This window comes from Bos indicus x Bos taurus, chromosome X, assembly GCF_003369695.1.
Source record: "Bos indicus x Bos taurus breed Angus x Brahman F1 hybrid chromosome X, Bos_hybrid_MaternalHap_v2.0, whole genome shotgun sequence".
In the NCBI taxonomy this organism is placed as follows: domain Eukaryota; kingdom Metazoa; phylum Chordata; class Mammalia; order Artiodactyla; family Bovidae; genus Bos; species Bos indicus x Bos taurus.
The window spans coordinates 70,782,762-70,854,850 of NC_040105.1; the positions used below are offsets into that span (position 1 = coordinate 70,782,762).

General features: G+C 37.6%; 1 protein-coding gene and 1 non-coding gene across 3 annotated transcripts; one reads left to right on the forward strand and one right to left on the reverse strand.

Moving 5' to 3' along the window:
• Positions 1-18,799: 18,799 nt before the first annotated feature.
• On the forward strand, positions 18,800-30,586 carry LPAR4 (lysophosphatidic acid receptor 4). Of its 2 annotated transcripts, XM_027534565.1 has the most exons (4): positions 18,800-19,179; positions 21,307-21,356; positions 22,689-22,790; positions 28,239-30,586. In XM_027534565.1, exon 4 carries the CDS (start codon positions 28,316-28,318, stop codon positions 29,426-29,428), a length of 1,113 nt encoding a protein of 370 aa, XP_027390366.1. In that variant the 5' UTR covers positions 18,800-19,179; positions 21,307-21,356; positions 22,689-22,790; positions 28,239-28,315; the 3' UTR covers positions 29,429-30,586. The 2 variants fall into 2 exon arrangements, with proteins under 2 accessions (XP_027390366.1, XP_027390367.1); XM_027534566.1 differs by lacking the exon at positions 21,307-21,356.
• A 975-nt stretch (positions 30,587-31,561) lies between these two features.
• On the reverse strand, positions 31,562-31,633 carry TRNAC-GCA. The gene has a single exon. It is a non-coding gene; the product is annotated as a tRNA-Cys (tRNA).
• Between the last annotated feature and the right edge of the window lie 40,456 nt (positions 31,634-72,089).

Here is a 72,089-nt window from a genome sequence, read left to right on the forward strand (position 1 = left end):
GGTCCCATCACTTCATGGGAAATAGATGGGGAAACTGGAAACAGTGCCAGACTTTATTTTTTGGGTCTGCATAATCAGTGCAAATGGTGACTTCAGCCATGGAATTAAAAGATGCTTACTCCTTGGGCGAAAAGTTATGACCAACCTAGATAGCATATTGAAAGCAGAGACATTACTTTGCCAACAAAGGTCCGTCTAGTCAAGGCTACTTTTTTTCCAGTGGTCATGTGTGGATGTGAGAATTGGACTGTGAAGAAAGCTGAGTGCCAAAGAATTGATGCTTTTGAACTGTGGTTTTGGAGAAGACTCTGCAGGGTCCCGTGGGCTGCAAGGAGATCCAACCAGTCCATTCTGAAGGAGATCAGCCCTGGGATTTCTTTGGAAAGAATAATGCTAAAGCTGATACTCACTCCAGTACTTTGGCTACCTCATGCGAAGAGTTGACTCATTGGAAAAGACTCTGATGCTGGGAGGGATTGGGGGCAGGAGGAGAAGGGGACGACAGAGGATGAGATGGCTGGATGGCATCACTGACTCGATGGACGTGAGTCTGAGTGAACGCCGGGAGTTGGTGATGGACAGGGCGGCCTGGCGTGCTGCAATTCATAGGGTCGCAAAGAGTCAGACATGACTGAGCAACTGAAATGAATTGACACCTAAAGCAAGTATAAGAGGAAGAACTGAAGAACTCCAGGTTTAGCTGAATGAAAGAAATCTTAAAAATTAGGGCAGAAATAAGTGGGAAAGAAACAAAAGGGACCATAGCAAAAATCAACAAAGCCAAAAGCTGGTTCTTTGAGAGGATAAATAAAATTGACAAACCATTAGCCAGACTCATCAAGAAACAAAGGGAGAAAAATCAAATCTATAAAATTATAAATTAAAATGGTGAGATCACAATGGACAACACAGAAATACAAAGGATCATAAGAGACTACTATCAACAATTATATGCCAATAAAATGGACAACTTGGAAGAAATGCACAAATTCTTAGAAAAGTGCAACTTTTCATAACTGAACCAGGAAGAAGTAGAAAATCTTAAGGGACCCATCACAAGCACAGAAACTGAAACAGTAATCAGAAATCTTCCAGCAAACAAAAGCCCAGGACCAGATGGCTTCACAGCTGAATTCTACCAAAAATTGAAAGAAGAGCTAACACCTATCCTACTCAAAGTCTTGCAGAAAATTTCAGAGGAAAGTGAACTTCCAAACTCATTGTATGAGGCCACCATCACCCTAATACCAAAATCTGACAAAGATGCCACAAAAAAAGAAAACTACAGGCCAATATCACTGATGAACATAGATGCAAAAATCCTTAACAAAATTCTAGCAATCAGAATCTAACAACATATTTAAAAGATCATACATCATGACCAAGTGGGCTTTATCCCAGGGATGCAAGGATTCTTCAATATCCACAAATTAATCAATGCAATACACCACATTAACAAGTTGAAAAATAAAATCATATGATTATCTCAATAGATGCAAATTTGACAAAAATTTGACAAAATTCAACATCCATTTATGATAAACCCCCGCAGAAAGCAGGAATAGAAGGAACATAACTAAACATAATAAAAGCTATATATGACAAACCCACTGGAGAAGGAAATGATAACCCACTCCAGTACTCTTGTCTGGAAACCCCATGGACGGAGGAATCTGGTAGGCTACAGTCCATGGGGTCCCGAAGAGTCAGACACGACTGATCGACTTCACTTTCACTTTTCATTTTCATGCACTGGAGAAGGAAAAGGAAACCCACTCCATTGTTCTTGCTTGGAGAGTCCCAGGGATGGGGGAGCCTGGTGGGCTGCAGTCTATGTGGTCGCACAGAGTCAGACCCGACTGAAGCAACTTAGCAGCAGCAGTAGCAGCAGCAACAGCATGACAAACCCATAGGAAACATTATCCTCAGTGGTGAAAAATTGAAAGCATTTCCCCTAAAGTCAGGAACAAGACAAGGATGCCCACTCTCACCACTACTATTCAACATAGTTTTGGCCACAGCAATCAGAGCAGATAAATAAAAGGAATCCAAATTGGAAAAGAAGAAGTAAAATTCTCACTTTTGCAGATGACTTGATCCTCTACATAGAAACCTGAAAGATTCCACCAGAAAATTACTAGAGCTAATCAATGAATATAGTAAATTTGCAGGATATAAAATCAACACACAGAAATCCCTTGCATTACTATACACAAATAATGAGAAAACATAAAGAGAAATTAAGGAAACAATTCCATTCACCATTGCAATGAAAAGAATAAAATACTTAGGAATATATCTACCTAAAGAAACAAAATACCTATATATAGAAAGCTATAAAACACTAGTCAAAGAAATCAAAGAGGACACTAATAAATGCAGAAATATACCATGCTCATGGATTGGAAGAATCAATATACTGAAAATAAGTATACTACCCAAAGCAATCAATAGATTCAGTGCAATCCCTATCAAGCTACCAATGGTATTTCTCACAGAACTAGAGCAAACAATTTCACAATTTGTATGGAAATACAAAAAACTTCGAATAGCCAAAGCAGTCTTGAGAAAGAAGAATGAAACGGGAGGAATCAACCTGCCTGACTTCAGGCTCTACTACAAAGCCACAGTCATCAAGACAGTATGGTACTGGCACAAAGACAGAAATATTGATCAATAAAATAAAATAGAAAGCCCAGAGATAAATCCACACACCTATGGACACCTTATCTTTGACAAAGGAGGCAAGAATATACAGTGGAGAAAAGACAATCTCTTTAACAAATGGTGCTGGGAAAACTGGTCAACCACTTGTAAAAGAATGAAACTAGAACACTTGCTAACACCATACACAAAAATAAACTCAAAATGGATTAAAGATTTAAACAAAGACCTGAAACTATAAAACTCCTAGAGGAGAACATAGGCAAAACATTCTCCGACATATATCACAGCAGGATCCCCTATGACCCACCTCCCAGAATATTGGAAATAAAAGCAAAAATAAACAAATGGGACCTAATTAAAATTAAAAGCTTCTGCACAACAAAGGAAACTATAAGCAAGGTGAAAAGACAGCCTTCAAAATGGGAGAAAATAATAGCAAATGAAGCAACTGACAAAGAACTAATCTCAAATATATAGAATCAACTCCTGCAGCTCAATTCCAGAAAAATATATGACCCAATCTAAAAATGGGCCAAAGAACTAAACAGACATTTCTCCAAAGAAGACATACAGATGGCTAACAAACACATGAAAATATGCTCAAAATCACTCATTATCAGAGAAATGCAAATCAAAACCACAATGAGGTACCATTTCACGCCAGTCAGAATGGCTGTGATCCAAAAGTCTACAAGCAATAAATGCTGGAGAGGGTGTGGAGAAAAGGGAACCCTTTTACTCTGTTGGTGGGAATGCAAACTAGTACAGCCACTATGGAGAACAGTGTGGAGATTCCTTAAAAAACTGGAAATAGAATTGCCATACGATCCAGCAATCCCACTGCTGGGCATACACACCGAGGAAACCAGAATTAAAAGAGACACGTGTACTCCAATGTTCATCGCAGCACTGTTTATACTAGCCAGGACATGAAAGTAACCTAGGTGCTCATTAGCAAACGAATGGATAAGAAAGCTGTGGTATATGTACCACATATATGTAAAAATATATGTAAATGTAAAAATATACGTAAATGTAAAGCAAATATTTTAAATCAGTTCTAATGAGGTGGATGAAAGTGGAGCCTATTATGTTGAGCATCTTTTCATGTGTTTGTTAGCCATCTGTATGTCTTCTTTGGAGAAATGTCTATTTAGATCTTTGGCCCATTTTTTGATTGGGTCATTTATTTTTCTGGAGTTGAGCTGTAGGAGTTGCTTGTATATTTTTGAGATTAGTTGTTTGTCAGTTGCTTCATTTGCTATTATTTTCTCCCATTCTGAAGGCTGTCTTTTCACCTTGCTAATAGTTTCCTTTGATGTGCAGAAGCTTTTAAGTTTAATTAGGTCCCATTTGTTTATTTTTGCTTTTATTTCCAATATTCTGGGAGGTGGGTCATAGAGGATCCTGCTGTGATGTATGTCAGAGAGTGTTTTGCCTATGTTCTCCTCTAGGAGTTTTATAGTTTCTGGTCTTACGTTGAGATCTTTAATCCATTTTGAGTTTATTTTTGTATATGGTGTTAGAAAGTGTTCTAGTTTCATTGCAGGTGGTTGACCAGATTTCCCAGCACCACTTGTTAAAGAGATTGTCTTTAATCCATTGTATATTCTTGCCTCCTTTGTCAAAGATAAGGTGTCCATATGTGTGTGGATTTACCTCTGGGCTTTCTATTTTGTTCCATTGATCTATATTTCTGTCTTTGTGCCAGTACCACACTGTCTTGATAACTGTGGCTTTGTAGTAGAGCCTGAAGTCAGGTAGGTTGATTCCTCCAGTTCCATTTTTCTTTCTCAAGATCGCTTTGGCTATTCGAGGTTTTTTCTATTTCCATACAAATTGTGAAATTATTTGTTCTAGCTCTGTGAAGAATACTGTTGGTAGCTTGATAGGGATTGCATTGAATCTATAAATTGCTTTGGGTCGTATACTCATTTTCACTATATTGATTCTTCCAATCCATGAACATGATATATTTCTCCATCTATTAGTGTCCACTTTGATTTCTTTCACCAGTGTTTTATAGTTTTCTATATATAGGTCTTTAGTTTCTTTAGGTAGATATATTCCTAAGTATTTTATTCTTTTCGTTGCAATGGTGAATGGAATTGTTTCCTTAATTTCTCTTTCTGTTTTCTCATTATTAGTGTATAGGAATGCAAGGGATTTCTCTGTGTTGATTTTATATCCTGCCACTTTACTATAATCATTGATTAGTTCTAGTAATTTTCTGGTGGAGTCTTTAGGGTTTTCTATGTAGAGGATCATGTCATCTGCAAATAGTGAGTTTTACTTCTTCTTTTCCAATTTGGATTCTTTTATTTCTTTTTCTGCTCTGATTGCTGTGGCCAAAACTTCCAAAACTATGTTGAATAGTAATGGTGAAAGTGGGCACCCTTGTCTTGTTCCTGACTTTAGAGGAAATGCTTTCAATTTTTCACCATTGAGGATAATGTTTGCTGTGGGTTTGTCATATATAGCTTTTATTATGTTGAGGTATGTTCCTTCTATTCCTGCTTTCTGGAGAGTTTTTATCGTAAATGGGTGTTGAATTTTGTCAAAGGCTTTCTCTGCATCTATTGAGATAATCATATGGTTTTTGTTTTTCAATTTGTTAATGTGGTGTATTACATTGATTGATTTGTGGATATTGAAGAATCCTTGCATCCCTGGGATAAAGCCCACTTGGTCATGGTGTATGATCTTTTTAATGTGTTGTTGGATTCTGATTGCTAGAATTTTGTTTAGGATTTTTGCATCTATGTTCATCAGTGATATTGGCCTGTCGTTTTCTTTTTTTGTGGGATCTTTGTCAGGTTTTGGTATTAGGGTGATGGTGGCCTCATAGCATGAGTTTGGAAGTTTACCTTCCTCTGCAATTTTCTGGAAGAATTTGAGCAGGATAGGTGTTAGCTCTTCTCTAAATTTTTGGTAGAATTCAGCTGTGAAGCCGTCTGGACCTGGGCTTTTGTTTGCTGGAAGATTTTTGATTACAGTTTCAATTTCCGTGCTTGTGATGGATCTGTTAAGGTTTTCTATTTCTTCCTGGTTGAGTTTTGGAAAGTTGTACTTTTCTAAGAATTTGTCCATTTCTTCCTCGTTGTCCATTTTATTGGCATATAATTGTTGATAATAGTCTCTTATGATCCTTTGTATTTCTGTGTTGTCTTTTGTGATCTCTCCATTTTCGTTTCTAATTTTATTGATTTGATTTTTCTCCCTTTGTTTCTTGATGAGTCTGGCTAATGGTTTATCAATTTTATTTATCCTTTCAAAGATCCAGCTTTTGGCTTTAAGAGTGAAGTAAGCCAGAAAGAAAAACACCAATACAGTGTACTAATACATATATATCGAATTTAGAAAGATGGTGATGATAACCCTGTATGCGAGACAGCAAAAGATACACGGATGTATAGAACAGTCTTACGGACTCCGTGGGAGAGGGCAAGGGTGGGATTATTTGGAAGAATGGCTTCAAAACATGTGTATTATCATATGGGAAATGAATCGCCAGTCCAGGTTTGAAACATGATACAGGATTCTTGGGGCTGGTTCACTGGGATGACCCAGAGGTGTGGGATGGGGAGGGATGTGGGAGGGGGGTTCAGGATGGGGAACACATGTACACCCGTGGTGAATTCATGTCAATGTATGGCAAAACCAATACAATATTGTAAAGTAATTAGCCTCCAATTAAAATAAATAAATTAAAAAAAAACCCTTAATATTAAAAAAGCAAAGATCACAGCAGCTGGTCCCATCGCTTCATGTCAAATAGATGAGAAACAATGGAACAGTGACAGACTTTATTTTCTTGGGCTCCAAAATTACTGTGGATGGTGACTGCAGCCATTAGATTAAAAGACACTTGCTCCTTGGAATAAAGGCAATGACAAACCTAGACAAAACATTAAAATGCAGAGACATTACTTTACCAACAAAGGTCCGTATAGTCAAACCTTTGATTTTTACAGTAGCCTCGTATGGATTTGAGAGCTGGACAATAAAAAAGGCTAAGCGTCAAGGAATTGATGCCTTTGAACTGTGGGGCTGGAGAAGACTGTGGTGCTGGAGAGGCCCTTGGACTGCAAGGAGATAAAACCAATCAATCCTAAAGGAAATAAATCCTGAATATTCATTGGAAGTACTGATGCTGAAGCTGAAGCTCCAATACTTTGGCCACCTAATGGGAAGAGCTGACTCATTGAAAAAGACCCTGATTCTGGGAAATATTGAAGGCAGGAGGAGAAGGGAATGACAGAGGATGAGATGGTTGGATGGCATCACTGACTCAATGGACATGAGTTTGAGGAAAATCCAGTAAGTGTTGAGGGGCAAGGAAGCCTGAGGTCCATGGGGTTTCAGAGATTTGGATACATCTGAGGGACTGAAAAACAACAATGATGTGTTTAGTTGCTCAGTAGTGTCCAACTCTTTGAGTCCCCACGGATTGTAGCCCGCCAGGCTCCTCTGTCCATGGGGATTCTCCAGGCAACAATACTGGAGTGGGTTCCCATGTCTTCCTCCAGGGGATCTTCCCAAACCTGGGATTGAACCCAGGTCTCCCACATTGCAGGTGGATTCTTTACTGTCTGAGCCACCAGGGGATCCCTAACAACAATGATAGTTCTTTTTTAAGCATTATAAAGAACTTCCATACTGTATCCCATACTGGCTGCATCATTTTACATTCCTACGAAATTTGTGCAAGTGTTGCAATTTCTCTACATCCTGTCCAATACTTTTTTTTTTTCTTCTCATAAGAGCCATCCTAACAGTTGTAAGGTGATATCTCATTATGGGTTTGACTTGCATAAATAGTGATGTGAGCACATTTTCATGTGCTTATTGGCCATTTAGTTATCTTCTTTGGATGAACATCTATTCCTATAATTTGCCCAGTTTTTAAATTGAGCTGTTTGTCTTGTTTCCTCTTGAATTATAATAGTTCATTCTGTTCTCTTCATACTAACCTCACATGAGATATATAATCAGGAAATATTTTCTCTTATTCTGTAGATTTTTTTTTTATCAAAAGTTCTGATTTTGAGTAAGTGCAAATTCTCAAATTGTGAATTGCCAAAATCCATTGGATCATCAAAAAAACAAGAGTTCCAGAAAAATATCTACTTCTGCTTTACTGATTATGCCAAAGCCTTTGACTGTATAGATCACAACAAACTGGAAACTGCTTAAAGAGATGGGAATACCAGACCACCTGATCTGCCTCCTGAGAAATCTGTATACAGGTCAAGAGCAACAGTTAGAACTGGACATGAAACAACAGACTGGTTCAAAACTGGGAAAGGAGTATGTCAAGGCTGTATATTGTCACCCTGCTTATTTAATTTATGTGCAGAATACATTATGCAAAACGCCAGGCTGGATGAAGCACAAGCTGGAATTAAGATTACTGGGAGAAATATCAATAACCTCAGATATGTAGATGACACCACCCTTATAGCAGAAAGTGAAGAAGAACTAAAAAGCCTCTTGATGCAAGTGAAAGAGGAGCATGAATACGTTGGCTTAAAACTCAACATTCATAAAACTAAGATCATGGCATCTGGTCTCATCACTCCATGGCAAATAGATGGGAAACAATGGAAACAGTGACAGACTTTATTTTGGGGGGCTGCAAAATCTGTGCAGATGGTGACTGCAGCCATGAAATTAAAAGACACTTGCTCCTTGGAAGAAAAGTTATGACCAACCTAGACAGCATAATAAAAAGCAGAGATATTACTTTGCCAACAAATGTCCATCTAGTCCAGGCTATCTATGGTTTTTCCAGTAGTCATGTATGAATGTGATTGTTTGACTATAAAGAAGACTGAGCACTGAAGAATTGATGCTTTTGAACTGTGTTGTTGGAGAAGACTCTTGAGAGTCCCTTGGTCTGCAAGGAGATCAAACCAGTCAATCCTAAAGGAAACCAGTCCTGAATATTCATTGGCAGGAGAGCTGCTGAAGCTCCAATACTTTGGCCACCTGATGCAAAGAACTGACTCACTGGAAAAGACCCTGATGCTGGGAAAGACTGAAGGCAGGAGGACAAGTGGACAACAGAGGATGAGATGGTTCGATGGCATCACCGACTCAATGAACATGAGTTTAAGCAAGCTCTGGGAGTTGGTGACTGGCAGGGAAGCCTGGCATGCTGCAGACCATGGCGTCACAAAGAGTCAGGCATGACTGGATGACTGAACTGGACTGAAATTCTCAATCTGTTATAGGTCTTGAGTTTTATATTTTAGCTAATATATCTTTGGCTAACCCCTCATCTTGAAGATTTACGCTTATTTTTCTAAGAGTTTTCTAACTTTACTCTTAATTTTAGGTAGGTGGCTCACTTTAGGTTAATTTTTGCATTGTGTTTGGTGTGAGGTAGAAGTCCAAAGCCATTCTTTTGAGAGCCATCCTTATATCCAATTGGCCTATTACCATATGTGAAAACAAATTCTTTCTCCATTTAATTGTCTTAGTGCCCTTGCAAAATATCAATTGACATAATGATGTGAGTTTATTTCTGGATTCTCTCTTCTATTTTATTGATCTATGTGTCTGTCTATTCTTATGCCAATACCACATAATATTGATTTAATCTAGCTCTGTATTAAGCTTTAAAATTGGTTAAATATGAGTCTGCAAATTTTGTTATTTTTTAAAAGATTATTTTGGCTATTTTGAGTACCTTGCGTTTTCATATGATTTTTAATTTATCATTTTCTGCAAAGAGGCCAACTGGAATTTTGATAGAAAATGCTTTGAATCTATAGCTCAATTTGAGGAATATTACTATCCTAAAAATATTGTCATCCAAACCATAAACATAACTCTCTTTCCATTATTTACATACTATCATATATATTTATAATAATATACAAATATATTTATCAGTATGTAAGTCTTGCATTTCTGTTATATTTATTCTCAAGTGTTTTATTGATTTTGTTGGTATTATAAATGGGATTATTTTCATTTCTTTTTCATATTGTTCATTACTGGTGTATAACAACTCAACTGATTTTGTATATTGATTGTATATTCTGCAACCTTGCTGACCTTATTTACTATATTTAATACCTATATTTTGGACTCCTTGGGATTTTTTTTATATATAACATCACATCATCTGTGAACAGAGACAGTTTTACTTCTTCCTTTCCAATTTGGATGCCTTTGGTTTGTTTTTCTTGTCTAAGTGCTCTGGTTAGAATTTCCAGTATTATATTTAATAAAAGTGGCAAAAATCTAGCATCTTTGATTTGTTTCTAATCTTAGTGAGAAAATTTTTATTCTTTCACCATTGAGTATGATGTTAACAGGTTTTACATAGCTGTCCTTTATCATGTTAAAGAGTTTCCCTTCTATCCTAGTTTTTTCAGTGATTTTACTTTGAAAGGGTATTGTATTTTGTAAAATGCTTTTGTAACATACGTTGAGATGATCATGTGGTTTGTCCTTTTTTCTATTTAAATGATAAATTAATTTGATTTTTCAAATATTGAAAATATTCAAATATTTTCAAATATATTGAAACAACTTTATATTCCTGGGGCAAGTTCTACTTGGTTGTGATATATAAATCCTCTTTATATGTTGCTAGATTAGATTCACTAGTATTTTTGAAAGGTTTTTGCATGTGTATTCAAGAAGGATCGGTTCAGTTCAGTCGCTCAGTCGTGTCCGACTGTTTGGCACCCCATGAATCACAGCATGCCAGGCCTCCTTGTCCATCACCAACTCCCAGAGTTCACTCAAACTCATGTCTAGCCAAGGCTATGGTTTTTCCAGTGGTCATGAATGGATGTGAGAATTGGACTGTCAAGAAAGCTGAGTGCTGAAGAATTGATGCTTTTTAACTGTGGTGTTGGAGAAGACTCTTGAGAGTCCCTTTGACTGCAAGGAGATCCAACCAGTCCATCCTAAAGCAGATCAGTCCTAGGTGTTCATTGGAGGGACTGATGCTGAAGTTGAAACTCCAGTACTTTGGCCACCTCATGCGAAGCGTTGATTCATTGGAAAAGACCCTGATGCTGAGAAGGATTGGGGGCAGGAGGAGAAGGGGACGACAGAGGATGAGATGGCTGGATGGCATCTCCGACTCGATGGATAGTGGTCTGTAGATTCCTTTTCCTGTGATCCTTATTTCTGTTTAGTGTCAGGGTATTATTGGCCTCATAAAATAAATTATGGAGTGTTTTTCTTCTATTCTTAAGGAATGTTTGTGGAAAATGGGTGTTAATTCTTCCCTAAATGATTGGCAAAATTCAACAGTGAAGCTATCTACTCCTGTAATTTTCTTTGTTGAAAGGTTTAGAAATACTGATTCACTCTGTTATTATACTTCTCACATTTTCCATTATTTTGAATCAATTTTGGTAGTTTGTATGTTTCTAGGAACTTGTCCATTTCATTTATGTCATCAAATTTGTTAGTATACAATTATTCATATTGTTCCTTATAATACTTTTTATTTCTGTAAGGTCAGCAGTAATGTTTGCTATTTCATTCCCAATTTTAGTAACTTGCATCCTATATATTTTTTTCTTGGTCAGTCTAGCTGCAGGTTTGTCAGTTTTGTAGATCTAGTCAAAGAACTAACTTTTGGTTTCATTGATTTTCCAATATTATTTTTCTATTACTGAATTCATTAATGTTTGCTCTAGTGATTTTTATTTTCTTCCTTGTGGTTACTTTGGGTTTAGATTGCCTTTTATTTTAAGTTCCTTAATGTTAAAAGATAGAACAGTACTTTAGATTTACAAAAAATACAGTTATTTTCAGCTATAAATTTCTTTCTGAGAACAACTTTTGTTGTATCATGTAGGTTTTGGTATGTTGTGAAGGAGGTAAGAACATATAATGGAGAAAAGATAATTTGTTCATTAAGTGATACTGGGAAAAGTGGACAGTTACATGTTAAAAAAAATGAAATTAGAACATTCTCTGACACCACATACAAAATTAAAAAGTGGAATAAAACCTTAATGTGAGACTCGAAGCCATAAAACTCCTAGAAGGGAACATAGGCAGAACACTTTTATATAAGTCATAGCAGTACTTTTTTTTGCATCTGTCTCCTTAGACAAAGGAAACAAAAGCAAAAATGAACAAATGGGACCTAATTAAACTTAAAAGTTTTTGCACAGCAAAGGAAATTATCAACAATACTGAAAGGCAACATACTGAATGAGAAAAGATGTTTGCAAATCATGTGACAAAAAAGGGGTTAACATATATAATCAGCTCACAAAACAATATAAAAAAAATAAACCCAAACAAACAACCCAATTAAAAAATAGGCAAAAGATCTAAATAGTAATTTTTCAGAAGAAGACATACTGTTGGCCATGGGCACATGAAAGTATATTCAACATCACTAATCATCAGAGAAACACAAATCAAAACCACAATGACTCAAATGTATTCCTTTTTATGGCTGAGTAATTTTCAATTGTGTATATATACCACAACTTCTTTATCCACTCATCTGTCAATGAACATCTAGGTTGCTTCCATGTTCTCAGTTCAGTTCAGTCGCTCAGTTGTGTCCGACTCTTTGTGACCCCATGAATCGCAGCACGCCAGGCCTCCCTGTCCATCACCAACTCCGAGTTCACTCAAACTCACATCCATCAAGTCAGTGATGCCATCCAGCCATCTCATCCTTTGTCGTCCCCATCTCCTCTTGCCCCCAATCCCTCCCAGCATCGAAGTCTTTTCCAATGAGACAACTCTTCACATGAGGTAGCCAAAGTACTGGAGTTTCAGCTTTAGCATCATTCCTTCCATGTTCTAGCTATTGTAAATAGTGCTGCAATGAACAATGGGATACATGTGTCTCTTTCAATTTTGGTTTCCTCAGGGTTTATGCCTAGAAGTGGGGTTGCTGGGTCATATGGTGGTTTTATTCCTAGTTTTTTTTTTTTTTTTTTTTTAAGGAATCTCCATACTGAGGTGGATGAACCTAGAACCTATTATTCAGAGTGAAGTGAGTCAGAAAGAGAAAGATAAATACTGTATTCTAACACTTATATACAGAATCTAGAAAAATGGTACTGAAGAATTTACTTACAGGGCAACAGTGGAGAAGCAGACATAGAGAATAGACTTATGGACATGGGGAGAGGGGAGGAGAGGGTGAGATGTATGGGAAGAATAACATGGAAACTTACATAACCATATGTAAAATAGATAGCCAATGGGAATTTGCTGTATGGTTCAGGAAACTCAAACAGGGGCTCAGTATCAACCTAGAGGGGCGGGATGGGGAGGGACATGGGAGAGAACTTCAAAAGGAGGTGATATATGTATACCTATGGCTGATTCATGTTGAGGTTTGACAGAAAACAGCAAAATTCTGTAAAGCAATTATCCTTCAATGAAAAATAAATAAATTAAACAAACAAACAAACCCACAATGAGCCATCACCTCACACTTCTTAGAATGAGTATCATTAAAAAGGCTACAAATAACAAATGTTGTCAAGGATGTGGTGAAAAGGGAATCCTAATGCACAATTAGTGAGAATGAAAATTGGTGCAGCCACCATGGAAAACAGTATGAAGGGTCTTCAAAAAACTAAAATTATAACTCCCATATAATCCAGCAATTCTACCTCATATGATTTAACAATATCTAAAGAAAACAAAAACACTAATTTGAAAAGATACGTACACCTTAATGTTCATAGCAACATTACTTACAATTTCCATGATATAGAAACAACCTAAGCTACCATCAAGCTCTTTATGTTTTTGATGTAAAGTGTATGCTTTATAGACAGCATATTGTTGGATCTTATTTTTAAATACAGTTTTATAATAATCTTTTCTTTGCCTTATGGTTGGATTGTTTAATCTATTCTACTTAATGTTATTATTGTTACAGTTGAATTTTGATACTATTTTGCTTTTTGTTTTCTTACAGCTCATGAATATGTTTGTCTTGTGTTCCTTATTTACTATTTCTCTTTGTTTTGAATGGCTATTTTCTAGTATATCTTTCCCAATTGTTTTAAATAGTTTTGCAGTATTTTTGAGAGTTTTCTTAGTGGTTGTTCCTGGGTTTCCAATATTTAGATTAATTTATCAAATCTACTTCAGATTTACTCTAACATACTGACTCGATGGACGTGAGTCTGAGTGAACTCCGGGAGTTGGTGATGGACAGGGAGGCCTGGTGTGCTACGATCTATGGGGTCCTAAAGAGTTGGACACCATTGAGTGACTGGAAAAAAAAAAAAAAACTTGTATTTTAATTTGGCTTTGCTATTTGTTAGCTTTTTTGTCTTAGGTAAGTCAATTTTTTCCTTATGCCTTTGAGTTAGCCTGTGATTTTTAAAAATTAATTAATTTATTTTAATTGGAGGCTAATTACTTTACAGTATTGTAGTGGTTTTTGCCATACATTAACATGAATCGACCATGGGTATACATGTGCCCCCCATTCTCAACCTTCCTCCCACCTCCCTCCTTTAAGGTCTCATACTGGCAGATCTAGATCCATAAATTTTTAAACCTGTGAGTAGGTTCATCAATACCATTAAAAAGTAATGGGTACATCATTAAAAAGAAGCACTGAAGCATATATATTACCATATGTAAAATAGATAGCCAGTGGGAATTTGCTATATGACTTGGGGTGTTCAAACCCGGTGCTCTGTGAATGACAACCTAGAGGGTGGGATGGGGTGAGACATGGGAAGGAGGTTCAAGAGGGAGGGGATATATATATATATATATATATATATATATATATATATACCTATGGCTGATGCATGTTGATATATGACAGAAACCAATATTGTAAAACAATTATCCTCCTATTAAAAATAAATGAATTTTAAAAAGAAAATTTTAAACCTTAGAAAGATTAAAAAACCATACATTCTATTAGTGGAATTTGTCAGCTTTTGGTGATCAATTTGCATTACAAAACATACATCCTTATGCTTGCTCATGAACAATATATTTGGAGCAGAGTTGTAAGTGCTCTATCAAAAAAATATGTGATTATGATTATTAGCCTGAAAATTGGCAGAATTACTGGAAGAATTACTAGATGTATGGCTTTGGGTAAGTCTCTTAACCTTTCTGCACCTAATTTTTAAGTATAAAGGAAGAATAATAACTGTAACTGCAACATGGCATTGTTGTGCAGATTATGTAATTAGGTAAATGAATATGGGAAAAGCACTTAGAATATTACCAGGGGTATAGTAATGTTCAAGAATAGTTTTCTATTGTTATTATCATTATTATTATTACCCTGACGTTTTTCTAACCCATACTGAGTATTCAAGGCTTCTGGGTGCTTTACAAAGCTCACTGGTTAAAACGTTCCTTTTCTTCAACCATCAATCCTGCCTATAGCAATGGAACCTTGCTATCATCTAAGCCTTTTCAGTTAAATGAGAAGGAAATCCTAGTTGCCAGAGCAAGTGGTAAGAGGTCATGGTGCTCCAGTGTGAAGGATGAGCTAAAAAATCTTCTAGGGACTATGACTGAAAGAAATATTTTCTGCTTTTTCAGTCATGTAGTGTCCAGTGTTAGGAACTGGTTTGGAACTTAACCAGTGGTCCTTTCCTCCCACTGAAGCAAAAAAGACTGTATTAAGAAGAAAGTCTGTAAGATTCAGGATCTTGCCTTTGTTTTATTAAAGGTTTCAAGGCATTTGTTAAGTAATGCAAAATAAGTAATTAAATGACCTCTCTTCTTGGAACACTGCCCAGGTTTATAAAGGCACTTTGTTCATTTAGAGAACTTAAGAGTCATCAAAATTGTTAGTGGGACCCTAAGCCATAGGCATAGTAAAAATCCTTTGGTTACATCTGTACTGTTTCTAAGGAAACTAGCATAGTTTTGAGTCTTAGAATTTGGGATGAATTCAACCAGTCGTTTGATATTGTTGGCAGAAAAAAAAAAGGGGATTTGGGTTTGAGATGTTTAGATCTTAAGCATCTGACTGTTCTTTCCCTAGTGTGTAAATTCCCAGTTGGAAGTTTGTCATATTTTGTCACTCTCTATTCAGTTAAAATGAAATTTACACCCTCCCAGGTAGTTCTGAAAGCACTTTTTTCAGCTGCATATTCATCCCTTACCTCCCAGTAGCAAAGACATCAGCAACTCAATGAAGGCATTTTTAAAAGGACATTTTGGGTTAAGTTGTGTGGGCTATAAACTGGTTGTTTGGAAAACACCTTGGAAAGCTTTAATTTTCTCCCTTCCACCTTACAAATATTAGAGAAAGCAGAACCAGAATGTTCACAGTGAGGATTTTGAGATGCAAGCCAAAGGAGATGGTAGTGGATAAGCTTTAATACTTTCTTGTTAATAGGACTTTTTATTTATATGTTTGTACCCTTTGTTGTAAAATGACACCTTGATGTGGACTTGTTTGTAAAGGATGAAATGACACAGGTTTTCAGCTAATGAGTAAAATAAGACAAAATAAAATAAAAGAAATGTTGCTACTCTACTTAAGAGTTTTTGAGAACATTATTAATATTAATTTTGAATTAAGCAGATATAGACCCTATCATCTTAGAGTTTGCAGTTGGGAGAGACTGACAATCAACTTATCATATAAGTAAAAAAAAATTGCCACATCTTATAAACTTATACCTGTGATGAATACACTGAACCAAAGATCCATAATGCTGTAAGAACATATAATAAGTGTATGTAACCTGAACTAGGGATAAGGAAAGGTTCCCTGAAGACATGATTACTGTCATAAATTCCAAAGGAGGAGTAGGAATTACCTTGGTGAAGGGGAAGCTAGAGAAAGGGAGAGTGTTACAGGCAAGGGGACTAATGTGTGGAAAGGGATATGGTGTGAAGGATAATATATCATTCTAGGAAGCTGAAGTAGGTCAGTTAGGCTAGAGTTCAGAGAAGGAGTGATGCAAGAAGGCCATGTGACCCAGTGAAATGGTAAATAATCTAGGAGTCATTTGTGAGATTAATCAGAAAGGTACTTGGGTACCTTAAGGAGAAATGAAGGCAGATGAGTTGAAAGACTGAGGAATATTGATCCAACGAGGAGAAAGACAATGAGCTGATCATACAGACAAATAGACAGTGACCATGACTAAAATTTCCTTGTGGCTCAGTTGGTAAAGAATCCGCCTGCAATGCAGGAGACCTGGGTTTGATCCCTGGGTTGGGAAGATCCCCTGGAGAAGGGAAGGGCTACCCACTCCAGTATTCTGGCCTGGGGAATTCCATGGACTATATAGTCCATGGGGTTGCAAAGAGTTGGACACGACTGAGTGACTTGCACTTTCACTTTTACTTTCTATGACTAAAATTTGACTTTAATCATTGTGGTTCACTGAGTTGCTACAATTGAGCCCTCTGGCAAAAAAGCTCTTATCATACTTTTTTTCTCCTCTTCACAAACCAGTTTCATTTTCCCCTCATCTCATTCTACACCTACTGCATCTGATCACTTATTATCTGGCCCCCTGAAAAGATTTTTCCTTGTTTTCTTGGCTTATTTAAACACTAATTTTCTATCAAAGTCCAGTTTGAATTCCACTTCTTCTGGGAAGCCCTTCTGGCCTTATCAATGGGATGTCATCTCCATCCTCTGATCCATTACAGAACTTACTCTCCATATAATGGGTTTAATATTTTTTTTTGAAATTTCCTTTGGTATCTCACCCTTTCATGTGTCTTGTGTCCCCAGCTAGACTGTGAGGCACTGCAGGACAGTGACTATGTCTTTCTCTTGTAGTTTGATAAATATGCCAAGGACTGATCCAGGCTCAGAGTGGGTGAATGACCATTTGTGGAGACATAACCAATTCTGCAACTGACAGAAATAGACATACCTGAGATAAGTGGAGAGGGGAACAGAAGGAGCAGAGACTGGGAGTGGGGGAGAAGGAAAACAACAGAGAAAGTGCTTTTTAGAATCAGTCACAAATAATAAGGTTAGTATCACCTTCACACTTGCTTGCTCATCTTGACTCTTAGTGAAAAGTCACAATAGAGCTATAGAAAGAGGGAGAATTAATAAAGATGAAGCATGCCTTATTTGTGAGGAAGCTTAATTATATAGACCAAAGTTTTAAAGCAGTCAGAGAATCCCTCAGTTCTCCAGGAACACCACTCTGCCCAGAGTAAGAAAGCATCTTATCCCTGGCCCAAGAGTTTCATTCCAGAGAAGGGGGAGGGGTGGCTGCTGGTGGTAGCATTGGCAGTGAGTGGAGATAGAGGAGAGAAGGATGAAGGGAGCTGACAGAGGGGAAGAATTAGAGAGAAGTTACAGATGGGTGAATGAATTTCTGCAACAAATTCAAATGAAAGAGAGGGAGGGAAAAAAAAAAAAAAAAAAAACAGTGTGAGCAACCAAGGTGGTAAACCTATGGGAAAAGAACTTGCCCAGGGGGAAGTAGGTATTCAGTTGAAGATAAGTTCCTATTATAAACAAATTGCATCTGTACTATTTATTTGGTTTTTAGCAAAACTCTAAAAAATCTCATGGTAACTAGATGTCCTTCCAGGAAGTTATTTAAGCAAAGTGTAGACCCTCCTTTTGCCACAGAACACTCTCTAGTACATGGAAGGTGGGTACTAAAGCTCTGGGACCCCAGCACATCTCCATCTGAGGGCACTTCACTGGTTTAAGTAAGTGAGTATAGTATTAAATTTCATTTTGTTGTGGTGGTAGGAGATTTAATTTTGCATAGGTAGGAGTGTATTTTGCATAGGAGTGTATTTATGGTACCAATCACTTTGCCTTTCTCTGTCCATATTATTATTAATATTATTATTGCAATTATTTTAAACAAGTTGGAACAAATATGGGCTGCTCAAAAGTGAAACACTCCTCCCAGTCTGGAGTTTCGTCTAATCCTCCTCATTAGAATTGTAAGGGATGGGGGAAGATAGCAGTCCTGCAGCAAAGACAGGCACACAGGCTTTCTCAGAGGATTTATTGCCCAGAGAAGACATTATTTTATATTGTGAAGTGGCACTTAAGCCGCCAGTTCTTGACTGTGAAAACTGCTTTTCCTGGGCAATGCTCTTTAAGGAAAAACTTCTTCAGTCCAGTGATTGGTGACTGAGGGAACCGTGGAGCACAGAGGATTGGGCGGGATCTTGGCTCCTAATAATGCCTTCTTATCCAATGAAAAGCATTTCCTATTGAGACCCCCAAGAGTTCCCCAGGCCCTCCGCTCAGGCCCGGACTTTGGGCCTTTTCTTGTGTCTCGGTTGTAAAGGCATGCCAGCTACAGCATTCGAGAGGGCCGTTCTTTAACAAAAGGAAAGAGATAAATGTAAATAAGCTCACATTTTCAGAAGGAGCAGTTTGCTGTAAGAAGCTTCAGCAGCCAGAGTCTGCTACTTTGGGCTGGGATAAACTTTCCCTGTAAAAAATAGTAATAGATCAAAATATGCACTTCTAAAGTGCGAGTTTCCCGTTTACATGTTTATTACCTAATTGTCTACAGGCATGAGCACACTCTGTCATCTAGCACACTCTTTCTTGGGGTAAGTCTCTTTGAGAAAGATTTGATTCGGGCGTTTGGGGGTGGGGGATGGCGTAACAAACTTCAGTGGAAGCACTGAGGCTTTGAGGGTTTGGGGAAAGAAATTAGATTTCAACTCTGAAGTGCTGAACAGGGATCTTCATGTTGAATGGTTACAAAAGAGGATTTCTATTGTTTTGGCAATAATACTGTTTTAGTGGAAGATATACAATATTTTCAGGCTTTTTCATGTTAACACAGTTGTCCTAAAAAGCTGATTTAAAATCACAGAGTAAAGCAATTTATAAATTTCTTTGGCTAGCTTTATATTTCTTTGGTTTGCAATTGATTGTGAGCTAATGTGGCTTCTATTATGATGAGGTTTCTTCTAGTAAAACTATACAGCAGCATGCCTTTGATGACTAATTGATTTGTGGAGAATGTGACATTTGCTTTATTAAATAATTCATGAATAATCCATAAAGGAAGAAATAGTTTAATGGAAACTAATTCTGGCATAAATTGAATTTGCTCTTATATGTGAAATTAATTACCATTTTCCAAACAAATGCAATAATGTGACATTTAAAATTCTCTTCTTGTATATCCTGAATATTTTTAAGATTTTTCTTTTTACTTACATGATTTTGTTGAATTGATATTGTATTTTAGTTACTTTGTTTTAGGAAATTGAGCACTGTAATTTATTATTCCACTATGGAAAGGACCAGGCAAATTCTAAGATTAGAATATTTCAGAGCTTAGTTGGGTTGTTCACTTTGCCACCTTACCAAATTATACCAACTTTCTTTTTCCTTAGCTAATATGAAGAAGACAGCAATAATAACCTAAGCTCCAAATTATTCAGTGGCTTTGAAACATTTATTTTTCAGAACAGAATTTCAAATAACATATCTCATCGACATAGACTGTAAATTATTTTGCCTTGTCACAGATGAAATGTGCTCTTGCTGAAAAAGATGAGTTCAGCTAATACACTTGATGGCTGCTATACTCTAAAGCATCTCCTGCTAATCGGAGATGCAATTGAAAACCTTATTGGAACAAGCAGACCAGCCTTTCACAAAAGTTAAAAAGAGGACTAGGAATATGACTTACAGAGATAGGCTAAGTTTAGCTAAAGCTTAATTTATTCAATTCCATCTGACAGAAACTGTAATGAAAATTGTTGCCCTTACTGTGGTGTGGTCAAAGATAAATTGTGTAGTTGCCTTTTTTCTGTCTATATGGTCATTGTGTACTCTTGGCCTTTTTAAGGGAGAGGAGAAAGCTTAACGTACTTCTGAATATTAGTACTAAAAATTGGTAGCTTAATAGGAATTCACCTACCATTATATTTTGAGGAGAGAGGTGACTGGGGAACAGGTAGAATAGGTCAAGGATTAAGACCTAGACAATTAGAGCTGATATGAGCATGAGGAAAGAAGGGGAGGAAAATGAGGGTATCAGGGAGACTTTACTATATAAATGCCAGCTTGATCTGTGATTCTTAGGTTCTGATAAAAATTAATAATATTTACTTCTGGTGTTAAATCTAAACTATATATAGTAATGGATGTTGACTAGACTTAGCTTGATGATCATTTCACAATGCATACAAATATCAATCAAATCATCATTATAATATATACTTTAAACTAATAACATGTCAATTATACCTCAATTAAAAATAAAATAAATTAGCAGTAGTTTTACTGAGTCTAATAAAAATTAATTCCCCTTATCTCAGACTTTGAGGGATTAAATTGTTTTTTTTTTTTGCGGTGACAAATGGGAGCAGGTGAAAACAACTGATAGGAGGGAATAGCCAGTAAAGTCACACTGCCATGACGCCAGTTGAAGGCTGCTAATAATCAAGGCAAAGATGGAGGAAAATGAGAAACCGAGGACCAGAAGGGGACTGTGACTTGGTCTCACACAGTTAGCTAGTGATGGGGCTGGATGTGGCTACATTGAATTAATACCAAATATGAAAACTTCTAGGTATTTGAATTTCTTAGTTTTCTTTGATTCTAAACAAAAAGAAGTTTTTTATTTATAATCTGTGTCAATTGTGAAAACCATAAAAGAAATGTTAATGGTTCTTTCTTTAAGATAAACCAATAAAATAATATTAATTTCTTTCCAGGAATACTGGTCTCTGGAGGAGTGTGAAAATCAATTCTCCTTAATGTTAAGGTGATCTCAAATATATTTAAAATTGTCTCATGATTTTATTTTTAAGTTTTGATTCCTTTAGATTAGAGAAAATTTATTTCCGGAGAGTTCAAGCATAGCAGTCTACTTTGTTTTGTTTAGGCCACCTTCAGAAGGGAGTGAAATGTGATGATAGTATAAGTTTGCCACTTTACAGGTAGTAAGTGCTACTTGTAAGAATACTATTGCAGAATATTTCTGGTTCTATACAGTTATTTTAGGTAGAATTGTGATTTGAAGATGTTACAGACAAGCTATATTAGGTTGGCCTAGGACATTCTAGTAGAGGCAGTGGTGACTGTCAGTATGCTAATATCCAGTAATTGAAGATTTGCTCATATGACTACAGTTCAGAGAAGGAAGAAATCCAGCTGGACTAGGGATGCAGGTTAGAGACAAGGCAGTAAGGTATCCACATGTTGTTCCAGTCTTCTTTTCTCTTCCCCTATGAAGGCTTCTGCTCAATAGTAATAGTCATTGCCAGGGAAAAAGAAAGGAGAAAAACAACAACAACAAAACCCAAAGAACCAATACAACTTCAATCAAAATAAAGGAATCTCCTTTGTTCAATTATTTTTAATATAAAGTAATCTGAGTAAACTCCAGAAAATAGTGAAGGACAGGGGAGCCCGGCATGCTGTAGTCCATGGTGTCACAAAGAGTCAGACACATCTTAGTGACTGAATAACAACAACAAAAACAATTACCTTATAAAGTGGAAGAAGTATTTTATGCCTTTTGTCACTAGTTATCCTTAAATGATTATAAGTTACATAAACTCATGGACATTGTGTGTGTTAATATAACTAATAAAATATGACATAGAAGTAACAAGTTTCGAAAATAAAATGTTATCAGCAACTCTGTAATAATGAAACCAAAAGCATTTATATACCATTTTTAAATATGTTGGCTCTCATTTACTCTGATTTATGTCATATAATTGGAGAAGGCAATGGCAACCCACTCCAGTACTCTTGCCTGGAAAATCCCATGGACAGAGGAGCCCAGTAGGCTGTAGTCCATGGCATTGCAAAGAGTCAGAACGACTGAGAGACTTCACTTTCACTTTTCATTTTCATGCATTGGAGAAGGAAATGGCAACCCACTCCAGTGTTCTTGCCTGGAGAATCCCGGGGATGGCGGAGCCTGGTGGGCTGCCATCTATGGGGTTGCACAGAGTCAGACACGACTGAAGCGACTTAGCAGCAGCAGCATATCATATAATCATTTTTTTTACCTTATGATTTTAGTATACATTTTATTGAAAAATTCTCTCCATGACATGCTATTGTGATCATTTCTATTTCACAGCATCCATTGGAGGAAATCTCTAACCACAGTACCTCCAGAAAGTTCATTGATCAACCAAGTCTTGGATAAAATTAGTGCCAGAATTTGGTTTGAACTAATGTGGTGAGTACCACTGTCCTGGTAATAACTCTCTCTAAAATTCTTAATTTTATTCTCCAACTTTTTTTCTAGCCAGTGTTTCCAGTTTATTACAGATTATACGATTTAAAAAATCCAGAATGTATGGAAGAGTTTCATTTGTTTATTGTAATCCAGGCAGATTTGGGGTGGAAAAATATTGATTCTTTGGTTTAAGCCTTCTCTGCCACTGGTATATACCTTTAGCAATGGGAGGCATGACTTTTGTTCACATTATCAGGATCAGTATTCAAGTATATCAGATGAATTGATATGCAAATTGGTAACTAATTTACTTGTTCAAATATGAGAAATAAATTCAGATTCCTAGCTGGCATTTATGAACCTCATAGGATTTGGAAATAGGTTCTTTTAAGAATACCTAAAAATTTCCTCAAAATGTCTGGGGCTTCTGCTAAGATCAGATATTAAGTTTCAAGACTCTAGACAATTTCATAATATTAGGTTGAACAATTTATCTACAGTTGTCTTACTCTATATCTTACTGATAAGGAAAATTCTGCTTTAGTAGGAATGATGAGGTCTTTGACCCCATCATGTTGAGCACTATATCACATTGTTTTTCAAATGTTAGACTGTGTTTTCAGATGAAGGGTTAGTGAGAGACTAGAATAATTTTTTGGTGAAAAAAAATTAAGTTAATCACTAAGGATAGAACTGCTCAGATTAGGATATATGTCAATGTCCTGCTCATTTCAAATAAAGCAGGAGGACAAAACAGTCATAACAATCTTAGTGTGAACCAAATTTAACATAAAGAGATTTCTTCAAAAGGATATTTCTTAAATAAACAATAAATAAGGATAAAAAATAAATGAGGCTTATTAATCTAAACATTTGACACAGAGAGAGGCTTGTTTGAGATAAGACCTGATATAGATGAATTTCCCAGGTCAGTTATGGAGTGAAACATTTACCAATGGTTTCCTCCATATGTAATTTTATATGGCTAGATTGTGTTTTGAAAACTATTATGAAACAGTAACCAGTGCACAGAAACATCAATTGGAACCATGTGTTTGATTGTGACCTGTGCTTGTGACTTGGCCTAGAAGATTTCCTTAAGGAGTCTTCTCTGTTAGCAGCCACTCATCTGAGGAATGGCAATCTGGATATATTCCCTATTACTCCAGTGGGATAGTTTTAATCTATATTTTTGCAACATTTTTGTATTTTTTAGTTTGTGTCACTGCTAAATATTTATAGACAAAGACCCAATAAGTTTCAGCTTCCTCTGAAAACTATTGTGGCAGTGTTCCTAAGCTTCGACCAGAGTAGAAAGAGGAAATGACTCTGGGGATCAGAAGCACTCTGATCTGACCCAAGCTCATTAAAAAGGGAGCCAAGTAAGGAAAATTGAGTATTCTCTTCCTTTAAGGCCTTGTCTCCTTGAATTTTGGATTGTCTTCTGTAAGGAACAAAAGCAAGTCAGCCTTTCTGGGCTACTGGGAATATGCCAGAAATTAGACCCTTGTTTTCAATATATCATCTGAAAATTTAGCACTTAGTAAAGTGATTTAGATATTCATCTTTACAGGAAAAAAGGGCTAACTCTACTTCCTCCAGTAGCCCCAAAGACCCCAAGCATGTTATATTTCGTTATCATTAGAAATTTTTTATAAAGGAAAAACATTGTGAACACTACTGTGAACTGTCTGAACTGGCTCCATATGTGTAGGTCAAAGTTAAAAAATTCATGAAGGTCAGATTTCTTTTTGGCTAACCTCCAGGTGACTTGCTTCCTGCTTGTTGTCACTGAAAATACATCCACTCAGCACTCTGAACCCCTAGGTGATTAATTTAGAATAATTGGCTGTAAAGGTCCTCACAAGATAATAGTCTAATGCTACTTGCAGTCAAAGATATAATTAACTGTGTCAGTCTAATTTTTGTTTCTTCTTCATCTCATCTGAAGGTCAAGTGTTGGCCCTTTGCCTCCATTCAGTATACAATATGTTAGCCATTTAGGAAAATCTAGTGGTTAAAAAAACACTGTTTATTTCAGCAGAAAGAAAGGAAAGCCAGTCAGAAAAGAGATCTTGTTTCTCTTTTTCATTGATTTTTTTCTTCAGAATTAGTTTTAAGAGTCAAATGCCTCTCTGAGTTTTTTTAACCATAGCTCAGTGGGAAGATATTCTTTTTGGTACACACTCCTGGATTTTCCTGTTATGATAAAAATGTGTAGTTAAGGTTGAAATTCAAGGGAAGATTTCTGAAGTAGAGTGTTAGGACGTCTTAGGAGGAAGATGTGTTACTAATATGAAGTTCAGCATACCAAGAAAGACAGAGACATAGGTGTCCAGCTGTGCTAGATGAAGGGGAATGAAGAAACTCCTGTAATATTTCTTTGTGGTTAGGACTGAATGCTGGGCAAGCTCATAAAGCTACTCACAAACCCTATTGAATCTTCCTAGCCTCAGCTGTGAGGCTCAGAGGTAATGTTTATACAAGGAAGAGAAACTGTATAGCCAAGTTACAGAGCTAACCAATGTCTGAATCAGAAATAGAACTCCTTGCTTCCAGTGCTGTGTTAAATCTCAGCACCACACCCTCTCTGCCAGACAGCAAAAGGTGCTGTGTGTTTGAGCAAGGGAAAGCTGTGAATAGGGCCTTAGTGACAGTTTTCCCATGCTCTCTCTTCAGGATTGGAACTCTAATGCTTTATTGTCTTTGGTCCTTTCTCTCCCACAGAATTTGGTTATGTAAAGCAGAAGAACAGAAGTGCCAGGCATTTGCAGACTGTTTGCTGTGGATATAGTATATATGTTCTGAGAGATATAAAACTGAATAGAAAACTGGGGAGCAAAGCTCAGCTATTTGAAACATGCCATTTTGGGAAGTACATAATAATACAGAGCCAGTGAACTAGAAGTATACTCTGTAAGGGGATCACCAGTGGGCAGACTGGAGGGACTCTGAGCAAATATGGAAAGTCTTCTATTATGAAAGCATTTTCCAAATAAAATTTATTGACAGTACTTATTGTAGAAGGCAAATACAAGCAGATCATAGTGAATGAGGATTGATTTTAATATTAGGGCTTTTTCAGTCCCATAATTTCTTTAGATTATGTGATTATATTAGAGGGATATTTTTGACTATTTTGATTTCTTTCAGCAATAAAAAAAAATAAAATAAAACTTCCAGACTAATGGGTAGCATGCTGGGTGTAAAATAGTATGTAATGTGGTTTAAGCAGTTGAGAAGTTGCCATTGTTTTCATTTCTGCCACCCCCTTGGTGAAGCAATCTGTAGAAATTTAGATTTACAGCTCTCAAAGTGAGGTTTGAACCACATTGACTGAGATTTTCCTGGCTTTTTGTTTTTCTTTTTCAGATTAGATTCATTGACCTTAAGCAGTCGTTGTGTACTGTTTTTTTTTCTGAGGAAAATGGAAGAAGTCAGATGAAGCAAGGTAGAGAGGATGGAATTAGAGGAATTATCTTCCTAGCCCTTAATACAAATTAGATGGAAATAGTGACCTCTCTCCAGCAAGGTCTTCTTTTTTGTGTGTTTTATTCTTCCTTTTCTCTCAATTCTATTTTTCTTTCTCTGCTACTTTCTATGCTATCTTCTCTTCTGCTCTCCCCATCTATTTTTATTTCTTCCTTGTCTGGCTTTTTTTTCCTCCTGGACCTTACTTTGTCAAGATTCTTACTATACCCTGCTTTCATATATCAAGGTCACTTCTGGCAAAAGTTGAGCTGGCTTTTGAGTTGAGCCATTTCATATGAGATGAAATGGCCAAGAAGGAATATGATCTTACAGAAGTGTCAGACTCAGGGAAGACACACCATAAAGCTCATGAAATGAGAATTCAGAAACAGCACACTTCCAATTTTAACTTTAAACTTTAGCTATTAAAAATGCCAACACTTCCTTTGCACTCTGTTTTCTCCAAAGTCAGCTCTCATTCTAGGCACTACAGTGAGTGAATGTTTTTTTTTTTTTTTTTACTCTCTCAAATCATGGTCTCTTCCTTCAGGCCAAACACTGGTTGAAGTGACTTAAGACCTCTATATCTCTGGCAGGTTCCTCCTGCCACTCCCTTTTCTGTTATATATGAGGCCCTGTGACCTGTTCCAGGAGTTGGAAAGAAAGAGTTACATAAGGAGGAATCAATTCAGAGAAATGGCTTTCACATTTTAAAATATAATCATGTGCAAACTCATTACTGGGTATGTCAGGAACAAAGACCACTTTCACTCCATATCCTCTTCATTGAAAAGAATTCATTCAGCTACAACTCATTCATAGTGCATTATAGAGCATTCAGAAGACAGCCTTCCAATGGCAGCTGTTGACCTAGGAGCATGTTAGTAAGATTTCTATATGTACCTTTGAACGATATTGGTTCAGATATCCAACAAAGATAATTAGTCAGTGACCTCCACACGTACAAGAATGGCTGTTCAACTCAATTCATTTGTATTTAGCCAGAAAAGGCTTTATTGACCTGGCCCATTTTAAAAGCTAAAAGCATGAATGTAACTCATGGAATGGGCAGTGGGAGAGGGAGTAGGACAATATCCAAGGCTCAGGGTATGGCATGAAAGAACCTTGATAAGGACCACAATCTAAAGGAGAGAAACACTGTGATTGTCATTTGAATTCTCTCTATATAAAGGCATTGTAATGGAGTGAAAAAAGTTTCAGCCAGAAGTTTTAATGCACTGAGGAATTCCTGTTCTCTGAACCTGTATTTTAGAAGAAAAGGTGAATCAACATTTTAATTCAGGAGTTTAGTTGTAACTTTTAAAAGAGGTTTTCCTGGAGGTCCCATATCCACCTTTAGTCTTGTGCAGTAGAACTAATACTCAACAATGAAGTTTAGTAATACCAGAGAGTAGACAATTTAATTTAGAGAAGCTTAATAATCCTCTGGTTAGGAATTTAAAAAGAACACCTGAATTCTGGTTCTTACTATGCCATTTACATGTTCTTCCAATTCTGACATTATTGTATTTCTAAATTATATAAGCCTCAGTTTCTGCTTCTGCAACATGGTGTTAAATTCCTGCCTTGCCTATCTTATGGTGTTCTTGTGGGAATCAAATAAAACATGTTTTAGAAGTTAAAAAATTATACAAATTTCCAAGTATTAGCATTGTTTTAACTATCAGAGCCTCCGTATCCCTACCCCTGCTAGCCTAGGGCTCCCAAGGAACAAATACCTTATTCCTGTGAATTGCAATGCTACAGTATTTTGCTTACTGTCTTGAGTGTGGTCCCTCCTGTTCCCGCAAGATACTCTTGTAGTACCATTTAACATATGGTAGGTATTCAAAAGGTACTTGTTAAACTGAACTGAATGTGCATGTTATTTCCAGTCTGTGTGAACAGAATATCTTTTACTCCACAAAAATGGATGGAAGGTAGATCTGATGACTCATTTAATCTTATTTCCCATAGGAGGAAAACATTTCCTACCAGCCTTTAGTCTCAGAGTGCTGAACCCTGCAGTCTGCAGGCCTCCTGAATAAAAGTCCATGGGTGACAGAAGATTCATTGACTTCCAATTCCAAGATTTAAATTCAAACCTCAGACCCAGGTTGGGCAATGCTACTGCCAATAATACTTGCATTGTTGATGATTCCTTCAAGTATAATCTGAATGGTGCTGTCTACAGTGTTGTATTCATCCTGGGTTTGATAACCAACAGTGCATCTCTGTTCGTCTTCTGCTTCCGCATGAAAATGAGAAGTGAGACAGCTATTTTCATCACCAATCTGGCCCTCTCTGATTTGCTCTTTGTCTGCACTCTACCTTTCAAAATATTTTACAATTTCAACCGCCACTGGCCTTTTGGTGATACCCTCTGCAAGATCTCTGGGACTGCATTCCTAACCAACATCTATGGGAGCATGCTCTTCCTTACCTGTATTAGCGTGGATCGTTTCCTGGCCATTGTCTATCCCTTCCGATCCCGTACCATTAGGACCAGGAGGAATTCTGCCATTGTGTGTGCTGGAGTCTGGATCCTAGTCCTCAGTGGTGGTATTTCAGCCTCTTTATTCTCCACCACTAATGTCAACAATGCAACCACCACCTGCTTTGAGGGCTTCTCCAAACGTGTATGGAAGACATATCTGTCCAAGATAACCATATTTATTGAAGTTGTTGGTTTTATCATTCCTTTGATACTGAATGTCTCTTGCTCTTCTGTGGTGCTAAAAACCCTCCGTAAGCCTGCTACATTGTCTCAAATTGGGACTAATAAGAAAAAAGTGCTGAAGATGATCACAGTGCATATGGCAGTCTTTGTGGTATGCTTTGTACCCTATAACTCTGTTCTCTTCCTGTATGCCCTGGTGCGCTCCCAAGCCATTACCAATTGCTTGTTGGAAAGATTTGCAAAGATTATGTATCCAATCACCTTGTGCCTTGCAACTCTAAACTGTTGCTTTGACCCTTTCATCTATTACTTCACCCTTGAGTCCTTTCAGAAGTCCTTCTATATCAATACCCATATCAAGATGGAGTCTCTGTTTAAGACTGAAACACCTCTGACCACAAAGCCTTCCCTTCCAGCTATTCAAGAGGAAGCTAGCGATCAAACAACACATAATGGTGGTGAATTAATGCTAGAATCCACCTTCTAGGTACAAGAAGTCCCTTTAGGTCCAGATATAGTTTCTTCTATGATTTTCCTATGCTTTGAATAAAAAATTTGAAGCTAATGATATTGAGAATAGATTAATGTACTGAATATAGTCAGATACATTTATTTGAATGTTTATTGTAATACATATATTGTTTTGTTCGATAATTATAGGTCACATCTAATTACAACAGCCAGAAGGAATTGCCAAACTCTTCTTCTGGGTTGGAAATTCATTGTACCACATTATATAAGTCAACAGTAGCCTTGACTTCAGTGATATAGAGTTTACTTAAAAACTTTGAAAAAATATATTTCCATTCCAATATTTGGTAATTAGTTTGGGCCTATAAATATAGAACAAATTCAGGTATTTTTTTTTTAAACAACCTTTTGTGTTACTACTGATATATACTAGTCTTTTTTTGCTTTTTGAATTGTCATTGAGTTTATTTTAGTACAAGAACATACTTTAGTTTAACATTATTAATAAAAAAGTATCAAATTTAAAAAAGTTAGTAAAATGTATTGTATATATTTTAAAAGCAGAAACATAAATTGTGTTTGTATAAATATTGCTGGGAAGAAATGGAAAATTTCTGGATTTACATATTTGCAGTTACCAGCAGTGTCAGCTTTTAAAAACTTTTCCTTTTTTATACTATATTAAATTTCTTATATGAAATGTCAAATCCAGAAAGCTGCTAAATATGTGCCCAAAACAGGGCAAAATGGAAAATCACATAAAACAGCAAATGTTCATAAAAAACTAAGAGAAATTAACATTTTCTCTAAGAATTTTCAATTATTTTTCTTTTGGGAGACTAATTTTTATAAATATTCCATATGTGAAATTTTGAAGCACAGTGCAACCATAAAGCTTCTGCATTTGTGCCCAGGTCAGAAGCAAATTGAAAAAAAAAAGGGACAAAAGTATAACAAAAATATAATAATAAAACAAAAAACTTTCTTAAAACTTGCATCAATCATTTTTTGAGGGAGGGAGCAGAGATCTGTAAATTACTTATGCTTTCATATTAATTTTGGAGCACAATGTAGCCAGAGAGCTGCTGAATTTGTGCCCAGGTTTGGAGCATATTGAAAAAAAAAATACATAAACCAAACTAAACCAATGCAAACAAACAAACACACACAAAAAGAAAACCTGTAAAACAATAAAAACCACAAAAATATTCCTAACACTTGCATTAATATTTTATTTATTATTTGAGTATATGTAAATTTTAAATTACTGTATTATTTGTATAAAATTTTAGAGTACAAGTAGAAATCCAGTACATTTGTGCCCAAGTCAGGACCTAATTGGAAAAAAATAAAAGCAAAATAACTCCTTAGAAAACAATAACAACAACAACACACACACACACAAAACTTAGAACTTTTCTTTTCTGAGCATTTTTAAGACTTAAAAGATACTATAACTTTCTTAAGATGCTTTGAATTAAAATGCAACTAGGAAGTTACTAAACTGGCATCTACTTCAGGAGCAATTAAAATCAATATTTTAAAGTATATACAAAGAAACTTTTTGTAACTAATTTAAACAACAAAAGCAGCAAAAACATCTTTAGAATCTCTTACCATTGATTGAATGAAGTATAGATTTAAGAATATTAAAACCTTAAAACTTCTGAGCATGGTATAGCTTGAAAGATTTATGCTCAGGTAAGAAGTAGTGAAAATAAATATCCTGCATACATACTACAGACAAATACACACATAATTAAAGCACTGCAAAACAAAACCAAAATATTCTTAAAGTATGTTTTAATCAATTTTTAAAATTATTTAGAAATGTGATAATTTTAAAATGCTAAGACTTCTTAAGTAAAAATTTCAGAAACAACACATTTTGTAAGTTGCTGAACTTGCACCAGGGAGTGATTTAAAAAAGATTAAAAACCATAAAATATTGGCAAAAAATTAAAACTTTTAAAGCAATAAGCTAATTGTTAAAACTCTTATTAACCTTTGTCTTTCAGATATGTGAAGTTACTCAGTCGTGTCTGACTCTTTGTGATCCCATGGACTGTAGCCCACCAGGCTCCTCCATCCATGGAATTCTCTAGGCAAGAATACTGGAGTGGGTTGCCATTTCCTTCTCCAGGGGATCTTCCCGACCCAGGGATCGAACCCGGGTCTTCTGCATTGCAGGCAGACGCTTTACCATCTGAGCCACCAGGGAATCCCACATATATGTAGATTAAAAATACTAAAATTTTAAGATAAAAATTCATGAGCATAATGTAACTCTTAAAAACCGCTAAATCTGTGCCTGGACTAGGAACTGATTGAAAAAAAGGCTAAAACAATAGAAAAATAATAAAACAGAATTCTTAAAATGGTATTACTTTTTCTTCACGATCTAAATTCCTAAAAATAATCAGGCATTATATTGTCTCATGAAAACAAGTTATAGATAGAATATGTAAGACATTAGATTAAGTTAGATGAAATTAGGTTAAGTTAGGTAAAGTTTGGTTGTTAGGTTATATTGTAAGATCAAATTAGTTATCAAAGTATGAATAATATTTTTGTTTCTTTTAGTATTCTTTATCTTCTGTTTCTTATAAATATAAACTATATGTGAACTTTTGTTTGTGCCCTTTACTCTCAAAATTATGAAATTTTAGGATTATTACACCAAACCATTTAATAGAATATATTAACCAAGTTGACATATATCAATAAACCAATTTCTTACTGTATAATTTCCATATTTAGTTTTGTTCACTTTTCCATATTTCAATTTATTTTAATTTCAAATTTTATAGTTAATATAGCTTGCTAATGATAAATTTTTTGTCATATTAACAATGTAACCAAACAAAATGTAATGTAAGCTAAATATAAAATTACCTTTTATTTTACATTTAAAAGCAAAAGCAATCATTCAACTGTAGCTACAACTTGGATTTTAAGTGCTTATTAAATGTAATAAAATACATTTGGATTATCTAGCAGTTATACTTCGGTCAAATATTTATTCAACTTGCCCATTTTAGTCAACTATAATTGATATACAATGTTATATTAGTTTCAGGTATGCAGAAGACCTGAATAGACATTTTTCCAAGGAAGATGGTCAACAGGCATATCACATGAAAAGATGCTCAGCATCACTAATCATCAGGGATATGCAAGTAAAATGAGATACCGCCTCACATCTGTCAGAATGGCTATTATTAAAAAGACAAGAAACAACAAATGTTGGCAAGAATATGGAGAAAAGGGACCCCTGAACCTTGCCTTTATCTGTGGGCATCCAGAGACAATTTTCTTTTATCTTCCCTACATCCTTCAGAAAAGACCTTATTAAAGGATATTTGATCTCAAATCAATTCCAATACTTTGTTTTTGAAGTTGTCTGAAGACTAATGTACAGTTGCAAAAGGAAAATCCCTGGGTGACTTTTCAGGGATCAAACTGAAAGGTTAAGCTGATTTGTCCAACTTGGCTTTGATTTAATTGCAGTTTATTGCCAAGTTGATGCTTGAATCTGACTTTTCAGATTTCCTGAAATACCCTAGGATGACTGGGAGGCCTGTGGAAAGTCAGGGAGAAAAGTCATCTAACAACAGTGAGATGATTTTGGAAAGAGGTGGCTGACTGATCAATAACTAAAACAAGTGGTGGTCACAGGATAGAAGCACAGGGAATTCCTAGTCATCCTTATGCCTTCTAACTCTCAGGGAAAGCAGTGTCAGCATTTCATAAAGCACATTGTATATTGGTTCCCCACGTGATGACAGCAAACACTGCCTTTTCTAACATCATGACCAGTATGGTCAACGCTAGGCTATGTTTAAAATTATAAGAACTTTGTCATTAGTGACCTTCTAAGCCAGATCCTCAGAAGAAATGGGGATATACCATTGGTTTCACATCCTTATTAACCATCTTCCATCTCTGTCTGTACCCCCAAAGCCCTGCAGTTTATATTTGCTATTATTTACCAAAATCTTTACCTATGTTTCTTGTGGCCCTTTAACATCTCTCCCCACCTCTTACAGAAATAGTACTTCTTTGTGGACCAAAACCAATACATAAATGACATAAATGTCTGCCAAGACAGTGACATTGAACAGATTTGCATTAAGACACCTCTACCCACTGCTTTTAATTCTCACTTTGGTGTTTGCATCTTATAAAAGGAGTCTGGGTAATTCAAATGACTGAAGCAGGGTTGGGATGGGGAGAGATGACTGTCCTTGCAAATGGTAAATCATCTCATGAACTTCAGCCTCCCTCATCTCATGGTAAGGCCTCTGTACTGCCACTCTCTTTTCCCACTCTCTTGACACTACCCTGTGTACTACTGAGTCTAAAATATACAGCGCCTTCTTCCAGACAGTCTTTTCTTCCAAAATTGCCCACTGGTGACTAGGAACACATGCTCTCATCTCATATATACTTGGATTATTTCCCTCAAATGTCTCCTGATCCTGGTGGAATTGGTGAAGTGGTTCTTAAAATATGAAACAGTTTGTTTCAATGAAGAAGCCAAAGCACAGATGACTGAGTAAAAATTTGCCTGTATTCAGAGTTTTGAATAGCTATATACTTCCCACTGCTTCACTTCTTTCTCTGTCTGAGTGTCTGGGAATAAAGCTTTTCTGTCCCAAACACCCAGAGAGGTACTGAATCCAGGAGGGTAGAGGAGTAGAGCCAGTGTGAAGCCTAAAATGTGTCAGTGCGGGAAACCAGGCAAGCCCTAAGATTGGGATGACTTGTGCATCCCTTGTATTCCTTCTTATCATGGTGGAGCTCTGCCCTAAAAGATGAAAAGCTTGTTACAAAGAGCCTTCATTGCTCCCGCTGATAGTCTAGGATAAACTGTCTGCTCAGCTTTTTACCTTCCTCACTCAAGTTCATCGTCTTCCTCAGTTGAGATTATGGGACTTCTGGACTAGTCTTGATTCAAGGCAGTTTGAGGTTCTTGGGAAAGTTTGGCTGGGGGAGCAACTCATAATTCATTCATTTACTTTTTCAACAAATTCCTTGAACACCAACCATGTGCCAAACATTCTTCTAGACACTAAGAATGCAGTGGTGAAAATAACAGACAAAAAGGCATTTCAAATCTTATGTTCTAGACTCAGAGCATGGAGAGCTAAAAACAAAAAAAAGCTAAAAAGTAATATGACAGATTATAATAAGTGTTATGGAGAGAATAAAGTGAAGTAAAGGAGAACACATGCCTGAAACCAAATTTTGGGCTCCACAGCAGTACTGGATTAAAACGTTAGAGATCATAAACATTACAAAGAAAAGGATGCCTCTCTCTAAATCAATTATTTTAATTAAATTTTTGCAATATATAGCAATGCAATTAAAGAAGTGCAAAAAAGTTCTGACTTTAAAACATTATATCACTAATGTTTGTTTTTAAAGGGGTTATGCAGCCCTGAATTGTCCAAATTCTGTGGTTAGTCTGTCTACCTTTAGCTGTTTATGCTCTTGCCCAAGCCAAAGACCTCAAAAGGCTACTGAAAACCCAGGCATAGGCAACTTTCAGTCATCAAAGCTGATAATGTTATGGCCTCAGCCTCCTCTCCCTCAGGCTTCATCCTAGAGCAAGAGGCTCACTTGTTTTCTCTCTGTTTCTGCCACTTCCTCTGACTCCCTCTCTCTCTACCATTCTCTTCAGGAAAACTGGTAAAGAACCCACCTGCAATGTGGGAGACCTGGGTTCGACCTCTGGGCTGGGAAGATCCCCTGGAGAAGGGAAAGGCTACCCACTCCAGTATTTTGGCCTGGAGAATTCCATGGACTATATAGTCCATGGAGTGGCAAAGAGTCAGACACGACTGAGCAACTTTCACTTTCACTTTAGGGGTTCCCTCATAGCAAGTCAGCAAAGACTCTGCCTGCAATACAGGAGACTTGGGTTCGATTCCTGGATGGGAAAGATCCCCTGGAGAAGGAAATGGCAACCCATTACAGTATTCTCACCTGGAGAAATACATGGACAGAGGAGCCTGGCGGGCTACAGTCCATGGGGTCCCAAGAGTCAGACACTACTTAGTGAATAAACCACCACCACTCCCCTGTGAGGCCAGAATGAGTTTAAATAATAACAATAGCAATATTAATGGACATATTTCAAATGCTCAATAAGTGTCAGGAAGTAGCACACATAATCTTAACATGCCCAAAGTCATACAGCCAATAAAAGGCAGAACCAGGACTTACGTATTTATACAGGCTAGTTAAAATCAGCAGACGAGAAACTTTTTTTTTTTAATTTTATTTTATTTTTAAACTTTACAATATTGTATTAGTTTTGCCCAACATTGAAATGAATCCGCCACAGGTATACCCATGCTCCCCATCCTGAACCCTCCTCCCTCCTCCCTCCCCATACCCTCCTTCTGGGTCGTCCCAGTGCACCAGCCCCAAGCATCCAGTATCATGCATCGAACCTGGACTGGCAACTCGTTTCATACATGATATTATACATGTTTCAATGCCATTCTCCCAAATCTCCCCACCCTCTCCCTCTCCCACAGAGTCCATAAGACTGATCTATACATCAGTGTCTCTTTTGCTGTCTTGTACACAGGGTTATTGTTACCATCTTTCTAAATTCCATATATATGCATTAGTATACTGTATTGGTGTTTTTCTTTCTGGCTTACTTCACTCTGTATAATAGGTTCCAGTTTCATCCACCTCATTAGAACTGATTCAAATGTATTCTTTTTAATGGCTGAGTAATACTCCATTGTGTATATGTACCACTCCTTTCTTATCCATTCATCTGCTGATGGGCATCTAGGTTGCTTCCATGTCCTGGCTATTGTAAACAGTGCTGCGATGAACATTGGGGTACACGTGTCTCTTTCCCTTCTGGTTTCCTCAGTGTGTGTGCCTAGCAGTGGGATTGCTGGATCATAAGTTCTATTTCCAGTTTTTTAAGGAATCTCCACACTGTTCTCCATAGTGGCTGTACTAGTTTGCATTCCCACCAACAGTGTAAGAGGGTTCCCTTTTCTCCACACCCTCTCCAGAAACTTGTTTTAATATATAATAACTAAGTATCAAATGTTTACTATGTGCCAGACACTATGCTTTGTAAGTTCAGTCTCTCAGTTGTGTCTGCCTCTTTGTGATCACATGGACTGCAGCATGCCAGGTTTCCCTGTCCATCACCAAATCCCAGAGCTTGCTCAAACTCATGCCCATCTAGTTGGTGATGCCATCCAACCATCTTGTCCTCTGTCATCCCCTTCTCCTCCTGCCTTTAACCTTTTCCAGCATCAGGGTCTTTTCTAATGAGTCAGCTCTTTGCATCAGGTGCCCAAAGTATTGAAGCTTCAGCTTCAGTCCTTCCAATCAATATTCAGGATTTATTTCCTTTAAGATTCACTGGTTGGATCTCCTTGCAGTCCAAGGGACTCTCAAGAGTCTTTTCCAACACCACAGTTCAAAAGCATCAGTTCTTCAGTGCTCAGCTTTCTTATGGATGTCCAGCTCACATCCATACATGACAACTGGAAAAACCATAGGTTTGACTATATGGACCTCTTTCAGCAAAGTAATGTCTCTGCTTTTTAGTATGCTGTCTAGATGGGTCATTGGTTTTCTTCAAGGAGCAAGCATCTTTTAATTTCATGTCACAGTCCACAGTAATTTTGGAGCCCAAGAAAATAAAGTCTGTCACTGTTTCCACTGTTTCTCCATCTATTTGTCATGTAGTGATGGGACCAGATGCCATTATCTTCTTTCTTTAAATGTTGAATTTTTTTTCTTTTTTTACTATTATTCATTCATTTTTTTCAGATTTTTTTTAAATTTTATTTTATTTTTAAAACTTTACATAATTGTATTAGTTTTGCCAAATATCAAAATGAATCTGCCGCAGGCATACATGTGTTCCCCATCCTGAACCCTCTTCCCTCCTCCCTCCCCACACCATCCCTCTGTGTCGTCCCAGTGCACCAGCCCCAAGCATCCAGTATTGCGCATCGAACCTGGACTGGCAACTCGTTTCTTACATGATATTCTACATGTTTCAATGCCATTCTCCCAAATCTTCCCACCCTCTCCCTCTCCCACAGAGTCCATAAGACTGTTCTATACATCAGTTAATTTTAAGCCAACTTTTTCACTCTTCTCTTTCATTTTAATCAAGAGACTCTTTAGTTCTTCACTTTCTTCCAGAAGGATGGTATCATCTGTATATCTGATTAAGATTGCTGGGAGAAATATGAATAATCTGAGGTTATTCATATTTCTCCCAGCAATCTTAATTCCAGCTTATGCTTCATTCAGCCCAGCATTTTGCATGACATATTCTGCATATATTAAGTAATCAGGGTGATAAGGTAAAGCTTTGACATACTCCTTTCCCAATTTTGAACTAGTCTATGTCTGGTTCTAACTGTTGCTTCTTGACCTGCATACAGATTTCTCAGGAGGGAGGTAAGGTGGTCTGGTATTCCCATCACTTTAAGAATTTTCCCCAGTTTTCTGTGATCCACAAAGTCAAAAGTCCTGAATATTGATTGGAAGGAGTGAGTTGAAGCTGAAACTCCAATACTTTGGCCACTGGATGTGAAGAACTGACTCATTGGAAAAGACCCTGATGCTGGGAAAGGTTGAAGGCAGGAGGAGAAGGGGACAACAGAGGATGAGATGTTTGGATGGCACCTCCAATTTGACGGACATGAGTTTGAGTAAGCTCCAGGAGTTGGTGATGGACAAGGAAGCCTGGCATGCTGCAGTCCATGGGGTCACAAAGAGTCGGACACGACTGAGCAGCTGAACTGAACTGAATACAGTCAAAGGCTTTAGCATAGTCATGAAGCAGAAGTAGATGCTTTCTTGGAATCTTGTGCTTTTTCTATGATAAAATAGATGATGGCAATTTTATCTCTGGTTCCTCTGCCTTTTCTAAATCCAACTTGAACAACTGGAAGTTCTCAGTTCAAGTATTGTTGAAACCTAGCTTGGAGAATTTTGAGCATTACTTTGCTAGTGTGTGAGATGGGTTCAATTGTGCAGTAGTTTGAACATTGGCATTGTCTTTCTTTGTGACTGGAATGAAAACTGACTTGTTCCAGTCCTGTGGCCACTGCTGAGTTTTCCAAGTTTGCTTTAATATTGAGTGCAGCACTTTCACAGCGTCATCTTTTAGGATTTGAAATAGTTCAATTGGAATTCCATCACCTCCACCAGCTTTGTTTGTATTGATGTTTCTAAAGGCCCACTTGACTTTGCATTCAGGATGTCTGGCTCTAGGTGAGTGATGACACCATCATGGTTATCTGGGTCATGAAGATCTATTTTGTATAGTTCTGTGTATGCTTGCCATCTCTTCTTAATATCTTCAGCTTCTTTTAGGTCCATAATATTTCTGTCCTTTATTGTGCTCATCTTGTAAGAAATATTCCTTTGGTATGTCTAGTTTTCTTGAAGAGATCTCTAGTCTTTCCCATTCTATTGTTCTCCTCTATTTCTTTGCATTGATCACTGAGGAAGACTTTCTTATCTCTCCTTGCTATTCTTCGGAATTCTGCATTCAGATGGATATATCTTTCTTTTTCTCCTTTACCTTTTGCTTCTCTTCTTTTCCCAGCTATTTGTAAAGCCTCCTCAGACAGCCATTTTGCCTTTTTGCATTTCTTTTTCTTGGGGATGTTTTTTTTTCACCACCTCCTGTACAATGCTATGAACCTTTTCCCATAGTTCTTCAGGCACTCTGTCTATCAGATATAATCCCCTGGACCCATCTGAAGGCCTACAAGACCTTCTAGAACTAACACCCCCAAAAGATGTCCTTTTCATCGTAGAGGACTGGAATGCAAAAATGGGAAGTTAAGAGATATTTGGAGTAACAAGGAAGTTTGGCCTTGGAGTACATAATGAAGCAGGGCCAAGGCTGACAGAGTTTTGCCATGAAAACACAGCAGTCATAGAAAACACCTTCTTCCAACAACACAAAGGACGACTCTACACATGGACATCACTAGATAGTCAATACTGAAATCAGATTGATTATATTCTTTTCAGCCAAAGATGGGGAAGCTCTATACAGTCAACAAAAACAAGACCAGGAGCTGACTGTGGCTCAGATCATGAAGTCCTTATTGCCATATTCAGACTTAAATTGAAGAAAGTGGGGGAAACCACTGGACTATTCTGGTATGACCTAAATCAAATCCCTTAGGATGCTTTACAAATATCTCTTTTTATCTTCATAATAATCTTCTGAGGTAAATGCTCTTATCATCCCTCTCTTTTACGAGTGAGGGAGCTGAGATAGAGAGATAAGGAACTTCCCCAAAGTCTCATAGATAACAAATGAGTCTTTATGAAATACAGCACCTAACCGTGGTAGCCCCTCTCCAGATGAAGCTCATATCTATTGCCCACCCTCATCTTTCTACTCTATCCTTCATACTTGAACTCCAAATACATTGATCTTCTTTCTATTATTTAATAAGTGAAACTCATTTTTGTCTTAGACCCTTTGTCTTTGCTTTTCCCTCTGCTTAAAATACTTTTTAACTAGGTCTTCACATGCTGGCTCCTTCTCATCATTCAGGTTCAAATGTTACCTCTTCAGAGAGGCCTTCCCTGATCATCCAATCTATAGTAGATTTGCAGATACTCCTGTCGGTTTACCCTATTATAATTTTCTTCATAGAATTCACTGATGTTCTTTTTAATTAGTTCGTTCAGTGCCTGTCTACATTACTCTTCATATAATGTAAGTTCCATGAGGGCAGCAATCATGTTGCTTTTATCAGTACAATATCTAGCACATAGTAGACATTCAAGTAATAATTATTGAATGAATCAAGGTGGTAGATCTGGGATAGGAAACCAGGTCTGCTTGACTTCAAGGATCTTGCTCTTATACTGTCTCTTCATTTATTCCTTGAACCTTCTCTTTTCCCTAAAGCTCAACATCTTTTCCAATTGCTTTATGTTGACTTTCTTCCAAATTTGAACATTGAAGAGCAAATCATCTTTATTTTAGAATATAATTGGAAAAGTACATAACTAATTTCCTAAAGAGACTCCTTTCATTACTCTATCTTTTGCTTCTTTTGAGTTTGTGCAGAACCTATGTGTTCCAAAATATCTTTCCAAGTATTCAAGGAAGAACTCAAAGAAAGGAGACAAATCTTGAACATGTTTAAAATTTGTAAGCTATATTCAAGTCTTAAATAAATGACTCCACCTTTCCTTTGCAGTTTCCCCTCATTTAATTTGTACTTTCTGGCACTTCTGAATTATGTATTAGACTGGAGTCTTTGATCCATATGGCATGCCACATAGCACATAAAGTTGACTACAAAGAATTATCTTGTTAATGGTCATTTTAAAAAATCTCTAATTACTTTCAGCACACATTCCCCTGGTTGATTTTCAGTTTATTTCTTTACTGGAAACCGCTGCCTAGCCATTAAGAGGGCATGTTTTTATTAAAAAAGAGTGAAAAAAAGTAACAGAGGGAAAAGTGCTATGTGATTGGATGCCATCCAGGAAGTGCATACATAGCTTTAACTGTAATGGAGTATAATGGCAGCCTTTTTCTAGGAGGATCTGGGGCCAGTGCTCACAGTTTTCTGTTTGCACTTTTAGTGGGAGTCTGTGCTGGCTGTGCTGGCTTCTCACATAAACTGTGCTGCTATTATCATCTGCCAAGATGCTAACTGAAAAGATTCATTATTTGACATTTAATACCTTGTAAATTATATGGAGATTGTGGTGACTGACATGAACATCTGGAAAGATGGTCAGGAAATTTTTTCCTAGGTAGACTCAAGTAGTCTGAGTGACTGCTTGTTTGTTCATCAATGACCAATTATGCATTGATAGAGAAAAAGTCTCTTCTCAGCTACTGGTCAACTAGCCTCAGAGGACCTGGTATGGCTGGATTTGAAGGAGGGGATGCAAATAAGCAGTGGCCAGTTGGAATTTATGTAGAAAATGTATAGCTGCCTGTTCCCTAACAGATGTGAACTGTAAACTGGCCAGGTCTTGAAGATAATGACAAATCCCATCTTGGTTAAGCCAGAGCTGAATGTTCTTTCAGAGCCTTTCTCACCTTTCCTATTGGCTCTCTCTGCCAATTGGAGAAGGTACTTCTCTCTTGAACACTGACAAGAAATTATCTAGTTTCTGATCAATGTCTTCAAATTTACTCCTAAATTTATCTCAAGAAGAGAGATGAGAGCTGCAAAACCAATGGTGGTGTCTGTTTGGTCATGAAGACTTTTTCTTCCACTCCTAATTCACCTGCTTGTTTCTTGCAAAAACACTTGCAGTTACGTTTTGGTTCATGGCTTTTTTTTTTTTTCTGGGTCATTTTTGGCTCTATGTTTAAGTCTTAATATTTGGAGTGCTTGACACACCTCCCCCTAAAGCAGGGCATGCCTGAGGATTAGCTGTTCCTGCAAGCTGAGATAGATTTTCAATGAGCTATTCACTCTCTCTTGCCTGTCCCTATGTCAAATGATATGCTTTTGTTAGGCAGTGAACTGGGACAGAGACTATAGTGGGAAATAAAGGAGTAAATGAGAACAAGCTTCACGTTATTGAATTAACAGAAGATGAGTTAAAATGAAACAAAATTAATATTTTTAATAAAGTCAGAGTTGAAAAGCATCAATACTGCTTTTGTAAACATAATTTTTAGCTGATTTTTAGAAACTCAAACCAGCATTTAATGATAATTACATTCTTTTTTAGGCTTTAAATCGAATATTATACTCATGAAATGCTGGTTACTAATTTCATTTCTGCATGCAGAGCTTTTTCTAAATGGTATGTGTGTGTGTGTTGTGTGTGTGTGTGATATGTACACTTGCTCATAGACATACACATTATGTGTGTGGCTATATGTGGGTATGTATGTTATATGTTTCTTTTTAACATCATGTTTTGTGAGCCAGTAATGATATCTGAAAACAATGGTCACTAATAACAGTAAAATTTTAACTACCTGATGACAAAAAATAGATATTTTAAGTTCCACTTCAAGGAAAAATATTTGAGGATATGCTTGTTATCATGGGGAAATTTTTTTATGTTGCTTTCTAGAAATACAGAAATATAGTATATGAGCTCACAAAACGGAAATCAGTAATAGAAGAGAATACCTCCCAATCTAACACCTCAACAATATCTACTCAGAAAAACAGTAGCTGTTTATCACTTATATATTTAAGGATCATTTAAGTCCAAGTTCAACCATCACTTTCTCTAGTTAAGACTTCCTTACTACCCTCAGGTAGAATTGGCTGGTTGTTTTCTGTCTTTGGCTGCCATAGCATAGTTTTATATAAGTCTATTTTTCTGTCATATTATATATACATCTATGTATGTTCTTCTATATAACATATTTACCCTTCTGGCATCATTTACCTGGCAGACAGTGAGTGTTCAATAAATTCTTGCTGTGTGAAAGAATGAGGAAGGAAGTGCCACATTTGTACATACTGCAAAGAATTCTAGATACAGTGATCACAATTTATGAATCAATTATCAGGTCCTATGGCTTAATAACTGGAGAAGGAAATGGCAACCAACTCCAGTACTCTTGCCTGGAAAATCCCATGGACAGAAAAGCCTGGTAGACCACAGTCCATGGGATCGACAAAGAGTCGGACATGACTGAGCAACTTCACTTTTCTGTCACATGGCTTAATAAATAACTTCTGTGCTGCTTTTGGGTATGAGTGGCAGAGGTAAGAGATATATTTTGAAAAGCAAAATATTATAATTGCCAGGCATTTTCAGTGATTTATGAGGACATAGGACATAGGATGCAATACTTGAAATGGAGTCTGTTTTAGAAAACAAAAACAAAAACAAAAAACACAAAAACTATGTGTAATAACCATAGCCATAGGATCTCAAGAATGGTTGATTAAGGAGTGTGCATTTTAACTGATAAATGTTAGCAATCTACTGTAGTAGTCAAATGGTTGATGGTCCTGATCCCTGAAAGAAGGGTAGTACACTGTAGATACTTAAAACATGGATGATGGAATACATAAGTAAGGAGAGTGACCTGAAATGACTTAAATTCTCTGGAATATTTTTACACAGAAAGAATAAAAAAAAAAAAACATTTTTTTTCAGAGTGTATAGATTATCTAATGACTTTTGCAAGAGCCCAGGCTAGTCTTCTAGGAATAAGAGAGGAGGGGAGATTATTATTTACTGAGTACCTATTATGCTCCCAATGCTGCAGTAACACTTCACATTTAATCCTATTTATCAACCATTCTGTGGGGCAGGTACAATTACATTCTTAAAGTTGATCAATGCAAGGTTTGAGAGGGGTGCAACTGAGATTTGATTTTGGGAGTCTGAATGATCCCAAAAGGGTGGGGTGGATTTCAAAGACAGACATATATTACTTTAAACTTCATAATCTAGCAACTGTACCTTAGTGGCTCCTAAACAAGTTAAATTAATATGCCCATATATACAAGGGGAAATAATTACCATGTATTAAACAGAATGATAAGGATTGCCATATATCATACTTAAACTTATAACAACTCCTTAAAACAACCCTGCAAGGTAGATATTATTTTCCAGATAGAAAAACTGAGGTTCAGAAAAGTTAAATAACCTGCCTAAGTCACATAGTTAGTGCATGATAGCTTGAACACTTAGACACTCACTGTGAATACTTCCAAATCCCAGACCTTTCAGGTATATTTTGAACATGCACTTGTTGATTGCCTTGCTCTCATTCTGGGGGGAGGGGGGTGTGATTCCCTCTTCTGTGACAGTCTCCCTCCCTTTTATTCCAGGAGTCAGCCATTTCTCAACAGTGCCCAAGAGCAAGCCCACCTTTGAGACTGTGAATAACATACTTTCACTATCATTCAGGTTGTAAGACCAATAAAATATAAACTTTCCTCCCCTCTGGCCCTGGAGCTGATAGGGAAGCATCTCTCAGAAGGGGTATCTCTCAGAGTGCTCCTGGGTTTTTGAAGCTAAATACTGGCTGCTATCTCAGCAAGTAATCCAAATTATCATTGAATATGTACCTTCTGAAGTGAGTAGTGAGTTGGAGGTTGCTTCTAAATGTCACTGAGCAGCTGGGGCTGTAGGGAAAGAAAGATAGGAAGATACTGAAGGCTAGGTTTCTAGAAACCAGCTAGTTATACTTTTCCCAGGAGGCAACTTTATGAGACATGTATGAAGGCCTTTATAAATGTGTAATGCCTGTATACTTGTTTTCACTCTCTCCAAAGTTTGTTCCTGGAATCCCTCCCCCTTGAGTAAATAGTTCATGTTTGTCCACTATTTGCCTCAAAGAGGAACCAAAAATAGCTGCAAGTTTGTGCTTCAAGAGGAAAGCGTCTGAATAGTTCTGATTGTGGAAACATGCTCCTTCCTCCATTTAGTGGTCAAAGGACAAGGCATAGTGACACACAAGCACAGCAACAGAGCAGAGAACTGTGAAAGTAAAAAAGCATAAATATTCTCTCAATTCCCCTCTCATTCACTGTTCAGGTCTCCACAAATAACGGAACTACCAAGTGTTTCCAAGAAATTTAAAATGTTGTTTTATTCTGTGGAATTTATGCCATAAAAAATGTTAATAGTGTATGCATTTTCTTGCAAAATGAGTTATAGGCACTGTCTATACGTCAAGTCCCTTTGCAAGGAATGCCTCTGTGGTGAGAAATTCACTGTAGCAGAAGCATTCCCAAGGCTTAGGCAATAGCTTATGGAAAGGGGGTTTTATTGACCTGGTGAAGGAAGTATTTAGCACAAAGGGTATTTCTGCTGTATTGCAGAAAGGAACAATTACTTTTCTTCTGAGAGGAATAACCAGCCAGAGCAGATCACTTAGCTTGAAAAAATGCTATTTGCTGAGCAGTTGCATTGGTTAATTAACCACTAAGTGAAAGACAAAAAAGCACAGTTGGAAGAACATTCACCTTAGAATTAGACTAAAGTTTAAACCTCAAATTTTTCACTTAGTACTTACATGGGTTTTGGCAAATTGGATTATAGCTTCTTTATTTTTAAAATGAAGATATACAATAACATCTACCTCATAGTGCTGTTGTAATGATCAGAGATCATGACTAACTTAGAAGCTGTTTCCCTGGAGATGCTAGGTAAGCTGGGTGTGCTTCAGTCTTCTTGAAGCATAGTGCTTAACCCTTTGGTAACTTTGCTTGACACCTGTAACCATTCCCAAAGGTGCAGCTGAAGTGACAGTGAAGAAAATAAGCCAACACTATAATTTTGTACTTTGAGAAGGTCCCTTTCCCCCTTTTCCCCTTTTCATTTTTTCTTCTTTTATCTGCTCCTCAGAGAAACTCCTAGGGAAGCTGCTAAGTAGCACATGAATTTTAAAGATAAACTGTAGACAAACAATCCAAAGACAGTTTCTAAGAAAAATGGCCCCGGATAGCAAGCAGCCCTGGTATTAACTTTTTGTCATCCTCAAGGTTGGTAGAACTTCTAGAAGAGCTCTTTAGTCTTTCCCATTCTACTTTATCCCTCTATTTCTTTGTATTGTTCATTTAAGAAGACCTTCTTATCTCTCCTTTCTCTTCTCTAGAACTATACATTCAATTGGATATATCTTTCCCTTTATCCCTTGACATTTGCTTCTTTTCTTCTCAGAGCTATTTGCAAGGCCCCCTCAGACAACCACTTTGCCTTCTTGCATTTCTTTTTCTTTGGCATGGTTTTGGTCACTGCTTCCTGTACAGTGTTACAAACCTCCATCCATAGTTCTTCAGGCACTTGGTCTACCAGATCTAATCCCTTGAATCTATTCCTCACCTCCACAATCATATGAGATTTGATCTATAGCATACCTGAATAGCCTAGTGGTTTTCCCCATTTTATTCCATTTAAGGCTGAATTTTGCAACAAGGGGCTCATGATCTAAGCCACAGTCAGCTCCAGGTCTTGTTTTTGCTGACTGTATACAGCTTCTTCATCTTCAGCTGCAAAGAATAGACGCAATCTGATTTTGGTGTTGACCATCTGGTGATGTCCATGTATACAGTTGTCTCTTGTGTTGTTTGAAGAGGATGTTTGCTATGACTAATGTGTTCTCTTGACAAAACTCTGTTAGCCTTTTCCCTGTTTCATTTTGTACTCCTAGGCCAAACTTGCCTGTTATTCCAGGTATCACTTGACTTCCTACTCTTGCATTTCAATCCTTTATGATGAAAAGGGACATCTGTTTTTTGGTGTTTAGTCTAGAAGGTATTGTAGGTCTTCATAGATCCGGTCAACTTCAGCTTCTTCAGCATTAGTAGTTGGAGCATAGACTTGGATAAATGTGTTGTTGAATGATTTGCCTTGGAAACATGTCCAGATCATTCTGTTGTTTTTGAGACTGCAACCAAGTACTGAATTTCAAACTGTTTTGTTGACTATGAGGGCTACTGCATTTCTTCTCAGGGATTCTTGGCCACAGTAGTAGATATAATGGTCATCTGAATTAAATTCAACCATGCCCTTCCATTTTAGTTCACTGATTCCTAAAATGTCAGTGTTCACTCTTGTCATGTCCTGCTTGGCCACATCCAATTTACCTTGATTCACGGGCCTAACATTCTAGGTTCCTATGCAATATTGTTCTTTACAGCATCAAACTTTAATTTCACCACCCAACACATCCACAACTGAGTATCATTTCCGCTTTGGCCCAGACACTTCATTCTCTCTGGAGTTATTAATAATTGCCTTCTGCTCCTCCCCCAGTAGCATATTTGATATCTTTCAACCTGGGGTGTTCATCTTATGGTGTCATACCTTTTTGCCTTTTCATACTGTTTATAGGTTTCTTCAGGCAAGAATACTGGAGTGTTTTTCCATTACCTCCTCCAGTGGACCAAGTTTTGTCAGAACTCTTCATTATGACCTGTCCATCTTGGTTTCCCTGCCTGGCATGAGTCATGGCTTCATTGAATTATGCAAGCCCCTTCACTGCAACAAGGCTGTGATCCATGAAAGGGGGCTAAGATAGTAGTTGGATTATTTACATGGACATGAAAATCTCTCTAGATGACATGAAGACTTAAAGTGGAAAAGTAGCTTAGATATAGGGCCTTCATGAAAGGTAAAGAGCAGTGAGCAACAGATAGCATCAAAATGGAAGGAGAGGATGGTAGAGCCATGTGGCATTTATCTCAAAGGACAACAATTGTGGTACATAATAAAGAGAGATTTTTGGTCTGGCAATGACAACGAGAGAAAGGAGGCTACTAATGCTACCCCTGGAGATGTGGAAATCATAGGAGAACCAAAGTCACTATTTGATGAAGCTGCAAGAGTACCACTTAATGCAGGGTTTGCTAATTGTCTCAGAGATTTGAGACTGACCTCTTTTTTTTTTTTTTTTTTATTTGTTGATTAGATTTTTTTTTTCTCTATTTCTTTACACTTGGGTAAAAGGAGTGTTTTATTTGTTCTCAAAAAGAAAGAAACCCAAACACTCTGAGGCATCTGAAATTTTTGAAAGCTAATTTTACTAGAATTCAAGGTTCTAATTTTTATACTTTTTTTCATTTAACTTATAACTGTTTTGTTCTGTGACTTCATGGTCCTGGGCAGACAAAAATAAATGCTATCCTTGGAATTAGATAATAAGTATTTAGGTGGTCCTGTTGCTGCTGCTTCTAAGTCATTTCAGTCATGTCCAACTCTGTGCGACCCCATAGATGGCAGCCCACCAGGCTTCCCCGTCCCTGGGATTCTCCAGGCAAGAACACTGGAGTGGGTTGCCATTTCCTTCTCCAAGGTGATCCTCAGTTCAGTTCAATTCTGTCACTCAGTCGTGTCCGACTCTTTATGGCCCCATGAATTGCAGCACACCAGGCCTCCCTGTCCATCACTGACTCCCGGAGTTTACTCAAACTCACATCCATCTAGTCGGTGATGCCATCCAGCCATCTCATCCTCCGTCGTCCCCTTTTCCTCCTGCCCCCAATCCCTCCCAGCATCAGAGTCTTTTCCAATGAGTCAACTATTCGTATGAGGTGGCCAAACTACTGGAGTTTCAACTTTAGCATCATTCTTTCCAAAGAACACCCAAGACTGATCTCCTTTAGAATGGACTGGTTGGATCTCCTTGCAGTCCAAGGGACTCTCAAGTGATCCTAGTAAAACACAAATAAATGTTGAACTTTAGAAGAGTAACATATTAATAGCCATTATCATTCACAGAACACAGAGATGTGTAAGTGAAGTTTGGGAGGAGGCAAGAAAAGTTCTTCAGTTTGAACACAAGTATAAACATGAATTTGAGGTGTTATTAGCCTGGGTAACAAAGGATGGGTCCAGTTGAGTAGTTTCAGTGGTAATAGTGAGAGTAAGAGTGGTGAAACACACAGGCTAAATATCTAGAGGTTAATTGTCATGGCCAATATGTATATTCCTTTGAGGAAAGGGGATAATGAACTGAGTATATACTGTGTACAAAGCCTGTAATATTCAGCATACAAATTTATTTTTCACATAAATCCCTAGTTGTTGTTTTTAAGCTTATTTTATGGAAGGCAAGAAATGAAAGATCAGAAAATTTAAGTAAAATGCTTAAGGTCAGACAGCTAGTAAATGGTAGAGCTGAGATTCAAATCCAGGTCTAAATCCAAAGCCCATCTTCATAATAATTCTAAATTACAACTTTGCATTAAAAGTCTGATTAAACTAAAGAAGGAAGATTATAATGTGAATCAGGGTAAAATAAGAATTAAGTATACAGCCTTACATTCCTGGTCTACCACTTATTTTTTGTTGTTGTTTTAATCTTTTTTTTTTTTTAATTTTAAACTTTTTATCTTGCATTGGGGCATAGCCGGTTAACAACATTGTGATAGTTTCAGGTGAACAGCAAAGGGACTCAGCCATACATATACAGCTTGCATTCTCTATCAAACCCCACTTCCGTCCAGGCTGCCATATAACATTGGGCAGAGTTCCATGTGCTGTACAAATAGGTCTTTGTTTGTTAACCATTTTAAATATTTCAGTGTGTACATGTCCATCCCAAACTCCCTGACTATCCCATCCCTCTGGCAACCGTAAATGTGTTGTCTAAGTCTATGAGTCTCTTTCCGTTTTGTAAGTATCATATCATTTGTATCATATCTTTCTAGATTCCACAGATAAAGAATGACATATGGTATTTCTCCTTCTCTGTCTGAGTTACTTCACTCAGTATGACGCTCTTTAGGCCCATCCATGTTGCTGAAAATGGGATAATTTCATTATGTTTAATGGCTGAGTAATATTCCATTTATATATGTACCACATCTTCTTTATCCATTCCTCTGTTGATGGACATTTAGGTTGCTTCCATGTTTTGTCTATTGTAAACAGTGCTATGATGAAAAATGGGGTGCATGTTTCCTTTTGGGTCATGTTTTTATCTGGATATATGAACAGGATGGGATTGCAGGGTGTTATTGTGGCTTTAAGCTTAGTTTTTTTAAGGAACCTCCATATTGTTTTTGCAGTGACTGTACCAATTTACATTCCCACTAACAGTTTAGGAGGGTTCCCTCTCTCCACACTCTCTCCAGTATTTATTGTTTGTGGATTTTTTGATGAGAGCCACTCTGGCTGGTATGAGGTGACATCTCATTGTAGTTTTGATTTGCATTTTTCTAATAGAGGTGTTGAACATATTTTCATGGGTGTCTTGACAATCTGTATGTCCTCTTTGGAGAATATATATTTATTTACTTAGTTGTTGTTCAATCTTTCAGTCAACCCCATGGACTGTAGTACTCCAGGCTTTCCTGTCCTTCACTATCTTCTGGAGTTTGCCCAAACTCATGTCCATTGAGCTGATGATGCCATCCAACCCTTTCATTCTCTGTCACCACCTTCTCCTCCTATGCCCAATCTTTTCCAGCAACAGGGAAAGAGTTTCCAGTGAGTCAGCTCTTCGCATCAGGTGGCCAAAGTATTGGAACTTCAGTTTTAGCATCAGTCCTTTCAATGAATATTCAGGGTTGATTTCCTTCAGGATTGATTGTTTTGATCTTTTTGCTGTCCAAGGGACTCTCAAGAGTCTTCTCCAGCACCACAGCTTGAAGACATCAATTCTTTAGTGTTCAGCCTTCTTTATGGTCCTACTACCATATCTTTGACTTGATGGACCATTGTCTGCAAAGTGATGTCTCTGCTTTTCAATATACTGCCTAGGTTTGTCACAGCTTTTCTTTCAAGGAACAGTTCAGTTCAGTTCAGTCGCTTAGTCATGTCTGAATCTTTGCGACCCCATGAACCACAGCACACCAGGCCTCCCTGTCCATCACCAACTCCTGGAGTACACCCAAACCCATGCCCGTTGAGTTGGTGATGCCATCCATCCATCTTACCCTCTGTTGTCCCCTTCTCCTCTTGCCCTCAATCTTTCCCAGCATCAGGGTCTTTTCAAATGAGTCTTTTCAAGCAGCATATTAAAAAGCAGAGACACTACTTTGGCAACAACGGTCCGTCTAGTCAAGACTATGGTTTTTCCAGTAGTCATGTATGGGTGTGAGAGTTGGACTATAAAGAAAGCTGAGCACCAAAGAATTGATGCTGTTGAACTGTGGTGTTGGAGAAGACTCTTGAGAGTCCCTTGGACAGCAAGGAGATTCAACCAGTCCATCCTAAAGGAGATCAGTCCTGGGTGTTCATTGGAAGGGCTGATGTTGAAGCTGAAACTCCAATACTTTGACCACCTGATGTGAAGAGCTGACTCCCTTGAAAAGACCCTGATGCTGGGAAAGATTGAGGGCAGGAGAAGAAGGGGACGACAAAGGATAAGATAGTTGGATGGCATCACCAACTCGATGGAGATGGGTTTGGGTGGACTCTGGGAGTTGGTGATGGACAGGGAGGCCTGGCATGCTGTGGTTCATGGGGTCTCAAAGACACGACTGAGAGACTGAACTGAAATGAAAGATGTCAGAGAGTAAGATAATTCACCTTTCTTTGTGAAAACGAATTTCTGCCACCCAATTGAGTGTGTGGAATCTTCCAGATTTTGAAAGAATCATGTTAAAATCTGAGATATATACTCAGTGAGACAAGGTGAGACTATAAGAGGAAAAACTTTAAAGTCTAATTGTGTTTATTTTTCACTTTGGTGAAAATTTGCTTTTTCTGTGTCTATTGAGATGCTTCCAGATCTCAATAGACACATTTAAATCAAATTGAGAACTTCCAGATGTTTAAGCTGGTATTAGAAAAGGCAGAGGAACCAGAGATCAAATTGCCAACATCCGCTGGATCATGGAAAAAGCAAGAGAGTTCCAGAAAAACATCTATTTCTGCTTTATTGACTATGCCAAAGCCTTTGACTGTGTGGATCACAATAAACTGTGGAAAATTCTGAAAGAGATGGGAATACCAGACCACCTGACCTGCTTCTTGAGAAACCTATATGCAGGTCAGGAAGCAACAGTTAGAACTGGACATGCAACAACAGACTGGTTCCAAATAGGAAAAGCAGTATGTCAAGGCTGTATATTGTCACCCTGCTTATTTAACTTCTATGCAGAATACATAATGAGAAATGCTGGGCTGGAAGAAGCACAAGCTGGAATCAAGATTGCCGGGAGAAATCTCAATAACCTCAGATATGCAGATGACACCACCCTTATGGCAGAAAGTGAAGAGGAACTCAAAAGCCTCTTGATGAAAGTGAAAGACGAGAGTGAAAAAGTTTGCTTAAAGCTCAACATTCAGAAATGAAGATTATGGCATCTGGTCCCATCACTTCATGGGAAATAGATGGGGAAACAGTGGAAATAGCATCAGACTTTATTTTTGGGGGGCTCCAAAATCACTGCAGATGGTGATTGTAGCCATGAAATTAAAAGATGCTTACTCCTTGGAAGGAAAGTTATGACCAACATAGATAGCATATTCAAAACCAGAGACATTACTTTGCCAACAAAGGTCTGACTAGTCAAGGCTATGGTTTTTCCTGTGGTCATGTATGGATGTGAGAGTTGGACTGTGAAGAAAGCTGAGTGCCAAAGAATTGATGCTTTTGAACTGTGGTGTTGGAGAAGACTCTTGAGAGTCCCTTGGACTGCAAGGAGATCCAACCAGTCCATTCTAAAGGAGATCAGCCCTGGGATTTTTTTGGAAGGAATGATGCTAAAGCTGAAACTGCAGTACTTTGGCCACCTCATGCAAAGAGTTGACTCACTGGAAATGACTCTGACGCTGGGAAGGATTGGGGGCAGGAGGAGAAGGGGCCGACAGAGGCTGAGATGGCTGGATGGCATCACTGACTCGATGGACGTGATTTTGAGTGAACTCCGGGAGTTGGTGATGGACAGGGAGGCCTGGCATGCCGCAATTCATGGGGTCACAAAGAGTCAGACACGACTGAGTGACTGAACTGAACTGATTGAGATGCTAATTTGGTTTTTCTGTTTCTTTTTGTTAATGTGGTGTATCATATTGATTGATTTGTGTTTGTTGAGCTATTCTTGTGACCCTGGAAGGAATATAACTTGCCCAGTATGTTTAATCCTTTTTATGTGTTCTTGAATTAAGTTTACTAATATTTTGATGGGAAATTTTGCATTGTTGTTCATCAAGGATATTGGCCTGCATTTTTTTTTCTTTTCCTTAATTTTGTAGTGTCTTTGTCTAGTTTTGATATCTAGGTGATGATGGCTTCATAGAATGAATTTGGGAGTGTTCCCTCCTCTTCAAGTTTTTGAAATAGTTTGAGAAAGATAGGTATAAATTCTTATTTGTTTGGTAGAATTGTTTTCTAGAATTCTTCAGTGAAACTGTTTTTCCTTGTACTTTGTTTTCATGAAGAGTTTTTTCTTTTTTCCTTTTTTTTTTTAAAATAGATTATGCTTCATTTCCTAGTGGTTAGTCTGTTTAAATTATCTGTTTCTTCTAGAATTTGTTTTGGCAGGCTTTATGTTTGTAGCCATTTGTCTATTTTTTCTAGGTTGTCTATTTGTTGGCTTATAACTTGTCATAGTATTCTCTTGTAAGTTTTCTGTATATCTGGCATCAGTGGTTATTTCTCCTCTTTCATTTTTAAATTTTATTTGGGTCCTGTTTTTTTTTTCCTAGTGAGCTTGGTTAAAGGTTTGTTGATTTTACTTATCTTAGAAAAAAAAAGCTATTGATGTTATGGATCTTTCTATTTTTTTTATCTCTATTTTATTTGTTTCCCCTCTGACCTTTATTATTTCCTTTCCTTTGCTGACTGGGGTGTTTTTTTTTTTTTTTTTGTAGGGGGGGGATGCTTGCTATGATTCTAATTCTTTTCAATAATGAGTTAGAGGGTTTATTTGAGGTTTTTCTCATTTCTCAAGGAAGGCCCATATCACTATGAACTGCCCTCTTAGAACTTCTTTTGCTGCATTCCCTAAGTGTTATAATGTTGTGTTTACATTTTTCTTTGTCTTGAGGTATTTTCTGATTTCCTATTTGATTTTCTCATTGACCCATTGATTTCTTTAGGTAGCATATTATGTAGTCTGCTTGTGTTTGTTCATCCCCCATTTGTTTTTTATTTGATTGGTACATAGTTTGATACCATTATGGCCAGAAACTATGCTTAAAATAAAATCTATCATCCTAAATTTTTTGAGGCTTGTTTTGTGACGTAATAGGTAATCTATCCTATAGAATGTTCCATGTATTCTTGAAAAGAATGTGTATCCTGTTTTCTGGATGTAGTGACCTGTGTTTATCAATTAAGTTTAAATGTACTGTTGTGTCATTGAGGACCTTTGTTGTCTTACTGATTTTCTGTCTGGACAATCTCTCCACTGAAGTCATTGGGGTGTTAAATTCTGCTACTATTATTATATTATTGCCAATTTCCCCTTTATGTCTGTTAGTATTTGTTTTATATTAATATGTTTAGGCGCTCCTGTGTTGGGTGTATATATGTTAATGAGCGTAATACCCTCTTCTTGTATCAATCCCTTTATCATTATAAAATGCATTTCTTTATCTTTCTTTAGACCTTGATTTTAAAGTCTATTTTGTCTGATATGTGTATTGCTATCCCCATTTTCTTGTCATTTCCATTTTTAAGGAATATCTTTTTTCCATCCTCTCACTTTCAGTCTGTGTGCCCTGAAGTGAGTCTGTTGTAGAGCGCTTATTGTAGATTCTTATTTATTTTACCAATCTGCCACACTATGTCTTTTAATCAGAGCATTTAGTCCTTTAATATTTCAAGTAATTATCGATAAGCATGTACTTATTGCCATTTTAATTCTTGTTTCCAGTTGTTTTTGTAGTTCTGTGTTCATTTCTTCTTTTTGCTATTCCTTTTGTGGTCTGATGATTTTCTTTTTTTATTGCGTTTGAGTTCTTTTATTTTTGGTTTTTGTGAATCTCTTGTATATTTTTGATTTCTGCTTAACATGAAGTTCAAGTATATTGACACATGACTATATCTACTTGTTTTAATCTGTTATTCATTCAAGTTCAAATGCATCTAAAAAGATTTACATTTTTATACTCCATTTCCCCACATATTGTGATTTTGACGTCTATTTTGCATCTTCATCTTTATCTTTGTGCTCTTAACTGTAATTAAAATGACTTTTAAGTTTTTATTGTTTTTTAAATCTGTGCACTGGCTTACTTAAGGGATCATAAATCCTTTCTATGTATTTGCCTTTCCTATTGTGATTTTCATTTTTCGTTTCTTTTTTATTTATAGAATATCCTTTAATATTTCTTTTAGGGCAGGCTTATTATTGCTTAATTCTTTTAGCATTTACTTGTCTGAGAAATTCTTTATCTTTGTATTCTAAAATATCATCTTGATGAACAGAATATCCTAGGTTGTAAGGTTTTCTCTGTCAGGACTTCTTTCTGGCTTGCAAAATTTCTGCAGAGAAATCAGCTAATAGCCTTATGGGTGTCCTTGTTAATGACTGTTTTTCTTTTACTGCCTTTAGAATTTTCTCTTTGTCTTTTCTTTTGCTATGTTAATTATGATATGTTTGATATGGATCTGTTTGAGTGCCTCTTTTTTTTGGATTCTGTTTCCTATATCTGGATTTCTGTTTTCTTCTTTATTTGGGAAGTTTTCAGTCATAATTTCTTCAAATACATTTCAACCCTTTTCTCTATCTACATCTTCTGGAACCCCATTATATTTAGGATAGCACATTTTATATTATCCCACAGACATTGTATGTTGCTTTAATTTTTTTTAAAACTTTTTTCTTTCTGCTGTTCTGATTGGGTGATTTTCATTATTCTATCTTCCAGTTCACTTACTCATTCTTCCATGTCATTTAGCCTGCTGTTCATTGCTTCTAGATTGGTTTTTATCTCAGCAATTGAATTTTCTATTTCTGAGTGGTTCATCTTTATAGTTTCTGGTTCCATTTTTGAGGGGTTCATCATTATAGTTTCTGGTTCTTTTTTACAATGATCTGCATTTCTATTGATACTCTTTCTTAATTCAGTTAGCCTTTTTAATCCACTTTTTGAACTCAAGGTCTAGTAGGTTGGTGAACTCTGTTTTCTTATTTGTTCTTTCAGTGAATTTCCTTGTTATTTTAATTGAGAGTAGTCCCTCTGCCTTTTCATGTTACTTAACTTTCTCTGTTCATCAGAAGGACTGATGTTGAGGCTGAAACTCCAATACTTTGGCCAACTCATGCAAAGAGTTAACTCATTGGAAAAGACCCTGATGCTGGGAAGGATTGGGGGCAGGAGGAGAAGGGGACGGCAGAGGATGAGATGGCTGGATGGCATCACTGACTCGATGCACATGAGTTTGAGTGAATTGCAGGAGTTGATGATGGACATGGAGGCCTGGCATGCTGCAGTTCATGGGGTCGCAAAGAGTCGGACATGACTGAATGATTGAACCGAACTGAACTGAACTTTCTCTGCTTCTGTGAATTTAGGAGAAATAGTCATATACTGTGGTTATTAAGGGATGTTTTATGTGGTAGTGTTCCTGTGTAGACTGTGCTTTTCCAATAATTTTGGTTGAAGGGTTGGTTTCATTACAGACAGCAGCTGCATCTTTCCTTAAAGTGTGCTGTCCATTATTCCCTTGATCATTGTAGTTTGTGTTGTAGTATCTGGAACCTGTACTGAACATGAGGCAAAGCTTCCTCTCTGCTCCATGGCTGTCCTTGCCCTGCCAGGAGAGAGGTCTGCTCCCCAGTTGTTGGAGTAGAAGCCCTGAGGGTCAGATTTGCCCATGCTCCATTGCCCTTGATTACACGTTCCTCCCTAAAGAAGGTGATTGCTGAAGTAAGTTAGGCCTATGCAGTCACAGAGGACTTTTGCACTGCCTGTGGAGTTGTCCAAGATTCCAGTCAGTAGTCCATGATTGCATCTCTGTCTCTTTTGTGTTCATACTAGATCTAGTGCAGGACTGTGGTGTGGATCAGACTGGGGATTTGAGGTTGCAGTAATTGAAATGACTGTACTGCTGCTGCCTTGGATCTGAGCTGCTTCTATGGCATACTTCTCCCAGGGCTGCTTTGTCTCAGATCTAGTGCTAACCTTAAGTGTAGAGTGAGAGGAACTAGGACACTGTCACTGGGAGGTGAACCTGCGTGTACTTCTGAGTGTGCCATCAGTGGTTATTCTCACCCCATCCAGACCATACTTAAAGCCCTCTAGGCTGTCTCTGCATAGCTAGATCAAGTGCTCTCCCCGGGCCCATCCGCCAAGATTCAGTGCTTAACTGCTGCTTATTCCTATGGCACCTCTTTGCACACACACTGACAATATCCATTGTGATTATATCCACTGCTGTGTGGGCATGCTGATGATATTTATGGTTCCACCAGGTTCATATCTCAGGATGTCTGTCTCTGTCTCTGCAGCTAGACTGGGTCTCTGTACAGATTTTTGCACCAGGCTGTGGTATAGAGTGAGTGAGGCCAGGGTGTAGACCCCTTTGTATTGGGAAATACAGTGAGGTGGTAGACATCAGTGTAAGGCTCTCTCTGCCCTGATTGTCCACAGCCAGCATGGACACACTTCTTTCAAATAAAGTCAAGGCTTGTCCAGCTCTTCTATCTGTTGTAACAGATTTTCCATCATGCAAGGGAACCCATCTCTTATGTAAAGGACTCCAGGACTGGAATGCCTGGATTGTGGTTTGACCTTCTCACTCCCCAGGATAAGGGTCCTCCTGTGTAGACCTTCTCCTTCTTATAGGTCCTTTCCAGTGGTGAAGGTCCTGACCCAATGCATTTTTTTCCTGTCCTACTCGATTATTTGGAAATATTACTAGCAGATTTGGTTGAATAAGAGTCCTTCTGCTAGTTTCCAGTTAACTTTTCTTTAGAATTGTTCCACATGTGGATGTATTTTTGATGTGTTTGTTGGGGGAGGTGAGCTGCATGTCCTCCTACTCTGACATCTTGATCCTAATTCATCCTGGCTTTTGAGACTGCCACACAAACAACATACCCCTCTATAGTCTATTCTGGTTACCAGCAGAGCTCGTGTTCACCAGGTCACAATGATAGCACACAAAGAAATAGTTCTTAACTGGCTATCACTTGATGGCTCAGTACAGAGGAACAGACAGAAATGCCCATCTCCCAGTCTTCCCCTGTAAGAGGTATATTTGCAGACTTAAAACCTGTTGCCCAAGGTTCTAGTTGCCAATCAACCTCATTCTAGGTGCTGACTGAAATCATCCTTGTTGGAACATGGACAGATCTTGGCATACTCTCAGTTACTGGGAACCACTAAGAACAAAGTAGACTGCTCGGACAATCACAAAGGCTTGAAAGACAACCACAGCTAGGGCAAGGTTAAATGATGTTTCGTCTTCTATATTAGGCCACTCTTTTAAGACTAGGAAAGGTGGCTATTTATTCTAATGCACAGAAACAAAAACAGAATTAAAGAAATTGATGAAAGAGGGGAATATTTTTTAAAGGACAAGATAAAACCTAAAAAAACTAAAAATAAATACAAATGATATAGCTGATGAAGAGTCAAAAACAACAATATGAGGAAGTTTACCAAATTTCAAAGAAGAATGAATCAACAAAGTGATAATTGCAACAAAGAGCAAATATAAGGAAGTGCCATGTAGAAGTCACACAGCAGAAAAACAAGAACTAAAAAATGCAATAGAGTGGGTTCAACAACAGATCAAATGAAGTAGAAGGATCAGTGAACTCAAAGACAAAGTAGTGAAAAATCACCTAATGAGATATCAAAGAGAAAAAATAATTAAAAATATGTGAAGATAGCTTAAAGGAATTGTGGAACAATATCAAGCAGATCATCTTTTGCATTATGAGTTTTAAAGGGAGAAATGAAAGTGAAAGTTGGTCAGTCGTGTCAAACTCTTTGCAATTCCATAGACTACATAGAATTCTACAGGCCAGAATACTGGAATGGGTAGCCTTTCCTTTCTCCATGGGATCTTCCCAACCTAGGGATTGAACCCAGGTCTCCTACATTGCAGACAGATCCTTTACCAGCTGAGCTACCAGGGAAGCCCAAAGGGAGAAGAGAGATTAGCTCTTTTACCTTTTTCTTCTCTGGAAACTCCATCTCTTCTTCAATTCGGAAGGAAATACTTACCAGGTAGGGTTCTTGGTTGGAATTTTGCATATACATTATATATATATATATATATATATATATATATATATATATGGAATATTACTCATAATAAAATAGAAAAGAAGGTTATCCTGTCATTTTCAATAACAGGAATGAGTCTTGAAGGCATTATGTTAAGTGAGATAAGTTAGACTGAGAAAGATTAATACCATATGATCTCATTTATATGTGAAATACAAAACAAAAAGAAAACCAAAACCCAAAATTATAGATACAGAGAATGGATTGGTAGTTGCCAGAGATAGTGATTGTAGGTGTGTAAGATGTGTGAGAGTGTTCAAAAGCTAAACTTCTAGTAAAGTAAATAAGTCTGGAGATGAAATATACAGCGTGATTAGTACAGCTAATAATACTTGAAATACATATTTCAAAAAATATTTGAAATTTAAAAAACGTATGTCTTAATTCTTATCAGATGAACAAATTTTTGTAACTATGTATGGTGATGGATAACTAGACTTATTTTTGTAATCATTTTGTGGTACACCTGAATCTAATGTAACATTAATGTCTATTATATCTCAGTTTTAAAGGATACTAAAATAATAAGTGGTAGAGAGAAAATGTGTGTGCATGAACCGTGATGGTTAGAGGAGGTATAATGTGATTCAGCATGTCAGTCAATGACCAACTTGATTTCCCCAAAGTGCTTTAGATAAATCAATGAAAAAAACCCAGTCTCTCTCCTCCTTTCCCTGATAACTATGGCAAAGCAAAGATTTACTATGCTGGAACCATGGCCACTATTGCAGAAGTTCCTCAACAGAGTCCAGTCTAGCACTTTATCATTTAGACTGCTTTGATTCTACTTGAGCCTTCACAGATCTGTTGGAATCAGCAGCACACATGAAACCTAGATCACAAATATGCAGTCACTCAGTTCAGGGGAAGGACAGTAGTAAGTTCTGGAAAAGAATTTTCCCAGAGCAATTGTTTTTGCTGAGGTAATCCATTGAAAGGATTCATTTAAAGGGTGTCCATTCTGTATGAATGCCAATATAGTCACTCCTTTGCAAATAAAAATAAGCCTTTATGGTGAGTCTGGCCCTGATTTGAACCAAGGCAAAAGTTTATTCTGGAAACTTCTCAAAAACGTTTGTTTTTCTAAATCTGAATCAGTAAGAGAACAAAGGCAAGGATTCAGAAACTTTGACTCCAAGATTTGTATTAAATACATTAATGTATTTCCCACCACTTATACCTATTTCTTTTCTCTTTTGGGGAAATATAATACATGATTATTTGCACTTCCTAAGGGAAATGGACAACTGAAAACATTCAACTTTTAGGGAGTACTTACCTGATGAGTATGTCTGTATATACAGTGTGGCAAGTGGAAAATTGCTTTACGTTGAATGGCCAGACATAAGCCATACTGTGGTAAGACCCAGGGATAAGCTACAGAGGGAGAATCCTTGGAGCTGGATATGAAAGTTACTGAGGCTTTCTGAGTCATCTGCCATTAGGAACCTCTGAAAGGAACAAAAATCATCTTACTGTGTCAATGGTCACCTCAGGTTCTACCCTCTATGCTTTGTATTTTACATATAAAAATACATATTTTCCAGTGGTCATGTATGGATGTGAGAGTTGGACTGTGAAGAAAGCTGAGTGCCAAAGAATTGATGCTTTTAAACTGTGGTGTTGGAAAAGACTCTTGAGAGTCCCTTGGACTGCAAGGAGATCCAACCAGTCTATCCTAAAGGAGATCAGTCCTGGGTGTTCATTGGAAAGACTGATGCTGAAGCTGAAACTCCAATACTTTGGCAACCTCATGCAAAGAGTTGACTCATTGGAAAAGACCCTGATGATGGGAGGGATTGGGGGAAGGAGGAGAAGGGGATGACAGAGAATGAGATGGCTGGATGGCATCACCGACTTGATGGAAGTGAGTTTGAGTAGACTCCGGGAGTTGGTGATGGACAGGGAGGCCTGGCGTGTTGCAATTCATGGGGTCGCAAAGAGTCAGACACGACTGAGTGACTGAACTGAACTGAACTGAACTGAATATTATATGGTTGGTCCATTTGACAAAATGTCAAAACCTTATAAGCTTATGCTGCTGCTGCTGTTGCTGCCAAGTCGCTTCAGTCATGTCCGACTCTGTGCAACCCCATAGACAGCAGCCCACCAGGCTCCCCTGTCTCGGGATTCTCAAGGCAAGAGTACTGGAGTGGGTTGCCATTTCCTTCTCCAATGCATGAAAGTGAAAAGTGAAAATGAAGTTGCTCAGTTGTGTCCAACTTTTAGCAACCCCATGGTCTGCAGCCTACCAGGCTCCTCCATCCATGGAATTTTCCAGGCAAGAGTACTGGAGTGGGGTGCCATTGCCTTCTCCAATGCATGAAAGTGAAAAGTGAAAATGAAGTTGCTCAGTTGTGTCCGACTTTTAGCAACCCCATGGTCTGCAGCCTACCAGGCTCCTCCATCCATGGAATTTTCCAGTCAAGAGTACTGGAGTGGGGTGCCATTGCCTTCTCCGGTCCCCCATGCTAGTAAGGTTATATTCAAAATCCTTTAAGCTAGGCTTCAGCATTATGTGAACTGAGAACTTCCAGATATTAAAGCTGGGTTTAGAAAAGGCAGAGGAACCAGAGACCAAATTGCCACATTCACTGGATCATAGAGAAAGCAAAGGGAATTCAAGAAAAAACAGCTATTGTTTCATTGACCAAAAGCCTTTGGTGGTGTGGTCATAACAAACTGTGGAAAACTCTTAAAGAGATGGGAATACTAGACCATCTTACCTGTCTCCTGGGAAACCTGTATGCAGGTCAAGAAGAAACAGTTATAAACCTGTATGGAAAAATTAACTGGTTTAGGATTGAGAAAGGAGCATGACAATGCTGTTTATTGTCAATCTGTTTATTTAACTTGTATCAGAGCACATCATGCAAAATGCTGGGCTGGATGAAGTACAAGCTGGAATCGAGATTGCTGGGAGAAATGTTTACAGCCCCAGATATGCAGATGATACCACTCTAATGGCAGAAAGTGAAGAGGAAATAAAAAGCCTCTTAGTGAGGGTGAAGGAGGAGTGAAAAAGCCGGCTTAAAACTCAATATTAAAAAAAAAAAAAACAAAAACCTAAGATCATGGTATCAGTTCCATCACTTCCTTATGTTCAAGTTGGATTTAGAAAAGGCAGAGGAACCAGAGATCAAATTGCCAACATCCATTGGATCATAGAAAAAGCAAGAGAGTTCCCACAAAACATCTACTTCTGTTTTATCAACTACGCCAAAGCCTTTGACTGTGTGGACAACAACAAGCTGTGGAAAAAAGAGATGAGAATACCAGGTCACCTTACCTGCCTCCTGAGAAATCTATATGCAGGTCAAAAAGCAACAGTTAGAACTGGACATGGAAAAGAAGACTGGTTCTAAGTTGGGAAAAGAGTATGTCAAGGCCGTATACTGTCACCCAGCTTATTTAACTTATATGCAGAGTACATCATGTGAAATGCTGGGCTGGATGAAGTGGAAGCTGGAATCAAGATTGCCAGCAGAAATATCAATAACAAAGTGCAAAGATTAGAAATATTAAAAAATTAAGGTACATCATGAATGCATAAAACATATATAAATACTATTTTGTCTTCTACTAATAAAATATACACAGATACAATAAAAAACAGAAGATGACAGAGGAATAGGATGGGGAGAACACTTTCTCCCCCACAAGTTCATCAAAGAACATTTAAATGCCGAGTAAATTCCACAAAACAACTTCTGAATGCTGGCAGAGGACATCAGGCACCCAGAAAAGCAACCCATTGTCTTCAAAAGGAGGTAGGAAAAAATATAAAAGACAAAAAGGAGACAAAAGAGGGAGGGACAGAGCTCCATCCCAGGAAGGGAGTCTTAAAAAGAGAGAAGTTTCCAAACACCAGGAAACATTCTCACTGCCGAATCTGTGCCGAGCCTTGGAAGCACAGAGGGCAACATAACAGGGAGGAAAAATAAATAAACAATTAAAACCTGCAGATTACGAGCCCTATGGTAACTCCCTCAGCGGAGAAGCAGCGCACACACCTGCACACGCCACTAGCAAGTGGGGCCTGGGCAGGGAGGTGCAGCGTGGGCTGCATCGCTTAGAGTAAGGATCTGACCTGAATACCCCGAGTGCCATCTGAGCGAAATAATTTGGGCTAGCAAACCAGACTGTGGGATATCTACCACGCAAAAAGCCAGACCTAACCTAAGACACCGCCAGACCTGTGCACAAAATAAAGGACTGAACAGAGATAGCTGGCTGCAGACCATCCCCCTCCGGTGACAGGCAGCCAGAGCCAGAAGGGGGCAATTGCAGCCCCACAGAGACATTATCTACAAAACTGTAAGCAGGCTTCTTTGCTAACTAAAACGTCTTGGGGTTCTGGAAGGTCAACATCCACCTGAGAAGGTGCGTCGGTTGTACACCTAGATAACCGAGCGGTGGGGAGGCGATAAGTTGCAGCAACCACGCTCGCCAAACACCTCATCACCTGAGCTGCTCGGACCTGGAAAGGGCACAAAATGCAGGCCCAACCGAGTCTGCGCCTCTGAGGACTACCCAAGTGCCTGAACCTGAGCAGCTTAGACCTGGGAGGTGCAAGCAGCCCAGGGTTCCTGGCGGAGCAACCTAGAGCCTGAGCAGTGTGGGCAGGGAAGCTAAACGCGCTGTGAGCGGGGGCAGGCCCAGTGTGGCCGAGGCACTGTGAGCACATGCCAGTGTTATTTGTTTGAAGCATCCCTCCCTCCCCATAGCATGAGTGAACAAGTGAGCCTAAAAAACAAACAAAAAAAAGTTTCCACCACTGTCCCCTTTGTGACAGGGCAGAAATCAGAGACCAACAAACTTCATATATATATATATTTTATAATTTTTGTGACCTTGTTTTTTCTTTTTTTCCTTTAACATTGTATTTTTGAAATTCCAAACTCTACTCTAGATTTTTAATTTTAGCTTTTTGGTATTTGTTATCAATTTTGTACCTTTTTTTAAAAAAATAATTTTTGTGACTTTTTTTTTCTTCTCTCTCTCTCTTTCTCTTCTTCAACATTGTATATCTGAAATTCCAAACTCTAGATTTTAATTTATGCTTTTTGGTATTTGTTATCAATTTTGTAACTATATTTTCTTTATAATTTTTGTGACTTTTTTCTCTCTTTCTTTTTCTTCTTCTTTTCTTTAACATTGTATTTTTGAAATTCCAAACTCTACTCTAGATTTTTAATTTTTGCTTTTAAGTATTTGTTACCAATTTTGTACCTTTAAGAACCCAATCTTCAGTACCCATTTTTTACTATAAAGTGAGATTACTGGCTTGCCTGCTCTCTCCCCCTTTGGACTCCCCTTTTTCTCCACCAGGTCGCCTGTGTCTCCTCCCTAAACCTTCTCTGCTCTAATCAACTCTGGGAATTTCTGTGTGTTCCAGACGATGGAGAACACTTAGGGAACTGATTACTGGCTGGATCTGTCTCCCTCCTTTTCATCCCCCCCTTTTATCCTCCTGGCCACCTCTGTCTCCTTCCTCCTTCTTCTCTTCTCTGTATAACTCCATGAACATCTCTGAGCGGTCCAGTTGTGGAGTGCACATAAGGAAGTGATTACTGGCTAGCCCACTCTCTCCTCTAATGATTCCATCTCATCTCATTCTGGTCACCTCTAACTCCCTCCTCCCTCTTCTCCTCTCCATGTAACGCTGTGAACCTCTCTGGGTGACCCTCATGGTGGAGAAACTTTTCATCTTTAACCTAGATGTTTTATCAATGGTGCTGTATAGAAGGAGAAGTTTTGAGACTACTGTAAAAATAAGACTGATAACTGGAAGCAGGAGGCTAAAGTCCAAACCCTGACTCCAGGGAACTCCTGACTCCAGGGAACATTAATTGACAGGAGCTCATCAAACGCCTCCATACCTACACTGAAACCAAGCACCACACAAGGGCCAACAAGTTCTAGGGCAAGACATACCAAGCAAATTCTCCAGCAACACAGGAACACAGCCCTGAGCTCCAAGATGCAGGCTGCCCAAAGTCACCCCAAAACCATAGAGATCTCATAACTCATTACTGAACACTTCATTGCACTCCAGAGAGAAGAAATCCAGCTCCACCCACCAGAACACCAACACAAGCTTCCTTAACCAAGAAACCTTGACAAGCCACCTGTACAAACCCACACACAGTGAGGAAACGCCACAATAAAGAGAACTCCACAAACTGCCAGAATACAGAAAGGCCACCCCAAACTCAGAAATTTAAACAAGATGAAGAGACAGAGGAATACACAGCCAGTAAAGGAACAGGATAAATGCCCACCAAACCAAACAAAAGAGGAAGAGATAGGGTATCTACCTGATAAAGAATTCTGAATAATGATAGTGAAATTGATCCAAAATCTTGAAATCAAAATGGAATCACAGATAAATAGCCTGGAGACAAGGATTGAGAAGATGCAAGAAAGGTTTAACAAGGACCTAGAAGAAATAAAATAGAGCCAATATATAATGAATAATGCAATAAATGAGATCAAAAACACTCTGGAGGCAACAAATAGTAGAATAACAGAGGCAGAAGATAGGATTAGTGAATTAGAAGGTAGAAATAAATGAATCAGAGAGGAAAAAAGAAAAACGAATTAAAAGAAATGAGGACAATCTCAGACACCTCCAGGACAATTATTAAATGCTGCAACATTCGAATCATAGGGGTCCCAGAAGAAGAAGACAAAAAGAAAGACCATGAGAAAATACTTGAGGAGATAATAGTTGAAAAATTCCCTAAAATGGGGAGGGAAATAATTACTCAAGTCAAAGAAACCAAGAGAGTCCCAAACAGGATAAACCCAAGGCGAAACACCTCAAGACACATATTAATCAAATTAACAAAGATCAAACACAAAGAACAAATATTAAAAGCAGTAAGGGGAAAAACAGCAAATAACACACAAGGGAATTCCCATAAGGATGATCAAAGGATCAATCCAAGAAGAAGATACAACAGTTATAAATATATATGCATACAACACGGGAGCACCACAATATGTAAGACAAAGGCTAACAAGTATCAAAGGAGAAATTAACAATAACACAATAATAGTGGGAGACTTTAATACCCCACTTACACCTATGGATAGACCAACTAAACAGAAAATTAACAAGGAAACACAAACGTTAAATGATACAATAGACCAGTTAGACCTAATTGATATCTATAGGACATTTCATCCCAAAACAATGAATTTCATCTTTTTCACAAGCACACACAGAACCTTCTCCAGGATAGATCACATCCTGGGCCATAAATCTAGCCATGGTAAATTCAAAAAAATTGAAATCATTCCAAGCATCTTTTCTGACCGCAATGCAGTAAGATTAGATCTTAATTACAGGAGAGAAAAAAAAAAAACACTAAAAATTCCAACATACGGAGGCTGAACAACACGCTGCTGAATAACCAACAAATCACAGAAGAAATCAAAAAAGAAATCAAAATATGCATAGAAGTGAATGAAAATGAAAATACAACAACCCAAAACCTGTGGGACACTGTAAAAGCAGTGCAAAGGGGAAGGTTCATAGCAATACAGGCATACCTCAAGAAAGAAGAAAAAAGTCAAATAAATAACCTAACTCTACACCTAAAGCAACTAGAAAAGGAAGAAATGAAGGACCCCAGGGTTAGTAGAAGGAAAGAACTCTTAAAAATTAGGGCAGAAATAAATGCAAAAAAAACAAAAGAGACCATAGCAAAAATCAACAAAGCCAAAAGCTGATTCTTTGAAAGGATAAATAAAATCGACAAACCATTAGCCAGACTCATCAAGAAACAAAGGGAGATAAATCAAATCAGTAAAATTAGAAATGAAAATGAAGAGATCACAACAGACAACACAGAAATACAAAGCATCATAAGAGACTACTATCAGCAATTATATGCCAATAAAATGGACAACGGGGAAGAAATGGACAAATTCTTAGAAAAGTACAACTTTACAAAACTGGACCTGGAAGAAATAGAAAATCTTAACAGACCCATCACAAGCATGGAAATTGAAACTGTAATCAAAAATCTTCCAGCAAACAAAAGTCCAAGTCCAGACGGCTTCACAGCTGAATTCTACCAAAAATTTAGAGAAGAGCTAACACCTATCCTGCTCAAACTGTTCCAGAAAATTGCAGAGGAAGGTAAACCTCCAAACTCATTCTATGAGGCCACCATCACTCTAATACCAAAACCTGACAAAGATGCCACAAAAAAGGAAAACTACAGGCCAGGACCACTGATGAACATAGATGCAAAAATCCTTAATAAAATTCTAACAATCAGAACTCAACAACACATTAAAAAGATTATACACCATGACCAAGTGGGTTTTATCCCAGGGATGCAAGGATTCTTCAATATCCACAAATCAATCAATGTAACACACCACATTAACAAATTGAAAAATAACCATATGATTATCTCAATAGATGCAAAGAAAGCCTTTGACAAAATTCAACATCCATTTATGATTAAAACTCTCCAGAAAGCAGGAATAGAAGGAATGTACCTCACATAGTAAAGGCTATATATGACAAACCCATTATCCTCAATGGTGAAAAATTGAAAGCATTTCCTCTAAAGTCAGGAACAAGACAAGGGTGCCCACTTTCACCACTACTATTCAACAGAGTTTTGGAAGTTTTGGCCACAGCAATCAGAGCAGAAAAAGAAATAAAAGGAATCCAAATTGGAAAAGAAGTAAAACTCTCACTGTTTGTAGACGACATGATCCTCTACATAGAAAACCCTAAAAACTCCACCAGAAAATTACTAGAACTAATCAGTGATTATAGTAAAATTGCAGGATATAAAATCAACACACAGAAATTCCTTGCATTCTTATACACTAATAATGAGAAAACAGAAAGAGAATTTAAGGAAACAATTCCATTCACCATTGCAATGAAAAGAATAAAACACTAAGGTATATATCTACCTAAAGAAACTAAAGACCTATATATAGAAAACTATAAAACACTGGTGAAAGAAATCAAAGAGGACACGAATAGATGGAGAAATATATCATGTTCATGGATTGGAAGAATCAATATAGTGAAAATGAGTATACTATCCTAAGCAACCTATAGATTCAATGCAATCCCTATCAAGCTACCAACAGTATTCTTCACAGAGCTAGAACAAATAATTTCACAATTTGTATGGAAATACAAAAAACCTCAAATAGCCAAAGCTATCTTGAGATAGAAGAATGGAACTGGAGGAATCAACCTGCCTGACTTCAGGCTCTACTACAAAGCCACAGTCATCAAGACAGTATGGTACTGGCACAAAGACAGAAATATGAATCAATGGAACAAAATAGAAAGCCCAGAGATAAATCCACGCACATATGGACACCTTACCTTTGACAAAGGAGGCAAGAATATACAATGGAGAAAAGACAACCTCTTTAACAAGTGGTGCTGGGAAAACTGGTCAACCACTTGTAAAAGAATGAAACTAGAGCACTTTCTAACACCTTACACAAAAATAAACTCAAAATGGATTAAAGATCTAAATGTACGACCAGAAACTATAAAACTCCTAGAGGAGAACATAGGGAAAACACTCTCTGACATACATCACAGCAGGATCCTCTATGACCCACCTCCCAGAATATTGGAAATAAAAGCAAAAATAAACAAATGGGACCTAACTAACCTTAAAAGCTTCTGCACATCAAAGGAAACTATTAGCAAGATGAAAAGACAGCCTTCAGAATGGGAGAAAATAATAGCAAATGAAGCAACTGACAAACAACTAATCTCAAAAATATACAAGCAACTCCTACAGCTCAACTTCAGAAAAATAAATGACCCAATCAAAAAATTTGCCAAAGAACTAAATAGACATTTCTCCAAAGAAGACATACAGATGGCTAACAAACACATGAAAAGATGCTCATCATCACTCATTATCAGAGAAATGCAAATCAAAACCACTATGAGGTTCCATTTCACGCCGGTCAGAGTGGCTGGGATCCAAAAGTCTACAAGCAGTAAATGCTGGAGAGGGTGTGGAGAAAAGGGAACCCTCTTACACTGTTGGTGGGAATGCAAACTAGTACAGCCTCTATGGAGAACAGTATGGAGATTCCTTAGAAAACTGGAAATAGAACTGCCTTATGATCCAGCAATCCCACTGCTGGGCATACACACTGAGGAAACCAGAATTGAAAGAGACATGTGTACCCCAATGTTCATCGCAGCACTGTTTATAATAGCCAGGACATGGAAGCAACCTAGATGTCTATCAGCAGATGAATGGATAAGAAAACTCTGGTACATATACACAATGGAGTATTACTCAGCCATTAAAAAGAATACATTTGAATCAGTTCTAATGAGGTGGATGAAACTGGAGCCTATTATACAGAGTGAAGCAAGCCAGAAAGAAAAACACCAATACAGTATACTAACGCATATATATGGAATTTAGAAAGATGGTAACAATAAACCCTGTATACGAGACAGCAAAAGAGACACTGATGTATAGAACAGTCTTTTGGACTCTGTGGGAGAGGGAGAGGGTGGGGTGATTTGGGAGAATGGCATTGAAATATGTATAATATCATATATGAAACGAGCCGCCAGTCCAGTTTTGATGCACGATACTGGATGCTTGGGGCTGGTGCAATGGGAAGACCCAGAGGGATGGTATGGGGAGGGGGGAGGGAGGAGGGATCGGGATGGGGAACGCATGTATGCCTGTGGCAGATTCATTTCGATATATGGCAAAACCAATATAATATTGTAAAGTTTAAAAAAATTATTCAAATTTATGCACAAAATACTTATTGACTGTACATAGTACCATTTGCAGTCTAGAAAAATGTAAGCAAACATAAAGAAGCAGTATTAAATCATAACTGCACAAAATTAATTGTGGTACAAAATATACTACAGTAAAAGTTTTGTAGCTATCTCCTGTTGCTGTTGTGGTGAGTTCAAAAGTTTTATGTATCTGCTTAAAATGGCATGTGATATTAATCATCTCTGTGTAAGCAATCTGTCCTTCCAGTAAGTTTTGTTGTGCAGTGAAGAGTGATGGCTTGTTCTTCTCATGTATTTTTCACTGTATTTAGTATAATACTTTAACCTTGAGTAACACCATAAAATTCATACAAAATGCCATTTGTGAAAATGGGAGTGCTCACAAGAAACAGAGAAAGGTCATGACTTCAGGAGAAAAAGTTGAACTGATAAATATATACCATAGATTGATGTATGCAGTAACCTATCATTTCAATATAATTTATCTTAAGGACCACTGTAAAAAAGATAAAAGGAAATTTGTGAAATCGTTACTGTGGCTACATCAGCAGTCATGAAAACCTGGAAATTTTGTGAAATACTTTTTTTTTTTTTTTTACTCACATCAATTGTGCAGCTTCTATGTGGGTGCAGGCAAAAGTGTCATAATCTGGAAAACAAATTCCACAAAAGACATGTATTAGTAAGGAAGAGAAGAAATCACCAGGATTTAAGGCAGGAAGGGATAGGCTAACTCTAAGTAGTAGGGCAAATGCAGTTGGATTTATAATCAGGATTTCCCTAATCTTTAAAGCTGCTAAACCCTTGAGCCTGGAGGGGAAAATGTAAACATCAGCTGCCAGTCTTTTGGTTGTAAAATAAAAAGGCCTGGACCAGGAGAATCCATTTTTTTCTGGATTGCCTACATTGATTCTTTGTCCCCAAAATCAGAAAATACATTGTCAGTGAGGGATTACACTTTAAAATTCTTTTGATATTAGACAGTGCTCCTGGCCACCCAGAACCTTATGAGTTCAACACTGAAGGAATCAAAGTAGTATGTTTGTGCCCAAACACAACTTCTCTAATTTAGCCTCTAGATGACAAGGTCATACAGACTTTAAGGCTCATTACACACAGTACATTATGGAACAGATAGTCACCACTATGAAAGAGAACCCTGATAGAGAGAACATCATGAATATCTGGAAGGATTACTCCATGGAAGATGCAATAGTTGTTATCTAAAAAAAACGTATGAAAGCCACTAAGCCATAAACAATAAATTTATGCTGGAGAAAATTGTCTTTAGATGTTGTGCATGACTTCACAGGATTTGCAACAGTCAATCAAGGAAATCATAAGAGATTGTGAATAGGGCCAAGAAGGTGTGGCTACAGGGTTTCAAGATATGAATCTTGGAGAAATTCAAGAACTAACAGACATCACAACAGAAGAATTAACAGATGATGATGTGATGGATATGATTCGCAACTGAACCAGTGGCACGTGATGAAGAAGATGTAAAAAAATGCAGTGTCAGAAAGCAATTGGCACTAGATAATCTGACAGAATGGTTATGATAACTACAGAGTGCTTTTGACTTATTTTACAACATGAACCTTTATCTAATATAGGCACTGAAACTAAAGCAAATAGTGGAAGAAGGATTGGTACTGTATAGAAAGGTCTTATGGAAATAAAAACCCATAAGTCAGACAGTAATTATGATTTGTTTTCAGAAAGTTGTACTGTTCTTGGCATTCCTGTCCCCACTTCCACCTCCTCCAGCTCTTCTCTGCCACCCATAAAACAGCAAGACCAACTCCTTCCTACTTCCTCCTTCTCAAACTACTCACCATGGAGCTCCTGCTCCAGCCTCTCTTGCTCCAGCATTGCTTCCCACTAAGATAGAAGTTGATATTGTATTTGACAGTGCACACACTTGGAGGGAATGGAGCTGGCTAGGGCCGATCAGGGTAGAAGTAACCATTGCTAGCTCATGTGTCCCGGAACACACTGCAGAGGGAGTGTAGTTGGTTCCTAGGTAGGGACTGCCATCACATGAATGCACTTTCCTGTGCACAGTTTGTGGAGGTGGGAGATTGGGTTAGCTCAGTGGTGTGGCATAAACCAGTGGCACCAGCCCTGACACAGCTTCTAACAAGATGCCTACACTGAGAAAAAGGTGAAAGCAGCACAGAAGTGCAGCCCAAGACCTCAGGCCCCAGCCATATCGTAAACCAAGGCAAAGACTGCCATCACACCTAGG

Bases quoted from the DNA above. Each gene is read 5' to 3' on its own strand.
- LPAR4 (XM_027534565.1), top strand. From the start codon at position 28,316: ATGGGTGACAGAAGATTCATTGACTTCCAATTCCAAGATTTAAATTCA.